The sequence below is a fragment of the Cynocephalus volans genome, chromosome 10, assembly GCF_027409185.1.
Source record: "Cynocephalus volans isolate mCynVol1 chromosome 10, mCynVol1.pri, whole genome shotgun sequence".
Taxonomy (NCBI): Eukaryota; Metazoa; Chordata; class Mammalia; order Dermoptera; family Cynocephalidae; genus Cynocephalus; species Cynocephalus volans.
Window position 1 is genome coordinate 15,649,785 of NC_084469.1, and position 62,107 is coordinate 15,711,891.

Genomic DNA, 62,107 nt, shown 5'->3' on the forward strand with positions numbered 1-62,107 from the left:
ACATCATACTTAGTGGTGAAATATTGAATGCTTTCCCTAAGATTGGAAACCCAGAATAATATTTGCTATCACCACTTCTACTTAATATTATATTAGAAATTTTAGGCAGTGAAATAAGGCAAGAAAACAAAATGAAAAGCATAATTTAAAAGGAAGAAGTAAAATAAACTTTATCTACATATACTATGATTATGTATGTAAACAATCCTAACAAATCTATAAAAATGCCACTAGAACTAATAAGTAAGTTTAACAAGGTCACAGAATACAAGGTCGATAGGCAAAAATGAATCGTATTTTTATATACTAGGAATTGATTTTTAAAACTCATAGCAATCCATAATAACATCAAAAAACATGAAACAGAAAAATTAACAAAACATGCAAGACTTGTACACTTGTACATTGGTAAGATAAAATAAAGAAGATCTAGATAAAATAGAGTACTATAGTATTTTCATGAACTGGAAGAATCAATATTATTAAGGTAATTTTCTTCAAAATTAACTAAATTTCTATAAAAATCCCACCAGGATTTTTGTAGAATTGATAAGCTGATTCTAAAATTTACATGGAAATGCAAGGGATTTAGATAATTAAAATAATTTTGAAAAAGAAAAATAAAGTTAAGTATATTACCTGATTTCTAGACAATATAAAAATACAATAATCACTACAGTGTGGTATTGGCATAAAGATAGACATATAGATCAATGGAACAGTATAAAGAGTCCAAAATGGATCCATACATATACGGTCAATGAATCTTTGACAAAGATCCCAGAGTAATTCAATGGAGAAAAGACAGCATTTTCAACAAATGATGCTGGAACAATTGGAAATTCATAAGCAATAAGCAAAACAAAAACAAAGACAAGGAAACAAAATTCAACTCCTTACCTCACATAATTTAATAAATTAAAGCAAAATGGATCATAGACCTGAAAGTAATAGGTACAACTATAAAACTTCTAGACAAAAACATAAGGGAAAATCTTTGAGACCTTGATTTGGGTAAATATTTTCATAAATAGGACTCAAAATGTACAAACTATAAAAGAAAAATTTAATCAGTTGGTTTTCATCAAAATGAAAAAATTTCTATTCTTTGAAAGACATTGTTAAGAAAATGAAAAAACAAGAAACTGACTGAGAGAAACATTTGCAAAACACATGTCTGATAAGTAACTTATATACAAAATATACAGGGTGCTCTTATGACTCAGTAATAATAAGAATGGCTATTATTTAAAAAGTAGATAATGCCAAATGCCAGGGAGGATGTGGAGCAACTGGAACTCACGTAATTGCTGATCAGAACACAAAATAGTACAGCCGCTTTGGAAAGCTGGAAATTTCCTATAAAGTGAAACATTTACATACCATATAATCTAGCAATCCCGCTTCTAAGTATTTCTCAATAAAAACGACAACATATGTCCATACAAAGACCCATATGTGAATGTGCATACCAACTTTATAATATTAAAAGCAGGAAACAGCCCAAATGTTTATTGACATGCAAATGTTTAAACAAATTGTGTAGTAACTATACAATGGAATAGTACTCCAACCACACAGATGAATCTCAAAATCATTATTTAAATGAAATAAATTAGACACAAATGACTATATACTGTACAATACCTTTCATATGACATTCCAGAAAAAGGGGAAAACTATACAGATGGAAAATAAATCAATGGTTGCTAGGGATTGGGTTTGGGGATAGGGACTGACTATAAAAGGGCAGTGTGAGGGGATTTTGGAGGTGATGGGACTGTTATATATGAGTCTGTGGTGGCGGTTCACAACTTGATGGATTTGTTAAAACCTATACAACTATGTATCACAATGAGTGAATTGTACTGTATGTAAATTTTCAACTATTTACCAGGTTGTAAGATGTTCTTAAAATGGAATGCAGACTTTGACAAATGAATCTAACTGTGTTATGAATGCATCACATAACCACACTGAAGGGGGTGAGGAAGAAAGTGGCCAACCAAAGCAACTTTGGAAAACAGTGTTTGGACTAGAAACTGAAGGCTAAAGACAAAAAGAACTGTCCACAAACATTGTACTCTAGTTGGTAAATTTGTTTCTCAGAGGGGCTTGGTTAGCAATTCTAAAACTACTTTATACAGCATCCTAGGGTTGAACAAATAAGTAAATACACTGTAGCAGAGTTGGAGTTAGCCTTAGAAACCCATGGGTTTTTTTAAAAAATATGTATAAAGACAGACAGTCAGAAGTGAATATAAATACATATGTATATATGCATGAGTAAGTATCCATACATACACTTCCTAGCTCTGTCCACCGAGAGAAACTAGAAGCAGTCATTTCCCAGTAGAAATGAGTTCACTTGGTACCCAGACCTTGGTTTAAAAATACAATTCTCCATTACAAAAGAATGAGGGCTCCTTGGAGAACCGATTGATTCCCAGAGAAGAAGCTAAATGGAACCTCTTCCACAACGCTTGGCTAGGTAACTCCCACCAGCCAAGGACAGTCTTGATGTGGGTGCAGGTATGTGTTGTTAACAGTACACATGCTCAGCAGCTGGTAAAGAGGACAGGGTACCAACAGCATCTGCTACATGGACGTTTTGGGGAGGTGATCCCAGGAAACACTGGGTGAGAGTGGGGCTTATCCAGTGTTGACCAGGCCAACTTACTCGGGGCACCAAGAGAATGACCATCCCCACCTCTTCCCAGTCTCCTTCCAGGCAGTGTGTCAACAGGTAGAACAGGTGAGACAACACAAGCATGACCACACTGACGTTACCAGAGTAAGTAGGAGAATTAAAATAGGTCAGCAGTACCCAGAAGCTCTGCCTCTGAAATAATTTGTTTGTATGTCCTAGCCAGATGTCAAATGCGTTTCCTCAAGAAACATACTAGGCTTCTGATAATTAATTGCTTTTATCTTGGGAAGCTCCATTTTCTCTGAAGTGTGTCCTCCCAACAGGTTATCCCAGGTCTCCTGTGACATGTCGAGACTTGGGGCGATAGAAAAGATTTTAAAAATAAATAAATAAAAAATAAAAAAACCAAAAAGACTTGGGGCAATAAGAGTGTTCTGATAGCAGGACTTTGACGATATTGGCCTTATGGCCCCCTCCCCCCCTAAAAGGAGGTTTTAAGTTTTTAGAAGTACAATTAAAATTAAAATTCACCCCCATTCTCCTCCCCTTCTTGATATTCTCCTGGAAATTACCAAGTAATTAATCTCTTCAATGATTTCCAATAAGCTGGCCTTCTCCTTTTCTTACTTCCAGAACTTTCTACCAGATGTAGGATCCTTTCACGTTCAATCTCATTACAGCTTGCTGACTTTCTCCAAATCATCAGTGATCTTTTGAAAGTCTACATTCATATCTACACAATAATTTTGAGTCAAGTTTTTGGCTATTGTCCCAAAGAATATTTTGGCTTCAACCATTGGAGTTGAAATTAGGTGTTGATACAGATTGCTTTGAGTAAGAGTTCTCAGCATCCTGTCTGAGACTGTAGATAGGGTAGTTAAGAGTTTGCCCCACAATTCATTAATAAATTCACTTAATTAATTCAACAAGTATTTATTTATTGATGGTCTTGGGATATGTAGTATTCTAAACAGTTTCTGATCTCATGGCATTTATATTATGGTTGGGGTAGATAGTAAATGGATAAAAAAGTAAATCATAGCACAATATATAGTAGTTCCATGAAGAAGTATAAAGCAAGGAAGGATGATAAATATTGTGGGAGAAGAGTTGGAAATTTTTTAAAAGGGACATCAGGAAACACGCACTGAGACTGTGATATTTAAGCAAATACCTGAAGATGGTGAGGGAGCAAGCCATGAGGATATCCAGAGAATGAGCATTCCAGGCAGAGAGAATAGCAAATGCAGAACTGGGTGATTTATTGCCAACTGCATTATAATTACATATAAATAATTATAATAATATATAATTAAGTTAAATCAAGCTCTGAGCTCCCACTCAGCAAATCTGATGAGATGTCAGTCATTATTGTGGCCCTTCCTTCTTCCTGGGCTCAGTGCAGAGTCCCTTTGCCCTGGAAAGAGGTCTCCAATCCACGGCGGTCAGTGCCGGGATGGTCCTGGCCCAAGCTTGCAGCTGAGAGGGCTGCTCTCTGCTCACCATGTCCACCTTCCTCATGACTAACATGGCCCTCAAGACCACAGCCCTTAGGGTTCAGTCCCAGATATCCATGCACTACCCTGTTGGAGGTCCTGCCCCATTCAGGAATGCCTCAAGGAAACTGAAGTTCCCTGTTTCTTGGTCCTGCACCTCTAAGGTAACGAGCAATCCTTCCACCTCTACAGGATTCAGGAATCCACTAGTCTCCTCTCTGCTCTCCCTCCTCACCCCAGTACCTCAATGAAGCTCCCTAACCCTGTGAGCTAGGTTTGTCTGTCAGCTGTGTCAGTTGTGTTTTCGTTTGTTATTGTCATTGTGGTTGGTTGGTTGGTTGGTTGGTTGGTTGGTTGGTTGGTTGATTGGTTGGTTGGTTAGTTGGCTTATTATTTATTTGTTTTGTTGTTTCAAAACAAAGGCTTGTTAATCTCCCAGGAGGCAAGGATAATTCAGCTCTGCAGGACACAAAGCTTTAATTGTTCTCTTGAGGGAAGGGTAGAAGGAAAACTATTTTTATTCTTTCAACAGAAGAAAATAGAGTAAACATCTCTGGAATCCTTTCCCAGAACTCCACCTCCAGGACTACCAGTCACTATCCTGTTCCAGGTACCATTAGTTCTTGCCTAGATGATTGCAACAGATTCTCACCTGCCTTCTCTATCTCCAGTCTTGTCTCCTCCAACTCTTCCCCTTACTGAAGCCAAAGCGATCTTTCTAAAGCAATAATCTGATGGCCCTTAAAATCTCTTTGCCCATTTAAAGAATAGACCCATGATCCAATTCAGGCCAGTGAGATGTGAGAAAAGGCTCACCAGGATTTCTGGGAAAGCTGTTCTTTCTCTTCTGTGAGGTTCTCCACCTTCCTCTGGATGTGGTTCTGCACCATCTTGCCTCCAAAGGAAGGAAGGAGTCGAAGCTTGCAGGAGGCAAAGCCAGGAAAATGGCAGGGTGAAGGAGGCCAGAACCATTGAATTAAGTCAACACTGAAGGCTGCTCTTTCTCTGGATTCTTGTTAGAGTTTTGTTGCTTTTTTTAAAAAAATTTCAGATGATCAAAAATATGGAACAAATATTGGTTGCACAACAATGTGAATATACTTAACAATACTGAACTGTACACTTGAAAATGGTAAAGATGGCAGATTTTATAGTATGTGTATTTTACCACAATTTTTTAAAAAGTCTATTACAACCACAGCAGCAACAAAAATATGGAACAAATAGGACAACCACCAGCCATGTGTCCAGCATCCAACTTGAAAGTTTCCCTATTAGTTACGCCAATTTGAGCTGGTTGTTTGGTGACTTGGACCTGGTAAATGCATGCTAAGTTATGTGAAATGTCCTGCCAGGAAGCAGGAATGCTGCCATGAACAAACCTTGTACTGGATGGGATGGAATGAACTGAAAAGATAAGATTTGATCCTGGGCTAGAACATTAGCAATCCTATTTAAATGGTTGTGAAATAGTTGGCTTATCTGCCTCTTGAAGTTTAACATGTGAAGAAAATCACCTGGTGATCTTGTTCAAGTGAAGATTCTGATTCAGTAGATCCAGGATAGGAACGGAGATTCTCCTTTTCTCACAAGCTGCTGGATGACGCCAGTGCTGCTGATCTGTGGACCACACTGTGGATAGCAAGGAGTTAAACTGATGTGCCCAGGAACAGGGACCATATGTCATGCAGGCTACTGCATTAGGAGGGCGGTGGTGAACGGTGATGAAAACTCGGGATGTTGGATTGTGTTAGCAACTTCTTACAGCCCTCAATAAGGTCCTGCAAGATACATGCTTAGCTTCTCACTGGCCTATGTGAAACAGAGAAGAAAATACACACCTGTTAAGAGAGGTTCTCTTTGCCTGTGAAGTGCAATAAAACGTGGCTGAAATGTGATCATGTGACTATGTCTATCCTGGTCAACGTTTTAGGGTCTGCTCTTATACATAGAATGAATACGTGAATGAGTGAGCAAGTGAACTCACTATAAGAAAGAGTTCAAAATTAGTAGAATAGTGGTTACCAGAGACTAGGTAGGGGAAGGGAAAGGGAAAACAGGGGCAGTTAGCCAGTGGGTACAAAATTACAGTAACATAGAAGGAATAAATTCTGGTATTCTATTGCACAGTAGGGTGACTATACTTACAGTTTTGTATATTACATAATAGCTAGAGGAGAGGCTTTTGAATGTTATTGCCACAAAGAAATGATAAATGCATGAGGAGATGGTTACATTAACTACCTTGACTCAATCATTACACAACATATATATGTATCAAGACATCAGACTGTACCCCATTAGCATATAAAATTACAACGTGTCAATTGAAATAAATAATATATATATATATATAAAAATAATAAATAACTTTATATGTCAGTAAGAAAGAAAGAAAGAGCTGAAAATTAGAGCTGCCCAGCAATTGATCAGTTGCCATATAAAGTAATGAGCTCCCCAACCCAGGAAGTGTTCAAGCAGTGTCTTGGTGACCATCTGTCAACTTTAATATGAACAGGTATTACCTGGGGGTCTTGTAAGAATGCAGATCCATGATTTGGTAGGTCTGGGGTGAGACCTGGGATTCTGCATTTTTAAATTGCTTCCAGATGATACAAGTGTTTCAGGTCCTTGGACCACACTTTGAGTTGCAAGGATGTAATGAGGAATCCTAAAATGGGTAGAAAGATCAGCAAGCTTAGTAGTTTCCAAACCTGCTCACCCAGGAAATTTATAAGAAATAAAGGTTCCTCAGCTACAATGCCAGCGATTAAAATTCTACAGATCAACAGGGCCTGGACACCTGTATTTTTAACAAGCTTTCCACTGGTTCAGATACAGCCTTTGGGAAACACTGAACCAGAAGCTTCTTAAGTTTATTTCAAACTCTAAGCTTTCTTAAGAATCTAACAAATATAAGTCAGGATGGGGCACAGCCAAGCTGACTAAAATTCTCCTGCTATATTTACATGGTGAGTAGCACAAGGGTCAAAACTCTTCCCTGTTACTTATGAGTCCTACATCTACACTTACTCCCTTTCCAGAGAATTTAGCATTTTCTATCCTTTTGCAGATTAAACTTATGTTCTACTGTCAAAATACCTCAATTAATGATTTCTTGAGCTCCATCAACCCATGATGATACAACATAATTATGTTAAAAACAGGAACTTCCACATTGGGTTTCTTGGATAATTTTTCAAAAGATGAAAATAGCAAGGAAATCTAGGGTTGTGTGACACATTGAGAACATCCCACAAACAGTAATCATCCAAATTGAACTTGTTAGAGCCATGGTCTCTTGCTCCTGATGCAGCTGTGAGCCAGGAATTGCAGATCCCTAATTTGAGGCTGTAAGAGTTTTATAAGCTCCAGGAGAGCAGACTCAGGTTTGGGCATATCCTGTTTTTCTTTCCCACTTATTACCATGATCCTCTCTTGTAACACAGTCACATATAAAAGGTTTCATCAAGGTGGGGGGGGGCAGGTTATGGAACTTGGGGCTGGAGAGAGAAGCTGGACTGCTACCCTACTGCAGGGAGTAGAAGGGCCAGTTGAATTAGTACGAAGTGAAATCCAGTGAGGACTGTGATGGGCTACAGGCAGTAGCCTAGGAAGAAGCAAACATTCAGGAAGGCCTGTAAGATGTTCCCTGGCAGTTCTTCTGGCAGGTGGGCACAGGCAAAGGAGAAGAAAATAGTATAGGCAGGCTGGATCTGGGTGAACTGAGCACACTCCCACCGTCTGGGTGAGGTGACCCTCCAATGTCCTCCCAATACGCAAAGGTGTTTTCTATCACAGTGTAAGCACACTGTGTCCCTTCTGCCTGATATTCCTTCCCTCCTCTACTCCCCTACTTTTAAGTCCATTTGTTTAGGGCACCCTCCCCTGACCAGCTGTGTTAGGCCCCTGTCATATGCCCTCAGGTAACCCAAATAATTGTTTGATATATAATTATTTGAATTATACTGAACTGAATTAAATTATCAGGAGTAGCAGTGCCCCAGGCACTGGGCTGGGATTCAGAGCAAAATTCCAGGGTTTGGACAGAGAAAGCTGACGCTGAGGCCGTCAACTCAGGGGCTCAGGTGCTTAGACAAAGATGGGCCCCCTAAAGTCTGCAGCAAGAAAGGAAAAGAGAAAACGTGGCTTACTGTAGGCAATGCGGGCTGGTTTTCAGATGTAAGGCTAGGAAGTCCTGTCTGGCTTTATTCCAGGAGACAGGCATCTCCAGTTATGCAGTAGCCCAGCCTATGGGGACTTCTGAGAAGTGGGAGCAACTAGCCCGGGTGGCGGAGTTCAAGAGCAGAAATCCTGCCAGGGCCAGCTGCTGAACTCAGGTGTTTCACATCCACGTGTGCAAAAAAGAGAAAACCTAGAGCTAGCTCCTTGGAGGCATAGGGTGGTCCCCGTGGTCCCCATCATCTCTTTTCTTCCTCTCATCCACACAGCAAGCAGCTCATAGGAGAGCCACACAGTCACCAGGACAGGAAGTCCAGCAGCAGAAGCCAAAAAAGAAACTTTCCATTTCTCTCTCCCCTGTGACATGCAACCCTGCAATGAGGACATGGAGTTTAAGCCGTTTCCTTTCTTAGTTTAAGCTCCTGACACTCACCGGGATTGTAAATGGAGAGTCAGATGAGGCTGAGAGAGTGACAACGTGACATCTCAAGAACAAGCTCATGTTGAAGCTCGCCTCCCATGACTCAGAAGTCAAATTTTTTTTTTAATTGTGGTAAAACATATGTAACATAAGAATTTCCATTTTAAGTATTTTTAAACATACAATTGTGTGGAATTAATTACATTCACAATGCTGTGTAACCACTACCTCTATTTCCAAAACTCTTTAGTCATCCCAAACATAAACTCTGTACTGATTAAGACATAATTTCTCCTTATTCCGTTCCCCTGTTTCCAGTAACCTCTAATCTACTTTTGCCTCTGAGATTTTTTTCTTTTTAATTTATTTTTCTTAACTGACTCATGATAATTGTATATATTTATGGAGTACGATATGACATTGGGTACGTTTACACTGTGTGCAATGACCCTATCAGGGTGTATAGCATATCCATCACCTCAAACATCTGTCACCCCTTTGTGTCCAGAAGAGTCAACATCCTCCCCACTGGCTACTTGACATTGTGCAATAATCTGTTGTTGGCTGTAGTCTCCCTATATTGCTATAGAACACTATATCCTATTCTTCCCATCTCTCTACAATTCTGTACCCATTGACCACCCTCTCCCTATCCCCCTGCCTGCTCCCCTTACCAGTATCTAGCAACCACTATTGTATTCTCTACTTGTTTGAGATCAACTTTTTTAGATTCCTCGTATGAATGAGATCAGAAGTCATCTTGATGATAACCCCTTACATGTGAATCACGCTTTATGTGTCTGTATACATAACCCAGTTGATGCTCACAGGACCCCATTATGCAGGTTGGTGCTATTATTTCCATTTGCCAGAGGAGGAAACTGAGGCTCAGAGACTGAGTGACTCTCCTGGGGTTACACAGCTGCTGAGCAGGTTGTCAGGGTCCAGGGAGGTCTTTCTCTGACCCTGCTGTAAGCTCGCCCTGGGGGACTCACGCTGCTCAAGTTGGCTGGACACCTTCCGCAGGGAACGAGGTGGTGCCCCAGAGATCACAAAGTATAGCTATGCTCAATGTGGCTGACAGTTCTGGAGAGTTCGTTTTAGCTCAATGTGAAGTAAATTTTAAAGTCTTATATAAAAGCAAACAGGTAAGTTCTCAAGTGGGACACAAAAGCATAAGTTTTTAGAGTTAAAATGTAAGCTATCAACTTTTTTAGTTAATAATAATGTAACAATATTAGTTTATTAATTGTGATAAATGTACCATACTAATGTAAGATGTTAATAATAGTGAAAACTGGGGGTGGGGTGTATAGGAACTCTCTGTACTATCCTGGTAATAGTACCATAAATCTAAAACTATTCTGACATAAAAATTTTCTTTTAAAAAAATGTGAGATGTCAAAGAAATGTTAGACTCTCAGGCTCCGCAGGGGTACCTGGTAACACAGTCCTTTTGTTACATCACAGTCCAGGTTGTGCACAGAGAGGAAAGACTCTACAGTGCACGCTTACGACATCTTGAAAGGCCAGTAAAGAACAAGAGAGCAGGACAGGAAAGAGTCTTTATTGAGAGTCTCCCCTTGGCTATGTGAGAGGCAAATAACCACTTCACCTCCCCAGGTTCCCACCAGAGCGGAAGGGATTCCATACACACAGAGTCTATTCAAGCGCCTCACTTCATTCCAGCCTCCACCACAACCTTCCAGAACGTCTATTATCTTCACACACACACACCCCCAAATCATTGGGTTGGAGCCCCAGGAGGAAGGTAGTGAGAACTCAGTAATTTAGAGTAAGTCCTGGTGACCACACACGCTGCACTCAGGACTCCAGCCTCCCCCCAGCACAGAGACCTAAGAATGCAACTTCAAAAGGCTGACGGTATATCGGTTCTGCTGCTTCTGAAAGATTCTTTGAGCATCTGGGAAACAGGCATTGAAGTTCCAGCTGAAGGCTGAAAAAAGGGGCCTGAGCTGCTGTTTTCTCCCAACTATAAATGCACCAGGATGCAGACGTTCCTTACGATCTCTTGGCTCTCTCTGTTTCTGTCCAGCTTGTGACGGGCGGTGCAGGCTCTGAGTTGGGGAAAATGGAAGAGAGAAGAGAAAAATCCAGAAAGTATACCCTCTAACTACACTTTAAACAGCATAGTATTCCAATCAGGCTAGAAAATGGTTTCCAGAAACAGCTTTTGAACTTACAGTCAAGAACTTGACCTAAATGACTGAGTTAAGCCAAGGTAATATTTACACCAATGTCACCATCTTTATCATTAAAACAAATCTTCTTGATTGCCCAATATAATTTAGAGATCTTGAAGAGTTTCTTTCTAATTTGGGCAACAGGAAAGATGCATAAAGAGATAATAAATAGGAAAAGCACTGAAAGAAAAAAAGAACCAATATACAATGCTTCGTGGAGCATGGCAGACAGAGAAGGCTTCATGGAGAAGACAGGGCTTGAGCTAGACGTTGGACTTGGACAAGAAAGGAGGGGGCAAGCCAGGCGTGGGGTGGAGAGAGGTGGGGCAGGGAGGCCAGTGAGAAGAGTGTGGCATCAGAGCAAAAAAGGAGATAATTCAGGACAGAATCAGAAAGTGGGGAAGGTGAGGAAGCGACAGAGGCAAGAGATTTAGGAAGGACAGATGGATAGCACAGATGAGATGAGAGGAAGAGAAACGAGGCAGAGAAAAAAGAAGAGTAAAACGCCCAGGATGACTCCCTGGTTTCCAACTTGAGGGACTGAGAGAGAAAATGATCACATTCCCAGTAGAATTTTTCTTCCTCCTTCTCAACAACATTTCTCTCATTCTTTTGTCTCTGGTTGTCCCTCAGAACTAAGGACAATGGCCTTTGGGGTAGCTGCCCCCCCCATCCTATCCCAGCTCATCCGAACAGTAATAACAAGGATACGGACCCTCTTTTTGTGTAAAGAGGATACATGATGTGCACAAGATAGTACAAAGGGGAAGAAGCAGACTAGCGCTAGGACCTACTAGATCTGATGCCGTGAGCCATCCTGCTGTAGGGAACGGCATGGGAGGCTGAGGAGTGATACCCCTTGTTCTGCAGGCTACAAGGGGGTCCCATGTGTGTGGTGCGGCTCCATGGAAGTTCTTGTTTGTTCACCTTTGGTTGCTTGACAAGGCTTCCCAGAATTAAACTGCCTAACCTTTTGGCTTAGTATGGCTTTGGGAAATCCCCTGGAGTTTCTCAAAGGATGTGTTAAAATACATCAAAATTAACTGGTTTATTTAAAAGATACTGTCAGTACTAAAGGTGTTTTTGATGCATGTTCCCGGTATGGGTTGGCTCCATTTAATTTTGTCATTAATCTTCCTTGTTAGTGATGTGTGCATGGACCCATTGTGGCTGTGGTCATGCTCTTGTACGTGTGGAATGAAGTTATTATGTTGGATTTCTATCCACATCCCCCAGGGAGAGGGTGGGTCCGAGGGCAGTGGTGTTTACAACTAATTGATGGTCAACCAGTTACAGATTTCTTTGTTTCTCCCACTCCCATAGTTTCACTTGATTTACCAAGAACATGGTGTTTCCCTAGTAATAAGAATGACATATTGTGTTTTTGTTAGTTTGAGTAGGATCATTTAACTTTTCACTTTGTTCCTTGTACTGTTTCCAGAGTCAATTGGTAAAAAAAATTAGAAAGTTTTACTATAAAGATGAATAGGTAAAATAATAAAAATATATAAAAAGGTTTTTGATATTAATAGATTTTGTTTAGATTAGTTTATAGTAAAACTGTTTTTAATAGTAGTATAAAATATAATAGAATGTTATAATCAAGTTTCATTATATAAAATCATGTTGTATATATTGTGATTTTGGTCATAAATTAGAATAATGAATATAAACATAAGACATTAAATTGTTAAATATAAGTAAGATTTTATAAGAATTTAGAATAACAGTTTATGTGTAAGTTTAAAAGGTCAAGAATTGCGATTCAGACCAAAAGTCTGACGCTCTCTAAAGCCAAGCGTGCTGCTATTGTATAGTTTCCTGGCCACAAGCCACAGGCTTTGGGGTGAACTATTGATGCATGAGAGGGTGCTTTTCTCACAGCATGAATGCTTTGGAACATTCTGATTTTTCTTTTTCTATAGAGACAAAATAATAAATGTTTTGATTAAAAGATAAATCATCACGTAAAAGGTTAAGTAAAAAATATAAATAAAGCAAGATTCATGTGGTCGTCGTCCACGCTTGCACTAGACATCTGTGGTCCATCTCTTTCTTTCCTCGCCGACGCCACACCACCTATTCAGGTCCAACAAATCCTGCAGAGCTGGTCTCCGACAATCTGATGATTCACAACAGAATTCTAAACATCAGAGCCCAGGGGAACCACCACAATTTCATGGACCCACCACTCTTTACAGATGAAGAAAGCGAGGCTCTACACAAAGAATGACTTCCCCAAGGTCGGACAAACAGGGAATAGCAAGCTGGGACTGGAACCTGGCTTGCTGAGTCTTAATAACTCAGTGCTCCTTGCATTTCCACTAGTTGCTCAGTGTCATACCTGTGTGTGTGTGCATGTGCACGTGTGCACATACCATGCACACACACACATGTTTGCTTGAGAAACAGAGCATTTTATTGGAATATCTTCTTTATGGATTCACCACAAAGCAAACCTCACCACACTCCTCACAGAATAACAATAATAATTCAAAATTCATTTTTGTTTAAAATCCCATGTTTATTTGTGACTTATGTAATAGCTGGCTTTTTGCCCCATCTCTACCTCAACCATCTCAGGATTTATTTTGGGTCAAATTGTTTGGCTGAGCTCTGAGATCTGTCACTTTTCCGGGGCCTATCCCTACATTACCCTGCCAAGGCAGGGAACAGATCTGACATCTTTTTCGTTTGAAGCAAACTTATCAAAATTCATAATTTATAAGCTGATTGAGAAGAGAGAGGATTGAGGGTAAGAAAAAAATAAGAAGCACATAAATAATACTGCGTGCTCAGTGAATATTTAAGAGGGAGGAGGAAAGAGGAAGGAAGGAGAAACAGAACACTGATGGGAAATGAGAGAATGGCCTTGATTTAAAAAGATTTTCCATTAATGAAGAGCAGGAAGGGACAGCATTCTGCCTGCCCACCAGGTGGTTCTTGGGACTTCCCTCTGCCCACCCACCAGGTAGTTCTTGGGACTTCCCTCTGCCCACCCACCAGGTGGTTCTTGGGAATTCCCTCTGCCCACCCACCAGGTGGTTCTTGGGAATTCCCTCTGCCTGCCAACCAGGGTGGTTCCCAGGGAGGCCCTAAATGAGATTCGCCTCTTCAGTCCCAACATGCTGTGGCTAATTGGAAAAAACCCACTAATACCAGGTTTGCCACTCAGAACCCTTATATTATGCCAATCTCAGAAACCACCAAACATCTGATCATTTCTCCCACCAAAAAATGCTTGGAGACAACAACAGAGCCTCTTCCAAGACTCATAATCTATCCCAGACATTTATTTTTCTCCTCCACAAATCCCTCCTTACTCTTAAGGGGGCTGCATGACAATGCCCTCACCCTTCCCAAGGGCCTGTACTGCCCAGGGATGCCATTCAGAGAAGATTTGTCATCTGCATACCCACCCAGAGGCCAGGGATGGCTTAAGCCAGAGCACCTGGGATCCTCCTTTCTCTGGGGTAGAACAAGTAGATGAGCCCCCAAAAGGTAAGCATTGATGTATAGAGCTGTCCTTGTGACAAGAAGCCTATTTGTTCGGTGTTCTAGTAAACCAACAAGAGGAAATGCATTTCAGCCAAGAAAGAAAAAAATAACCTGCCTAGCTGTGAATGACAGCCAGCCAGTGGGTGAGAGATGAAAACAGACAGCTAAAGAAGGGACTGGCTAGGCTTCAATGGGAGATGGTACCTGGCATGGTGGGGACAGCTGGGAGGCCATGGTCCAGTGCAAGAGCTACAATCAAACCTCAAACAAACCTCAAACAGAGTGGTCACTCTGTCACTGACCACAAGTGTCCCTTTGATCAGCCAAAGGCTTGTGTGCAACATGCAGCATTCTAAGGCTGGAAGGTGGTAGAGGTGAGCCAACCATGCCTGAGATCAGCCTCATTTCTAAACTGTGAATTCCTGCAAAGTGTGTGTGTGTCTGTGTGTGTATGTGTGTCTGTACTGCCATGTGCCAGTGATGGACCTTATCATCGTTGGGTACTTCCTGCTGCTGCTGCTGCTGCTATTGCTAAAATATCTTGGAATCTGTGCTAACATATGAGAAGCTGTTGGCCTTTTTAGCTTTCTTCTGGACTTTCTGCCTTCCAGTCTCCATTTCTCAGGCCAGTTTGCCATTCCCTAATGGGGGGACATCTAACTGTGCTAAACAGATTTGGCTAGACTGAGATAAGTCTGTGAAAACATGTCATCACGTGTCAGCAAAGCTTGGAAAATACAAATTAGCTATAGGGCAGGAGGCACAGCACTGTGACTGCTGCACATATGCCTCATGCCAAGATCAAAGGAAGGACCTTACTGGGCTGAAGCAAACACTGCCCCACCCCTGCCCATTACACAAATGTCAAACCTGGGACATATCACATCATGTCATAACATGATAAGGACCCAGGGATGGTCAGACCTGCAATTTGCTGTTACCCTGACTCCAGCAGCTCACTGTCAATTGCACCTAAGTAGCAGTGTTATCCCATAGGCTCTTCTAGAAGAAAGTTCCATCTTGAAATCATTCAGAACCAACTAGATCAAGATCTATGTAAAGATGCATCTTCCTGAACTCATAAAGCATAAAACCCAGAGGCAAGAACCCTGAGAAGCATTCTCCAAAGTTCAAGGTTTGAGGGCTGACTGGTTAGCTTTGTTGGTCAGTGCATGGTGTTACAACACCAAAGTCAAGGGTTCATATCCCTGTACCACACAGCTGCAAAAACAAAAAAAGAAGGAAAGAAAGCAAACGACAATCTACCAGCAAAGTTCAGGGATTGGTCAGACAAAGAAAAACAATGCTTGGCTAAAGAGCTGAAGTGTAAACACAAAGAGCCTAAAAGCTCACTCACCTTTCCCTGACAGCTGCCTTTGGAAATGCCCAGCTCATTTGCCTGGATTCATCATAAGAGAAGCACTTTTTAGATACATTCCATCATCTGGTGAAAGGGAATATCGCTTTTTTGAAGGTAAACTAAGGGGCCTGGTTTTTGGTCAATGAATTTCTGACAGTCCTCCCAGAGTAATTTCAACTCAAGGTATAATTGCATAAAGAGGCTATGTTTTAAATAGTCTGTATGTAAAACACATTTTCATAAAATTTTGTTTTCTCTGAATCTTCCTGTTTCCTTCTTGTAGGGATTCAATGAACCTGAATTTTCAAAGTCATTGAGGCAGGAAAGGTATGTAACATTATACCTGGGCTTTTGATTGATAATTTCTAGGATGATACTGATGTTTTTTGATGGGCCACCCTATGGAAGGCATGAAGTCCCATAATCATAATAATCATATAAAACAACCATCAATTTCACTACTAGAAAATGTGAGGTGCCAGAAGGTAAAGTGACTTGCCTAGAGCCACACAGTGACAGAGGCAGGGACTGGGACCCACCATCCTCATGACAAGTCCAGGGCTCTTCTCACCTCTCTAGTGACCAAAAAAAAGGAAGTATTTTGAAATTTTGACCCTCCCCCCCCCCAAAATTAATGTTTTTTAATCACTTTAAATCCAAAAGATGAACACATTGGATTCCACAGTGGATTGGGTGAAAGGTGAGTGAGGGATCCAAGGGTGGTGAATAAATGAACGGGGAAGAGAAGCATTTGATTGTCCCCAATTTTAAGATCTATTCAAATCCCATTAGGGGCCTAAGAGAGACAAGTGTGCTCAGGGCTTGGAGTTTTGCCTTCCAAATCAGGACCCTGTATTTAAGCTGGGAAGCGGGAAGAAGAGGAGCAACTTCACCCGGGGTCAGCAATATTGCGTAACTAATCCCTGCCATTCTGCTGTTTCCTCATGCACCTGCGTGGAGTCACAAGGTGTTTCCTGCTGAACCTGAGTATCTCCTCCAAGTCACAACAGCCCCTCAAAATCTTTCCTTCTGGGCCTTTTCCAGAAATGAATTCCTGCTAGAAGGTATAAAAGACCAGTTTCTCCAAGCAGAGCAACTCCCCTGGCTGCCACAGGAAGCCAAGGTACTTGGCAGGTAAGACTCATTAACTTTAATCTTTCCTGGTTTCTGCAAAGCTGATGATGAAACATCCTGAAATGTTCTCAGAAAGCTTAGTACTGGATTTGGACTTGTCTTCATCGGGCATTTTCTGGTGCCAGCTTTGGCTGCCAGCATGGCAGGTCATCCGTGTTAGGTGTGAGAGAAAGTGATTAGATCCATTGTGGGCAAGACGGCTTTTCTGCACCTCAGTCACAGCATCCATAGACCCTTAGGGCTGGGAGCTACCATCGACTTCTCTTACCCAACCTGTTTAGGAACTGAGGCCTAAGAGATATCATGTGCTCAGAGTCACACAGAAAGTTGGGGGAAAATAGAACAGAATGGTGCTCCGTGTGGTGTTCTTGAAACTGACATGACAGAATATGACCTCTCCACTAAAGTGGCAATTTTGCAGTGTTTTAAGGGGTTCCCTAAGCCACAGCTCTCAGTTCTTCATCTTATTTCCAACATCTCATGCCTGCTCTCTGCAGCAGATCTGGACATCTAGAGAGCCCTGAAAGTCTAATCCCAGGTGTCTTAAATGCCCCATGGACCTCTGGCCCTCAGTCAGGCATATGAACCGTAGCAGTACCAGACGGGCTTCATTTTGGAAGAATGGAGTGGTTGAATCTTTTTGTTTGTTTTATGTGATCAGATGCCCCAAACCCTTTGGCTAAGGTAGAAGATCGTTTCTGCTGAAGAGGGCTTGATAAGAGTTATCTCTTCTTCATTCTCCTCTTGATCCTGGAGTTGCTCAAAAGATCAAATACAATGTTCTTGCAGGCTCTGTTCAACAGAGCTCTTGCCATTCGTGGAAAAGAATCCTGCTGATTCCTTCCCTCCTCACATCTTCCTCCAGTCTGCTTGGTGACCGCTCAACAAGTCTGAGAGCCAGACTCTGGAAGGCCTTGGTAGTCAGAGAGGGTCTACAGACCAGCAACATTAGCATCACTGAGAAGTGCAGACTCTCCAGTCCCATCCATGACCTTCTGAATCAGAATCTGCATTTACCAAAATCCTTAGGTGATTAGTAGGCACATTAAATTGTAAGAAGCCTGCTGAGAGACCGTTGCCATCCCTTCCCTCTGCAACCTCTAGATGCCGAACTTCTCTGATCTATAAATTTCATTTATTCAGCATGTACTCAACACCTGTTATGTACCAACATTTAGCTTTGGCACTGGAAAAAATAAAAATAAATAAGACAGCTCTTGAGGAGCTCATGGTCTGGTGCGGAAAACAGACATGAAAACAGTAATATGAGATATGAATAAAGTACTGTGAGGGGACAGAAAAAGGAATGGCCTAACTTTGCCTGGAGAAATCTGGTAAAATTCACAGAGGAGATGGTGTTTGGCCTGGGTTTTGAAGGATGAATAGCTGATCAGGCAGAGAGGGCCTTGTATAGGGAAGAGCCTAAGTAGAGCCATGGGATTGTGGACCAGCCTGGCATTTGAGGGGCAGAGGCTGTGGCTCTGTCTCCAGATAATGCTCCATGTCCCAGGAAGGCTCTAGGCTTTGCTGCAAACCAAATGGCTTGGTAAGTGATTTCTGCACTGACCATAACAATGAAAATATGGGTAAATATCCAAACATCACAGAAGCCTCACATAGGCCTCTTACACTCTGAAGCCCCACGCCCTCTGCCCTTTGCCCTGCTTGGTTCTGGCTGCAGACAATGTCCCTCCAGGATCTCTTTGCACACCACTTTTTCAGTAACACGACTCCGTATTTGCTTGGCTCTGCTTTCTGTCCCACACCCTTCTTTCACACCAACTAGGAATATTGACCAAGACGTGGAAAATAATTTACCTTTGGCGTGGAAGTCCCCCTTCCCCCACTTCCCTGTAAGGAGAGTATAAAGGGGTCCCAAAGAAGAGGAAAGGAGAGATGAGTATCTAAGTATTACTCTCTATTCAGATTTCTCAGCTTTCATGTCTTCAGCTATATTTTTCTTCCTCAGTCTATCTCAGATGATACCTTTTGTTCTTAAACTAATGTTTACTTTTTGTTTGTAATTTATTACAAAACATACTAGTCATTTAAAGAATAATAAAATGAATGCTTGTATACCCACCAGCCCTCTTAAAAAATCAGTGAAATGGTGGTTGCCAGGGGCTGCGGGAAAGGGAAGAGGAGTTGGTATTCAATGGGTGCAGAGTTTCAGTTTTGCAAGATGAAAAGGTTTTAGAAATCTGTTGTACAACAATGTGAATATACTTAACATTACTGTACAGTTAAAATGGTTAAGATGGTAAATTTTATGCGGTATATTTTTTACCCTAATTTTTTTAAAGTCCATGATGCCTTTTGCTCCAAAACATCATCTTTGTTACAAAGGGCAGATTTCTGCTGACTCAATGGACCCTTCAGTGGGTTTCCTGGAGTCGCAAAGAAAGGGTGACAAGGAGAGAGGAAGTCACAGCATGATCTTTTCCTAATTGGGGCCATGTGGGTGTAAGGACAGGTGCCCTGTAAGGGGTTGAGCTGTTTGAGAACTTATCTTGGGTGGAAAAAAAGTACCAGAGAGAATCTCAGCTAGAGAGCTCTTTATTGACACCATGCCTTTTTCCTAGAGTTAGCTTACAAAAAGTACCTTCAACAAGGTAAAAAATTATTAGAGTGAATCATAAAAGGGCAGAGGAAAAATATGGGGAGTATGTCCACCGTTCTACTCTTCTGGTGTAGCCTTAGCCAAGGGAAGGTTATTTAGAGAGTGTCTGCAGGGTGGGCTGGGTGGTCTCTTAGACAAAGCTCTAGAACTATGACTTCTCTCAGGGAGCTTCAGGTAGGCACGGAGGGGGCAGCCAATCTGAGTTTGCCCTCCCTGGTGTGTTTCTGGAGTCCAGGCAGCGGAGGCGGTGCTGAGAAGCCTTGATGCACAATCAATCCCTCTGCCCACTGCGGGCACCTCCCCAGGCTGGAGCCAGAACCTCTTCAAAAGATATTCTGGGTCTACTCCACCCGTGAAGCCCTTCCTCAGAAAACAAAGCTGCATCATTTTATTTAGTCTGATGACTGAGGCTCAGAGTTAAAGCTCATGTTGAAGGGGTTCATCGAAGAGCTATCGTCTCTCCAGGCAGCTTGGGACACAGCTGTGGGCTCGGGGGAGCTCTGAGCTTTGTCACAACTTTCTTCCATACGTTCTCATCACATTGGTTCTTTGAGGGAAGGTGAAGCCCCTGTTAGGTTTCTGAGGGGAGGAGCTCAGTGTCAACTCTCAGGGAGTGGGCCACAGGAGACCTGCTTGCAGGCAGCAAGACGTCCTGAAGGGAAGGTGGGAGGAGAACTCCAAAGACATGTTACGGGTTTGGTAACAGCATTTCTTACACCGGTGACAGGACAGGTACAGGATCTCAGGATCACAGGCTGTCAGGGCAGAATCGGACATCCCCTCACTGGGCAGGCCAGTGGCCCAGAGAATGTAAAGTAACTCACTCAAGGTCACAGAGCTAGTTGGAGCTAGTGCAGAACCACAGCTCGGGACCTCAGACCCTGAAACTTAAGCTCCCCCCTTCCACCACTGCCTCTTCCCATCTCTTCCAGGACCTAGCAGGGCCTGTGCATAAGGCAGTCGCTTAGTTAGTGTGGTGTCCCCTCCCCTGTTCTCTGCTGTCTGTGGTTCCGTCCCTCCCACTGGGGCTCTAGCGAGGCTCACAACACTGTCCTGGGTCTCATTTCAGTGATGAGGGCTCTTCTCCAACTCCCAGCCCTCCTGGCGTCCCTGATCTTGCTCCAGGCTACGGTGTCTGCCACAAGAGGTAAGTGTATCCTTGTACTCATTTCCTGGGACTGCCATTACAAAGCACCCCAAACTGGGTGACTTAAGACAACAGAAATTTATTCTCTCATAGTCCAGGAGGCTAGAAGTCCAAAATCAGGGTGTGGGCACGCTCCCTCTGAAGGCTCTAGAGGAAAATCCTTCCTGCCTCTTGCAGCTTCTGGCGGCTCCTGGCATCCTTGGAGTTCCTTGGCTTGTAGCTGTACCACCCAATCTCTGCCTCAGTCTACACATAGCCATCTACTCTGTGTGTCTTCTCTTATTACAAAGCCACCCGTGGTTGGATTTAGGGCCCATCCCAATCCAGTGTGACATCATTTTAATTAATTACATCTGCAAAGACCCTATTTCCAAATAAGGTCACATTCTGAGGTCCCATGTGGATGTGAATTTTGGAAGGAACACTATGTAACCCACTACACTCTCCTTGTTCAGAGGATGGCTCCCGACCCCCATGCTCCAGACCCCAATATAAGTGAAAACAAGGAATCCTCTACCTCACGCCATCCACTTCCCTACTTCAGGGTCCTGAAAGTAAGCTCTTTGACAGACCTGCTTAAGAGTGCATGCAACCTTCTCACCAGGAACCACAACAATCTTCACAGTGCAGGAGCCCAAGCCAACCTGAGTGGTCACACTCCTTAATCCCATCACTGGGTATTCTAGTGGAATCTCAAAGAGCAATTTTGACATCTTATTGAAGATCCCAGAGTATTCTTCCCATTCTGTGCTTTTTCCCCTTAAGGACTCTTGTGAAACTTTCCTAATCTTGATCTCCTGCCTGCTCAGATTTGAGGGTTGGGAGTAATGGCTGAGAAAGAGGGAGACAGAAGCAAAGGGCATCTCAAGGTGGCGGGGTCTGATACCCTGCTTCTTGCTTCCCCCACCCCCAAGCACAGACCACCAGAACTGCTGCCATCTCCGACGCTGTGAGTCAGGCCAAGGTCCAAGTCAACAAGGCCTTCCTGGATTCCCGAACCAGGTATGTGAAATGCACGCGCACACACCCACTTCCCTTCACAGGCTCCCTGATAGCGACAAGCGCATCGAGGCCAGCCCTGACAAGCCAGTGGGCCAAAGCAATTATAAAACTTGCCTATCCCAAGTACTGGCAAGCAGGAGCAATAGCCCCCAGAAAATCCTCAGCCTGTAAGGTACCTTGGAACAAGACACCTTATCTAATCTTGTAAGGACTTTCTTCCACGTGGCCCCCCCCCCCAATGTTTCCTTGGGTCATGCATTCCAGAGTCTCAAAAAGCCTCTAGGCTGAAATTCCTCATTCACTGACTGACTTAGGTCAGGTTGACCAGAAGCAGAACCTGAGATGCGGATTAACATGCAGGTGACGTCTTAAGGGAGTGCTCTCAGGGAAGCTGCGGGGGAATGAAGGAAACAAAAGTAGAAGGAAGAAGTTAGACAAGGATGTGGTTTTGGGTCTAGCCTCGGCCTGACCCCACAGGGGTACCTGGGACATAAGTTGTTCCTCAGAGCCTGTCCCACCTCAGAGCAAGGGACGGAGCTTTTGTCTGCCCATATCAGTCAGGTGGCTGCAGGTGTGAGCTGGGGGGAGGTGTGCCAGCACCTGTGTAAGTCCTGGGCCCCTCCAGCCAGGCAGCTCCAACGGCTTCAAGCAAGTGCCCAGCAGGTTACAGGTGTGAGCCTTTAGTGGCCACACCCGCAGCAGCCAGGCAGGAGCTCAGCAAGCCTCTTAAAGTATCCGACGGAGCCCAGGAGCCCGCCGGGCACCGGCAGAGACAGCCTCCCTCCAACCACGTGGAAGCCTGGGCTTCCCAGAACAAGTGATACAGGCTGGTGCCAGCCCTCACTCTAGCAAGAGGGCAGACAAGAAATAAGATTAAACTTGTACCAAGCAAAAAACTACCTTATTCTTTCCTCTCACTGTCCCTTTACAAGAGACCTGGGCCTTCCCTCCTGGGTCCTTGAATGAACCCTCAAGCAGTCCTGTCACTTTTTCGGTGACTTTTAGATGAGAAAACGTACGCTGGTCACCTCTGGTCCCAAGAACAGTATCATTTCAGGAATTAAAATGTCAGCATAAGAAAACAAAGCCCAAGGTTCCCAGTCCCCTCAGCTCAGAACTGCCCGAAGCCAGGCCCATATGGGATGGGGCCGCTGTCTGCTACTCCCTCTTACTGGACGACTCCTCCTCCCCTGGCCCAGGCAGCACATCTAACTCCCTCGGACAACTTAGTGCCTGGAGGGGGCAGAAAGTCTCTCCTCACACACACTTCTGGTCTCTCAGAGATTCTGCTGCCAACTCTATAAACTGGAAAATTCTCTGTCCAGCAGCTCACAGCTCCAACCTTCAGCCGGGGAACATTGGCTTGCTCCCTCGCCCCTCCTCACCCCTTTTGGGCCAGGTCCCTCCAGCAGACTAACAGCTCTGCCCTGCTGCAGGACAGCTCTGTGCCCAGGGCTGCCCTGTCTCTCTCACTCTGCTGTAGGCGGAAAGTGCCAGCTACCACTTCTCTCCATCGGGCTCTTTAGGCAGGTATCAAACACTGGCCAAGACTCCAGGACACAGTCAAGCCTCCTCTTAGGGCCTCTCTCCCTAGAAGGAAACTGGTAAAGGGGTAGCCCCATGGTGGCAGGAGGAAAAAGCCCAGTACTTCAGCAACTGTCTCCAGATGAAATTCTCTCTCCCTCCTCAACTTCAATCCTTTTGCAACTCCAAGGTGGGGGATAGAATAAAAGCCACTGGCTAGTTCTTGGGTGTAGGCACCTCACAGATACATAAAGAGTCACAGTTAAATATTCTATGACACAAGTACACAAACAATCCAGCAATCATGGTTTGTGGTGAGGTTGATGATAGAAATAAACGGAGTGATGGGTGCCTCTCTGGGCACTGGGATCAGGGAAGGCCACTGGAGGATGAGAAAGAGCCAGCCTGCAGAGAGCTAGGGGTGGCATTTCAGCTGAGAACAGCAAAGAGCCTGCAGTGCTCAGGAAATAGAAAGAAGGCCTGTGCTGGTGGAGGTGGCAGACAAGGAAGACCATACATGAGGTGAGAGCAGAGAGGTGGGCCCCAAGGGCCACAGAATCAGAAAATAGCTTAGTGGGGGCCGGGACATGGTGGGGGAGGGGAGAGATGGCAATGACTGCTTAATGGGTACGGGGTCTCCTTTGGAGATGATGAAAATGTTTTGGACCTAAATGGAGGTGATGGCTGCACGACATTGTGAGTATACAACACAGTAGCAGGTGGATTCGTCCACATTCCAGGATAAGCCATTGAAGCTGTTTAATCAGAGTGGCATCATCTGATTTTTATCCTGAAAAGATCAGTCCAGTAGCTATGTGGAGAGCAGATGGGGAGGGGACAGCAGGGGAGGCAGGAGACCAGTCAGGAGGCTACTGCAATTGTGCAGATGGGAGAGGACGGAAGCTAGGACCAGGGTGGAGGCCATGGAGATGGCGAGGAGTTCCTGCAAAGACATTCCTGCTCCCATGGAGCCCATCCCCAACGCAGAGAAGGAGGGGAGGCCCTGGAGAGTCAGCGTTCAGGCAGAGAGCCACACGGAGCTCAGGGCAGGGGAGGAAGGGAGGAGCACCGACCCATGCGTGGGACCTTTCAGGTGGAGTCCTTCCTTCCTTCGGACGTGGGGTGGGAGGGGGGACTCTAAAATATTTCCCACCAGCCCCTTCGGGACCTGGCTGATGCTAACGCTGCTGATGCTGCTGGCACATGTGAGTGTTCACCCTGGCTCAGATGCAGCTCTGGGTGCTTTCCATTCATTCCTCCCAAAAATCCTGTGGAGTACTAAACCGAACTGTATAATATAGCTGTTTTTGTGGTTAAAAATGATCAAATAACGTGGTTCAAGCTAAGGTTACTATCATTATCCTCATTTTACCAATAAGGAAACTGGCACAGAGAGGTTAAGTAACCTGCCCAAAGGCACACAACTGGTATGTGGCCATCAGGAGTCAAAGCCAGCCAGTTTGTTCCAAAGTTCATATGTATGTCCCTGATATAAGTAAACTATGTTTCCCGGGGCACCAATGAGGGGCAGGTCACTCAGAGGTCATATAATTAAACCAATCCTGGTAGAACCAGGATTGAAATCTGGGGCTGTCTGGCTCTAGGCCCATGCTCTAGGCTTGCACTGTCCAATAGAACTTTCTGGAATGGTGAGACAGATATCTGCACTGTCCATTATAACAGCCACTAACTACATGTGGCTATGGGGCTCTTGAATGTAGCTAGTGCAAGTGAGGAACTGAATTTTTAATTTTATTTAATTTTAATAAATTTCAACTTAAATAGCCACATTTGGCTAGTGGTTACCATTGAACAGTGCCCAGTCTGGGCTACTGGCCATGCTGTCTTTTGTAAGAGCAGCAAACACAGTGTGGCTTATTTCTTGGGTTCTTTTTAATCAAGTTTGCGGGGAGATTGGAAGGCAGTAGGTCTGGTGATGAGAACCAAATCATCATAGTCCTCCTGGTGGCTGTCCCACTCACCCATGAAGCCACTCAGGCTGAGACACTGTGCCCTCTAACACTTTAAATAGATTGATGGCCTAATGTGTAGTGACAGGCCAGGCATTACAGGCACGGAATTGTACCCAAAAAGCAGGGCTCTCTTTTGTGAGAATTTGAGCCACTTCCAATATTTCAGAGTTTTAGAGCCATAGAGATCACCTCATATAGAACCCCCTCATCTCATACACAGGGAAACTGAGGCACAGTGAGGAGTAGAGGGTTCTCATGGAGGGACTTCTCTAACACCACCTTGCCCTCGGACGCCTCTGTGTTGTCACAAACTTCTTAGTAGAAGGGTTTTGGGTTTCTCATTTTACACATGCGAAATTAAGGAATCAAAAGGCTGAACATCTCACCCAAGCTGTTTAGCAATCATCTGGACGCTACACAGACCACACCTACTCACCTGCACAGCTCTAGGGCCGACACAATAAAGGATGTTTTCACGGCAGATCTGGAGGCCCATAGCATCTTAACTCTAGAAGTTGCAGTCCACAGGCTCAGTGAGATGCCAGCCACATGTGAGGGGTTCCTCAAGTCTGCATCAGCATGTCCTGAGACCTGGTGCTTTTGAGGTGCCCCAGCTGATTCTGACACAACCAGCCCAGGTGCAACACTCTGACAGGAATTCAGGCACCACTCACGTGCATCCACCTGCCTTCCCTCAGAACCAGGCCTAACAAACCTTAACGACTATGGCAGCCTCTTTCTCCCAGAAGAGATTTGTCAGAGGCCTTAGAAGAGAAATGAAGAACAATCCTGAGAGCACAGAAGTGCTTGTCCATGTGCTTGCTGCCCATACCCCTGCGGCTCCTCCCTACACACACGCCACCTCCCACCCCTAGGGTGGGCCAGCAACCCCCTTCAAGGCGCCAGGTCATGATCTCCATTGCTCTCCATTGTAGGCTGAAGACTGCCTTGAGCTCTGAGACTCCCACCACTCGACAGCTCTCAGAGTACCTCAAGCACGCCAAAGGCCAGACCCGCACGGCCATCCGCAACGGGCAGGTGTGGGAGGAGTCCTTAAAGAGACTGAAGCAGAAGGCGTTCTTGACCAACGTCACAGGTATGGAAGACCCGCTAGCCCTCCAACAGCAGGAAGGGCCAGGAGAGAGCAGAGGCCCCCAAAAGCTGCACTTGCTGTAGGAGCTATCTACTTAGAGAGGCACTCCTGTCTCTCTCAGAATCAGTAGACCAGACTGGCAGAGCAGGGAGGGGCTTAAAGGACAGCTAGGCCAATGCTCTTTTTGCAGACCAAGGAACTCAGACCTAGCAAGGTCACACTGCCAACTCTTAATGAGCGGACATTGGTGCCCGTTGTATAATACCATCCGTAAAACCTCTGCCCAGAGGAGGTGCTTAAGTCAATAAACATGGGTTCCCTGTCCCAAACCACAGTGTCACCACTTCTACTACTAAAGGGGACATTTAAGTCACCTACACCAGGAGGATTTACTGGGATTATGTTACAGGAGATGAGATTTCCTTCTTGTTCTGGGTAATGTGGAGCTGAAACAATCAACTGATGGCTTGGTCGTGACTTCCTCCTCCCCTCCACCCCTACTCCCAACCAAATGCCACAGCCCATGGAGGGTCAGGGAGGCAGGGGTTTGGTCCCGACAGGAGGAAGAGGCTGCAGGGTCTCCTGGGGAAAACATCAAGTGAGGGAGGATACCTGGTCTAGGGCTTGGGCAAATGCCAGAGCTCCAAAAGAAGGAAACTGGAACAAGGTAGGGAGGAGGAGGGAGCACTTTGGACTCTCAGACTCAAAAGATGCTGAGGGTTGAACCCCAGTCCCTGCCAACTTTCACAGATGGTCCCCCTCGAGGAAGTCCCCACAGAGCCAGATTCCCTGGGCTCCCCTTCACTGCAGACACTAGTATGGATGACCGGCTGCATGAGCAGGCTGGTAGCTCGCTCCATGCTGTGCCCACATCAAACCTCCTGCTGTCAAAAGCCCCCACTCTGTTACTCCTCCCAAGACCACCCTTGCCCCCGACTTAAAGATTGATTACCCGTCCCTCCCAACATCTTTCCTATCTATATACCTGCTTGCTTGGTACTTTAGATGTCAGCAAAGCTTTGGAAGAAAAGCAATCTAATTAAACTAACTCATACTAGCATATGCTTAACCTCCCAGGGGTATTTTCAATCTAAAAGAAAGATTTGTAGATTCAAATGAATCTTGATCTAGTAGACAAGGAGTTACTAGCAATTCTGGGTGCATTCCCAGTTACTCACTATTTATGTGGCCTCGGGCAAGCTTCTTAAGCACCATGATCTCAGTTTCTTCTCTGTAAAGTGGGAATAAAAATTCTTACTTAATGAATCATTAGGATTAAATGAGAAACCACCTGAGAAATGCTTACTTAGAACATGGGATGTATTCCAAAAAATGTAAGTTCACCCCGGTTTCCTTTCCTGCCTCCCACCCGTGCCTCACAATGGAGGAAGAACTCAGCCCCTTTGGGGTCCCTTCTGTTTTAGTTCCCAGCCCGGACTTGACTTTGCTGTCTTGGGAGGTGGGCTGTGAGGTCCCTGCTCCTATGGTTAAATGCGACGTGAACAGCCCCTACCGCACCATCACGGGACACTGTAATAACAGGTGACTGGGCGTGGGCGGGTGGGTCCACGGGGGGCCGATCCTGCCAACTCCCTCCGCGCGCAGCCTCGCCCGGCCCTGCCCGCCTGCCCCTTGGGCATACCAAGCAGAACTCCCCCTGCCTTAGCCTCCAGGACTTGGGTCCCCAGCCTGCTAAAGATGACACGCCTGCAGCGGTCCCCCGGGCACCTCGCACCGGGGCAGAGGAGTCCCGCGCCTTCAGGGGGTGGGGGCAGCTCAGAAACCCCCCAAGTGAGAGGCACCTCCTCTCAGTCCCCTTTCTCTCGGCAGAGGCTCCCGGCCCCTTCTCCCCTGGGGTCCTGAGCTTTGGAACCCCGGGGCCAGTGGGCGCCCCGCACGGCCGCAAACCCTGGGGCCGCGGGGCCGAGGCTGAGGGCGGGTCTTGCTGGTTTCAGGATGAAGCCCGCGCTGGGCGCCGCCAACAGGGCGCTGGCGCGCTGGCTGCCGGCCGAGTACGAGGACGGGCTCTCCCTCCCCTTCGGGTGGACGCCGGGGAAGACGCGGAACGGCCGCCCTCTCCCGCTGGTGAGGGCGGGCCGGGGGTGGGGCGAGCCCGGAAGCGTGCGGGGAAGGATGGGAGCCAGAGCCGAGGGGACGCACTCCCGAGGGTGGGAGCCGCCGAAGAGAGATGGAGGTTTGCACTTGCTCCCTGGAGGTGTTCCCCAAAATGCCACCAGAGGGCAGCAGAGCTCGGAGCCCGGAGCCCAGCCACGTGAGGGTCACGTCCCAGCCGCCAAAGGCCAGATACCCTGGGGTCTCCCAGGCAGATGGCCTCCCTGCCCCATCCCGCTGGCGCTTACCCCTGCCCCAGCCCCCGGAGTGCGTCAGCTGTCGTGTGCCTGGAGGTCCTATCTGTTGCCTCATCTGAGTTGGCAGCCCCTACCCGGAGCCCCTCTCCTATTCCCAGACACCTGGCCCCTCCATGGGACTTACTTCAGAGGCGGCCTGTCTTTGTTTTCTGTCTTTATAATGGAAAGGGCACTGGCTTTTCAAGTCATCAAGTCACATAGACCTGGGTTCAATCCAGGACCTTGGAGAATTGACTTTGCCTCTCTAAGATTCAGTCTCCTCCTCCACAAAAATGGGATAATGCCACCCACCTCGGCTCCTCACGGGGATTAAATGTACCTGTAACATCGTAGGTACTCGATAAACTGTACTTGAATCTGAATCTCAAAGCACTTTTCCTCCAATCCACCCTGCTCTCTCCATCTGTAGGCCCGTGAGGTATCCAACGAGATTGTCCGCTATATGAATGAGGAAGATGTTCTGGACCAAAACAGGTCCCTGCTCTTCATGCAATGGGGTCAAATTGTGGACCACGACCTGGACTTTGCCCCGGAAACTGAGCTGGGGAGTAACGAGTACACCAAAGCCCAGTGTGATGAGCACTGTATCCAGGGAGACAACTGTTTCCCCATCATGGTAGGCCCCTGCAGCTGACGTCCCTGACAAACCTCTTGCTCACCCTGATGTAGCAGACATTCCCAGCCCATCAGCCAGGTTCTAATTCCATAGCTTCCCAAGCCTCACACACGCGTCCATTCACTTACTTATCTGTTTATTCAGTAAGTAGACATTAACCATCTACTCTGAGCCAGGCAGTGCACTAAGCACTGGGGGGTTAAAGGTGAATAAGACACTGCTCCCGCTCTCAAAGACAAAGGGCTAGTGGGGGAAATAGACAAGTAAACTACTAATGGCGAAACTGAGAAGCTTTCAGGAGGGTGGTCCACATCCTCAGCTCAGCAGCATTGGTATCACCTGGGGGCTTGTTAGAAATGCAGAATTACAAGACTTACCCAGACACTGGGAAATAGATTGTACATTTTACCAAGGTCCCCAGCAGACTCATCTTATGCACAGTAAAGTTTGTGGAATGCTGCTGTAAGTCATCCCGAATGATGACTTCAGCTCCCAGAAGGAGCTAAGATATGATGGATGAATCAGAGTGACGGCAGAGATGTGTGGGAATTTCCAGCAGGAAGGGAGAGGAATTTGCAGTGTTGCGCCTTTTCTTCTTGCTCATGGGTTTTTACAGTTAGAGTCATGTGTTCGTTCAAACAACACAGTAAGCCTATGTGCTGTGGTATAAAGATGTGGAATGAGGTCAATCTGGATCTGAATCCCACATCGTTCCCTTCCAGTTTGTAAGCTCTTAGGCAAGTTACTTAATCTTTTGGGGCCTCAGTTTTCTCATCTGTAAAATGGGACCTAATTGTCTGCCTTACAGGGTTTTATGAGAACCAAAGAGAGGTAAAGTATGCATAATGCCTGGTGCATGGCAGGTCCAAAATAAACAAATGGTGGCTGTTGCTAGCAGTAATTATTAACAATCCTCTTTCATCTCATGTGCTGCCTTCCTGTCCAGGGATCTCAGGACTCCCTCCCTACCAAAAATTTGGAGCCCTTGCTGTGTAAGAATGAATGATCGCCCTCAGCTCTTTTACCACAGCAGGATGTAATGAACTTCAGGGTATCATGGGCTCAGGGTGTGTAAGGTCAGCAGGAGGCAGCTGGGGTCAGGGTCCGGTACCAGCGTCCCAGGAGGGCACCATCAGAATTTTTGCATCCAGACTTGCCCTGGGAAGAGGTTGCCAGGGCCCAGCTATGCTGCCCCCTACACAATCACCCACCCCCGATCTCTCTGCAGTTCCCACCCAATGACCCCAAGATGGAGACTCAAGGGAAGTGCATGCCTTTCTTCCGAGCTGGGTTTGTCTGCCCCACTCCGCCCTATCAGTCCTTGGCCCGAGAGCAGATCAACGCTCTGACCTCCTTCCTGGACGCCAGCTTTGTGTACAGCTCTGAGCCAAGCCTGGCCAGCCGTCTCCGCAACTTCAGCAGCCCCCTGGGCCTCATGGCTGTCAACCAGGAGGTCTCGGACCATGGGCTGCCCTACCTGCCCTTTGTCAACAAGAAGCCAAGCCCCTGCGAATTCATCAACACCACTGCTGGTGTGCCCTGCTTCCTGGCAGGTGAGTCTAGGCTAGGAACAGAAGGGCCCAAGGACAAGGGGATTATGCGGGGAAGCTTTACCACTGCTCCCTTACTGTCATCTTTCTGGAAAAATGCACACCAAGCCACCGCTGTCCTTGGCACTGGTCCAGGACTGGCAGAAGGGCCCAGATGAATAAAGAATCTGAGAACATGGGTTCACTGTAAAACAAAATAAGGAAGTCCAGAAAAGCACAAAGAAAATAAAAAGAAAATCCACACAATCCCACCACCCACTGATAATTATTGTTAACATTTAATGCCTATCTTTCCAGTATTTTTTCTACACAGATATAGTTCTACATTGTTTTACGTAGAGGTCCTACCATAAATAATGCTCTATAACCTGATGCAGTCACTTAATATACCCCCATCATTAACTATCCTTCTGCAACATGATTTTTAAGGGCTGCCTGGTGCTCCATGATATATGTTACTGTAACTTATTTTCTCCGTCCTATTTGGAGGCATTTAGTTATTTCTAGTTTTTCTGTGTTTTGTTGGTGTTTAAGTAATGAACATCCCTGTTGATAAACCTTTGCTCTCACTTTTAATACATTTATTAAGATAATTTTCTAGAAGAGAAAGTTCTAGGTTAAGAGGAATGTATTTTTTAAGGTTTTTTATAACCCAGGCTCAAAACCCCCACTCCATTAACTTGTGCAAGACCAAAGCCTCCCAATTCCGTTCATTCCAGGGGCTCATGCTCTCCTGGTCCTCTCTGTCTGTAGCTTCTGGAGACCTTTCCTCCTCCAAAAATCCAGTCTCCTGAGACAAACCCCTGGCCACCCTGACATGGCAGAAGGCAGAAGTGTAGGCCAAGATCTCTTGCATTTTCTGTCCACACATACCCTACATCGATCCAGATACAAAACCAAGCCCTTTCCTGTTTTTCATAAAAATATTCACTACCACCAAGCGTTTATAATTTAATGGAATTTACTGAAGATTAGAGGACGCAGAGAGAAGTTCCCTTGTGAAACACCTAGTCTTTCACCATTTAACTGGCCCCCCAAGCTTGTTCCTCTCCCCCGACCCCAGGAGGTCCCCATCTCCAGATTCTAGTCCCTTTATTACCCAGAGGACTTCAGCCCTACTCAGGCTCCTACCCTCAAAACTACATTCCTGAAACCTTTAAAGTTGCTCTGCAAAGAGCCCCTCATTTATTTGAACTGCTCTTCTTAAAAGGCAATTGGATTATCGTTAGCAACATTTTATTTTTTAGTATGTCCCCTGTAGGTTTTACCACATCATCCCCATTTTCACAGATAAGGGGACTGAGGCTCAGAAATGTTAAGTAACTTGCCCAAGGTCACACAGCAAAAAAGTGTGTGTCTAAAACTGAGGTTCAAACCTGTGATTCCCCATCCCTCTTATGATCCCTCTCCACCTGACTTCCCCTAAGTTGACTGGAACGAGGGGCTTAGGAGAGGGTCCCCATCATTTCTTTGTGCAGGTTACTGGGTCTTGGGGCTGCTCAGGGAGAACCCACCTTCCTGCCTTCTGGGCTTTCAGGAGATTCCCGAGCCTCAGAGCAGATCCTGCTGGCCACTCTGCACACCCTCTTTCTCCGTGAGCACAACCGGCTGGCCAGAGAACTAAACAGACTCAACCCTCAGTGGGATGGAGAGAAGCTCTACCAGGAAGCCCGGAAAATCCTGGGAGCCTTTGTGCAGGTACAGAGCCCTGCCGCCATGCCCACCTGGCTCCCACTCCTGGCTCTGCCTCTGCTCCCTGCCACACCTCTAGCTACCCTCTCTGTGGTCGACACTCCATTTCCCCTTTCTCTCCTCCACTGCCTCTCTCCCATTGTCTTACTGTTTTAAACCAGATTCTCTGTCCCCAAATGAATCCCTGGATTCAGAATGTTGGAGAGTCATTCATGTGTTGGTCCCTTCAGTACGCCTTTCCTGGTACCATCACTGGGGCCATAGGCTCCATCACCCCTGGGACTGCTACCTAGCAGTGATTTAGGTTATTTTAATTTGATTCTCTTTCTTTTTAATTCTCCACACCTAAACCACACGTCATGGGCTTTCTCAACTGAGATGGTTGATGGGCTGAATAACTTGAAGAAACTTAGAAAGGTTAATATGTTGATATTCACCATGCACCTATTTTTTAAACATTTTATTTTGAAATAATTATAGATTCTCAGGAAGTTGCAAAAAGATGTACACGGAGGTCCCCTGTGCCCTTTACCCAGCCTCTCCTAGTGCTAACATTTTGCATAACTGTGATACAATAGCAAAACCAGGAAGTTAATTTTGATACAAACCACAGAGCTTATTCAGATTTCACCAGTTATAAAGGCAATCATCCGTGTGTGTGTGTGTGTGTGTGTGTGTGTGTGTGTGTGTGTGTGGCTCTACGCAATTTTATCTACAAATGTGTAAATTTTATTTACACACTTACATGTGTAGCTTCACGTAACTGCCACCGCAATAAAGATACTTAACTGTACCATAACCACAAGATTCCCTCAAGCTACTCCTTCGTAGCCACATCCACATTTGCCCCCATATCCATAACCCCTGGCAGCCACTAATCTGTTCTCCATCTCTGTAGTTATGTTATTTCACAAGTGTTACGTAAATGGAATTATGCAGTATGCACCCTTTTGAGATGGGCTTTTTTCATTGAGCGTAATATCTTTGAGGTTCATCCAAGTTTGTTTGTTTTTTTTTAATGTTGCTGAAATTCTGCTTTTATTTTAATTGAAACATTTATGGGTAAGTGGTTGTGTATATCAACAGTTCATTCCTTTTTGCTGCTGAGTAGTATTCTATGGCCTGGACATACTACAGTGTATTTAACCATTCGTCTATGAAAAGACATTGGATAGTTTCCAGTTTGGGACTATTGTGAAAAAAGCTGCTGTGAACCTTCATGTATAAGTTTCTGCATGAAAATAAATGTTTATTTCTTTGAGATATAGGCCCAAGAGTACAACTGCTGGGTCATATGGTAAGTCCGTTCTTAGTTTTAAAAAGAACTGCTGAACTACTTTCCAGAGTGGCTGTATCATTTTACATTCCCATAAGCAATGTATGCATGATCCAGTTTCTCAGCATCCAGGTCAATATTTGATGTCATCACTATGTTTTATTTTATCCTTTTAGATATGTGTGTTGTAATATCTCATTGTGATTTTAATTTGCATTTCTCTAATGGCTAGTGATGTTGAACATCTTTTAATGTGTTCATTTGCCATCTGTATATCCTCTTCAATAAAATATCTGTTCATATATTTTGTCCATTTTTAAATTGGACTCTGTCTTTTAGTGCAGAATTTTGAGAGTTTTAAAAATACGTATTTCTAGATACGAGTCCTTTGTCAGATATGTGATTTGCAGATATTTCCTCCCAGTCTGTACTTTGTTTGTTCATCCTCTTAACAGTCTTTTGCAGAGCAAAAGATTTTTATTTTAATGAAGTTCATTTTATCAATTTTTCCTTTCATGAATTGTGCTTGTGGTGTCAATCTCAGAATTCTTTTCCTAGTCCTAGGTCCCCAAATTTTTCTCCTGTTTTTTTTTTTTTTTCTACAAGTTTTATTGTTTTATGTTTTATATTTAAGTCCATGATCCATTTGGGGTTAATTTTTATATAAAGTGAGGTTTAGGTCAAAATTCTTCTTTTCTTTTTTCTTTTTCCTATGAATATCCAATTGCTCCAGCAGCACTTATTGAAAAGGCTATCCTTTCGAGATAGGGGATGCTCAGTTCAGGGTTCAAGTTCACGGGTTCAGGTTTCAGAGCACACCTCTGGGTTTCAAGCCACTCCCCAAGGTCTTAGGCCCTTCCTCTAGGCCCTCCTCTAGAAGAGAGTTACTGTTGCTCATTGGACCTATTTTCAGCACCAATGGGGGAAATTGAGACCTCGGGGGCAGACTTATGCAAATCCAGGGGCTGGGCATACTCAGTAGAAAGGGATATGTAACCCTAATAGCCAAGCATGCTCAGTGAAGTGGAATTTATCCTTTGAATGACCTTCCACTAGAGGTGCTAAAGAGTACAGAATATTCTTGAATAGTTTGGTGCATGCAATGGAATTTGACCAATGAACATGCCCTAAAAGAGACCAATTGAGCATGTGCAAAACTAGGTTACATAACTGGGACCCACCCCCTTAGTTGAATATTCATTAGATGCTATGAATATGTATTAGATAGCAAAACTATAAAAGTGGAACCCCAGTAGATGGTAGGGTCATTGCTCACTTTCCTGGGGCCATCCTACACCTTGCCTGCTCAGGTGTGTATGCTTTACTTTTGTATCAAACTTACTTTCAGCAAGCAGCTGCTCACTCTCTTAAGCCAGCCTGCACTCTGTACTATAAGTGTGTCTTTCTTACTTTTGTATTAAACTTGGTGTGGTCCCTGTTCAGTCTCTGGAGCTAAGCCACTCTCTATCTCTGTGAAGTCCATATTTCTTATCTGTTACATTCCACCTGTTTTCATCTTCTGCTGTGTCTCTGATCTTGAATTCTTTCCTGGGGCGGAGTCAAGAACCTGGTAAGAGGATGGGGTGCCTTGAGGCCAGCTATCGGGCCTCCCCAGACCCTCTCCTCTGGTATCACTTTCTCCAATGAATTGCTTTTGTTTGTCAAAAATTATTTGGGCATATTTATATAGATCTGTTTCTGGATTGTTTATTCCATTGCATTAATACATGTGTCTTTTCCTCCACCCATAGCACAATGTTCAATTAATGTAGCTATGAAGTAAACCTTAACACACTTTATTCTTCTTTTTCAAAATTGTTTTGGCTATTCTAAGGTCTTTCCCTTTCCGTACATATTTTTAAATAAGCTTGCGTATGTCTACAAAAAAATCCTTGCTGAGATTTTGATAGGAATTACATTAAACCTATAGATCGATTTATGGAGAATTGGCATCTTTTCAATATTGAATTTTCCAATTTGTAAGCACAGTATATCTCTCCAATATTTATGTTTTTCTTTGATTCTTTAATCAGCATTTTGTAATTTTTATGATACAGATCCTGTACATGTTTTGTTAGATTTGCACCTGAATATTTCATTTTCTTTGGAGGAATTGTAAATTGTATTAGATATTTTATTTCAGTTTCTGCTTGTTTGTTATCAGTGTGTAAAAATATAATTGTTTGTGTTGTTTTTGTATCCTGTGAATTTGCTGAATTCAATTAGTTCTAGGGGTTTTTCCATTGATTCCTTGGCATTTTCTACATAGACAGTCGTGTCATCTGCAAATAAAGGCCTGTATTTCTTCTTTTCTAATCTATATGATTTTTACTTTTTTTCTTGTCTCATTACCTGGAAATTCCTAGAACTTTCTAGTAGCTAGAGTTTCCAGTACTATATAGAATGAGAGTTGTGAGAGCAGACATCCTTGTCTTCCCTATCTTAGAGGGAAAGTATTCAATCTTTCACCATTAAGTATAATATTAATTGTAAATTTTTTGTAGATGCCCTTTATGAGAATGAGGAAGTTCTTTTCTATTCCTAGCGTATTGAGAGTTTTTAATCATGAATAGGTGTTGAATTTTGTCAAGTGGTTTTTCTACATCAATCGATATGATCATATAATTTTTCTTCTTAACCTGTTCTGCGTGCTTTGGATTTATTTTGCTCTTCTTTTTCCAGTTTCTTGAGGTATGAATTTAGATAATGGATTTGCAATCTTTCCTCTTTTCTAATGTAAGTATTTAGTGCTATAAAATCCCCTCTTAGCACTGAGTTAGCTGTATCCCACAAATTTTGGTATGTTTTGTTTTTATTCTTTAGTATGTATTTTTTAATTTCCTTTCAGACTCCCTCTTTGAAGTGTGTTATTAATTTTCCAAGTGTTGTAGATTTTCCTGTTGCCTTTTTGTTATTGATTTCTAGTTTGATTTCATCATGATCAGAGAATATGTTCTGTATGATTTCAATTCTTTTAAATTTGTCCAAGTTTGTTTTATAACCCTGGTGTGGTCTATCTTGTTGAATGTTACATGCATCCTTAAAAAGAATGTATATTCTACTGCTGTTGGTTAGAATGTTCTATTAATGTCAATTAGATCCTATTGGTTGATGGTGCTATTCAGTTCTTCATGATCCTCACTGATTTTTCATCTAGTAGTTCTACCACTTGCTGACAGTACTATAACTGAAAATGTGTCTGTTTCTTCTTTCAGCTGTATCAGTTTTTGCTTCATGTATTTTGAAACTCTGATGATTGATACACAGACATTTAGGATTGCTCTATCTCCTTGATGGATAGATGCTTTTATTGTTATATAATATTGCTTTTTGTTCTAGGTAATTTTCTTTGCTCTGAAGTCAACTTTATTAATATAGCTGCTTCTACTTTTTAAAATTAGTGTCTCCATGACATATCTTATTTCATCAATTTCAACCTACCTATGTCACTGTGTATAAAGTGAGTTTCTTGTAGACAACATATAACTGAGTTACTTTCTTTTTAAATATGTGCTCTGCCAGTCTCTGCCTTTTAACTGGTGTGTTTAGACCATTTACCTTTAATTATTAATGTTTTAGGGCTTACATCTGTCATTTTATTATTTCTTTTTGTTTGTTCCTTCTGTTTCTTTTTCTTCTGTTGTTACTGTTTTTTATTGGGGGGGTTGTTTGTTTTTTGTTTTTTGTTTTGCTTTCCTGTGGGTTAATTGAACATTTTTTAGAGGTCTATTTTCATTTTCATATATTGCTTTGTGTAGTTTTCTTAGTTCTCAGTATTTATAGATAGGTAGGTAGACACATGGGTGTAGAAAGATGCAGATTGTTGTGCATTGAATATCCCCCTCAAACTGATTGCAGCTTGAACTGTATTCCCCAAATTTTATATATTAGTAGCTTGATCCCCACTATGACTGTTAAGAGGGTGGGAAATCCTATCATGGTCATTTCAAGGCAGGGCCTTGAAAAGGTGATTAGAGTCTGAGGACCATGCATAGGTGAATGGATTAAAAATGGTGGTCATGGGCATGGTTCTGAGGGCTTTAAAAGGAGAGTATGTGAGAAGCTGTCTCTGCCTCTGCTCTGCCATTTTCTGCCATGTGAGAGTCCTGCATTGCTGCAAAGCCACCACCAAATAAGACCCTCACCAGATGTTTTTCCTGGACTTTGGATGTTCAGCCTCTGAAACTGTAAGCAATAAATTTCATTTTCTTATAAATTACCCAGTTGCAGGTATTTTGTTATAAGCAACAGAAATGGACTAATACACACACACACATGCGCACGCGCGCACACACACACACGTGTATATGTGGGCACTTCAAAAAGCTCATGGAAAGATTTGTATTATCTTTCAATTCCATTTTTCCATGAATTGAAAAATAATACAAATCTTTCCATAAACTTTTTGAAGACCCCTCATGTGCGTGTGTGTGTGTGTGACATATCACAACCTGCTGGTGTCAATGTTTTATCATTTCAAGTGAAGTATAAAAAACTTGTTTCTATTATGTCCCTTTACCTTCCCCACTTTTTAAATGTAATTGTCTTAAGGATTTCCTCTACATGCATTTAGCACCACATCAGACGGTGATTCAACCATAAGATGTGATGAGAGAAACTCATAATGTAAAAAATAATTTATGTGTACTTTTATTTTACCCATCACATTGTTTTCTTTTTCCCCTTTCTGAAAGTACCAGCCTTCTTCTGTTATCATTTTCTTTGTGTTTAAAGAGTTTCCTTTAGCCATTCTTTAAAGATAGGTCTGCTAGCAACAAATTCTCTTAGTTTTCCTTTGAGAATGTCTTTATTTCCCCTTTATTCCTGAAGAATAGTTTCACCAGATACTAGATTCAGGGTTGACAGTTCTTTTCTTTCAGCACATGAAAAATGTTGCGCCACTTCTTTCTGGCCTGCATGGTTTCAGATGAGAAATTCTCTGTTATTTGAATTGTTCCTTTACAGGTATTGTATCATTTCTCTTTGGCTGATTTTAAAACTTTCTTTGTGTTTAGTTTTCAGAAACTTAATTATGATGTGTCTTGGAGTGAATTTCTTTGAGTTTATCAGGTTTGGGTTTCATTCAGGTTCTTGAATCTGTAAATTTATATCTTCCACCGGTTTTGAGGAATTTTCAAGCATTATTTCTTCAAATACTTTTTCAGTTTCACCCCCTTTCTCCTCCACTTCTAAAACTCAATTGATAGGAATATTAGATCTTTTGTTATTGTCCCACAGAACCCTGAGGCTCTTGTTTGCGGTTTTTTGTGGGGGTTTTTGGCTATTTTTTCTTGGTGTTAAGATTGAGTAAATTCTATTCATCTATCTTCAGTTCTATCCTCTGTCATCTCCACTCTACTATCAAGTCTATCCCGTGTTTTTTCTTATTTCAGTTAGTGTATTTTCAGTCCTATAATTTCAATTTGTTTCTTTTTTATAACTTCTACTTCTTTGCTGAGACATTCTGTCTTGTCACTTGTTTCTCTCTTCTTACTAGGACACCAGCCATACTGGATTAGAGCCCCACCCTTATGCCCTCATTTAACCTTAACTACCTCATTAAAGGCCATGTCTACAAATACAGTCTCATCGGGAGTTAGGGCTTCAACATAGGAATATGGGAGGTACATAATGCAGTCATAACAAGGATTTGGGGGACCGTAAGAAAAAGAAACCCACTCAATCTAGTTCAGATGTACAGTATTGGTTCAACCCTACACATGTGTCAAATGGAAAATGTTTCTCCTGGGACCCCAAGGAAGGTAGTGTAGTTGGGCCTCATAAAGGGTTGGAGCTAGAGATTGGAAACCATTTGAAATTAGGGCAAGTACTCATGCTGTCTCCTCTCTGTTCCTCTCTGTTTCTCCATTTTTCTCCATTCTGTGTGCAGATGGGTTTTCTCTGCTTTTCACTACATGTTAGAAAATGATGCTGCATGTGACTACCTGTCCCCTCAAATCAAGCACTATCTGAAACAGTTTAGAAAGCTGTGTCCAAAATCTAAATTCCTGAGAGAGAGAATCTGACTGACCAGCTTGGTGTGGTGCCTCAGCTGGGCTGGTCCACTGTGGCCAGCGGCAGTGTTCTGTCTCCTGCTGCCTCCCACAGCCTGAGGAACAGACCGCCTGTTCCACAGACATCCCCACAGGTTATGCCACTGAACAACTTGGAAGCAACCTAAGAGTAAATCAATAAAATGACCAATGGATGCAACAGAATATTGTTCATATTTAAAATAATTGTGAAAGCTATGTAGAAATGTGGGAAATGTTAAGTGAAAGGGCAGAATGCAAAGATATATGTTCTCTAGGATTACAACTACATAAAAATATATATTATATAGACAAAGACTAAAAAGAAAGAATTAAAAATTAATGTAATTATTGTGTTACATGGAGCATGATTTTTCTTTTCTGAAAATTTTTTTCTATTTGTGTTAGCTCATTGTTCTTGAGTAAAGCAAAACCAGAAACCAACTTCTTGCTGGTACAGCATTTCTTTCAGAACTGGAGACTGGATGAACTGCCCCTGGTTATACCTAATCATTCCTGCAGTTCATCATTTTTCTTGTCCTGGCCTAGGGGGAAAAGCTTAATAGTATGACATTGTTACATTAAAGTGACACACAAGGACTGCCACTTTAGCATTAAGGTCATAAACTTAGAGCAAAGATGATAAGGAGAGTTTATCTCAGTGTCAAATACAAACGACTGATTAGTAAAGCCCATGTTGAGACAAATCATGAGATCAGCAGAAAGAATGATATGATTGATTAGTAATGTCTGCCATGGTCACAGGAATGGGAACTGGGTACATATGCTATCCCTTTGCCATCTGATTTTTGACTGTTCATATCTCTTAGTGGCAGTGCCTTTCCAGCCTCCTTTTGCAGGGGGTTAAGCCTTCTCACGCCCTTTCCTCATGTCTTATTTCATCCTGCAGATTATCACCTTTAGGGACTACCTACCCATTGTGCTAGGTGATGATATGCAGAAGTGGATCCCCCCATACCAAGGATACAATGAATCTGTGGATCCCCGAATTTCCAATGTCTTTACCTTTGCCTTTCGTTTTGGCCATTTGGAGATCCCCTCCACTATGTCCCGCTTGGATGAGAATTACCAGCCATGGGGTCCAGAACCAGAGCTCCCCCTGCACACCCTCTTCTTCAACACCTGGAGGATGGTCAAAGATGGTATGTCCTTTCAGGGAAATGCTGTCACCTGGCTCTGCCACTCTGTAGCCTTCTCATAGGGAAATCTGCTTGGAAGTCACACTCCAAGCACTTCCTGTGTGACCTTTAGCAGGCGAATTCACTCCACTCAGCCTCAGTTTCATTTGTAAAATGGGAACAATAATAGTACCCACCTCACAAGGATATTCAAAAAATTAAATGATATATATAACTGTAGAGCACCCTACAATGGTTCCTGACACACAGGAGGTAATCAATAAATCTTAGTATTATTTCTTTCCTCTGTCTGGCTCCTAAGGTGCCTGGGATTTCCCTACCTCCTTTACCTTAACTAAGCTTCTCTGGCCTCTGTAGAAAGAATTAATAGGCTTGGTAAAGAAATTGTTCTTTTCTGTTCCCCTCTAGAGCCTCCCACCTCCCTGAGGTGCCAGAGGCTGGACCCAGCTCTCCTTTATTCCTGAGCTGTACTGTGGTGAAACTGGCTTCACTTAAGGCCTACCAAGTCAGGGCCATTTCCTAAAGATGTATGTTCCCTCTCCCCACGCTGTGATGTTCCTCAGGGGAGCATATGGAGAGAGAAGGAGCTGAGTCCATGAACTACAGCTTGAAAAAAATCTTGACATTCATCCCATCACTCCATGCCTGCCCCTTTCTGCCACCCCCAAAGCCAGCAGTCTGGACCCCCCTGTCCTCTTGGCACACCTTACGGGCTGCATTGTGCTCTTCTCTCCCTGCTTCCAGCCTGAGACCTTCAGCTGGCCCTGCCTGGAACTGAGAGAAAAGGTCTGGTGGGGGGAGGGACCAGTGTGGAAGATGTCATCACCCCACCCCCATCTAAGGATGGCCTCGGGGTCTCCCTTGGCAGGTGGAACTGATCCTCTTGTGCGGGGCCTGCTAGCCAAGAAGGCCAAGCTGATGAAATCGAATAAAATGATGACTGAAGAGCTGCGCAGCAAGCTTTTCCAGCCGACTCACAGGATCCATGGCTTTGACCTGGCTGCCATCAACATCCAGCGTTGCCGTGACCATGGGCAGCCTGGTGAGTGGGCCTGGGAGGGGGAACTTTAACTACTTTCTGGGGCCCTGGAGACTGTCCTCTGTAACCTTGAAGATCTGATCAATTCTGAAACAGAAGGTAAGCCAGTTTTTTAAACCCACTTTGCTCATCTATGATGTGGAATCTTCCATTCTCCCTAATGCAGAAACAGGAGCACATATCTGGTACTATCTTGGACTTCCTCAAATGAAAAAGAGATCAACTAACTTGTAAAACCAGTTTAAAAGTCCGTAAAAGAGTAGAGAGAATTTGATGACTGTTGGACCCTTCTTTTGTACCCATGAAAGGCAATTTAATGTAGTAATTAAGAGACAGACTGCCTGAGTTCAAATCCCAGCTATGCCATTAACTAGTTAAGGGACTTTGGGCAAGTTACTTGACAGTTCTGTTATTCAGTTTACATGTTTGTACAGTGCTTAGAATAGAGCCCAGACCCATAGAAGCACCATGTTACCTACTAGCCCTCTCAAGACTGAACTGCCACAGATAGAAAACATCAGATCACTGCCTCCCCTGTCTGTGAGCCCAGACTTTTGGGGGCTGATGGAGCTGGAGTGGGTATGCCCCCATAGGAGGCCATGTCAGGAAGTCCCTGGGATGAGACAGCCTTAGCCTCTCCACCCTAGGGTACAACTCCTGGAGAGGCTTTTGTGACCTCCTGCAGCCGCAGACACTGGAGCAGCTGGATTCTGTGCTGCAGAACAAGATGCTGGCCAAGAAGTTACTGGATCTATATGGGACCCCAGACAACATTGACATCTGGATGGGGGCCATTGCTGAGCCCCTGGTAGAAAGGGGCCGAGTGGGGCCTCTCCTGGCCTGCCTCCTAGGCAAACAGTTCCAGCAGATCCGTGATGGAGACAGGCAAGTGAAATCTCAGCCAGAGAGGGGAGGGGGAGCCCTTCTCCAAGGGGCATGTTTCAATGTCCTGCCTATGGACTAACTCCGCTCCTCAGCATGGGGGGCTTTTTCCTGTTCCCAGTGACCCCCTGTGGCAGAGTGGGGAGGGGTCAGCAGCTAGACTATCTGGAGTGACCCTGCTTCTGTCTCTTCAGGTTCTGGTGGGAAAGCCCTGGTGTCTTCACAGAAAAGCAGCAGGACTCTCTACGGAAAATGTCCTTCTCACGCCTTGTCTGTGATAACACCCACATCACTAAGGTCCCACTGGACCCGTTCCAGGCCAACAACTACCCCCAAGGTTTTGTGGATTGCTCAGCCATTGATAAGCTGGACCTCTCACCCTGGGCCTCAGTGGAAATTAGGGACCTGGGCTCCACAGCCTCCCACACTACACAGTAAAGCTCCTTTCAGTCCACAGTGCAATTTCAAGCAAGTGCAATGACCCAGTCCCTTAGTGCTCCACACCCCAGTCTCAGCCCTTCTCTCCACTTGCCAGATGAATAGCTTACTCAAGACCAAGGGCAGCTGCCTCAGTCTTTCCAGCTCTTCCACTTGGCTCCCACCGCTTCCACCCCATCCTCTCTGTCTGGAAATCCTCCTTTCTGTTAAGAATGGGACACTCTGAGACACTCTTCCAGTCCAGCTTGCCCGTGCAACCCATCCTCTCCCATGAATAAGACTTCACTGAGGCTGTGGCCTTTGACCCTTACTTTCCACCTGTTCTCTCCAACTAGATTGTAAGCTCCCTGAGCCAGGGGCTTTGGCCTGCTTCCAAGTATCCCTGGTGGCACCCAGCATGATGCTCAGCACATAGCAAGTCCTCAATAAATGTCTGATGATTGACTAAAGATGCTGGCAATGACACTGTTCCCTTCCAAAGGCAGGCCTTGGAATCTCTGCCAAACATGTAACTAGATGTTTACAGTCCATACATGCCTTACCGCGCTGATGTTATGTGCATGGGTCTGTTGGGTGAGAGGGCATGGTTTGGTGGGATTTCCAAGAGCTCTCAAAGAAAGGAGAGGAGTCAAGGGGATCCTGGGAAAAAGAAGCAATGGCCGTGGAGTAGCAAGAGAGAGGACTTGGGCCAGGATTACAGGTGGTGGTGCCAAGGGATAAAACAGGAAGGAAAACCAAGCCTGGATTCCCTTACAGCTAAAATTAATTTCCTTTTAGTGGCCCTTCTAGGAAATACTCTCTTTTTCTAGGGCACTTCTTGGAGCCTGTGAAGCCTCTGAAGGGGCAGCTGTAGAATATTCCTTGAGCTGCTACCCAATACATACTCATCTGTTATTCTTTCAAAGTGACCCTCTGGGTAAGGTGAGCTCAGCAGGGCCTCCAGATCCCCTGACTGTCAGGGCGAGAGTGGGAGATACTTAGCATCCTGTGGGAAGAGCCCAGGAGCCAGAATGCCTGGGCTGCAGCCCTGGTTCTGGCACCTACTTCTTTGAGGCCTCAGATGAGTCCCTTCACCTCTCTGAGCAGCCCTCCCCTCACCAGTGGAATGGGAGGGGAGTATTTCTCCAGCTGCTCACCACAGTGAGGCCCTAACCTTACCTGGGGGCCCCATGAAAACCTCGACCCCATCATCCTGCACACCTCCGGCTCCCAGCTGCAGGTGCCCCTCCCCATGTGTGAGAAGACGGGAGGGAAGGGGAGGGGGTCTACCAGTCAGGCATAGGGATCGAGCTCCAGGCAAGACCACCAGGAGAATACACACCTCCCCTCCCTCAGTGCTAGCCCAGCCATCTGCTGTCACTGCTCTGGGGGCCTGGCCACATAAAGACAGGAGTGACAGGGAGTCTTCTGTCTGGAGGGCGTCTGAACCACTGGGCCAGGCTGCAGAGACGCAGAGGTCCCCATCATCTGTGGAGGGCCTGCCCTCCCACCAGACATCTGTTCCTTCTCTCTCGCAGCACGCTTTTGTCCTCTCTACTTCTTAGCACCTGGCACAGGCCTGACACAGAATGAGCATATAGCAAACGTTTGCCAGAGCAATGAATGAATGGGAGGCCTTGGTGACCATGGTTCCTATCCTGAGGGGTGGCAGGAGTGGACAGTGGGAGAGGAGAGTCTGTGCAGCATGGTCTGGCCCCTGCCCTTCCAAACACCCACTGCCCTCCATGTACGGGTTAGCCAAAGGAGAACTCCCCCATGCCCCCCCCCCAGTTCAGAAACACGGGGCCCTGAGGCACAGACCCCACTGAACTCAAGCTCAGAGCCCAGAGTGAACCTCCTGCTGAGGCTCCAGTCCCTTCGCAGACATGGACAGAGCAGAGATCCCCGTCAGCAGCACTTTATTATCATAAAATAAACAAATAGTACAGAAAGGCCAGTGGGCCCCAGTTCCTCTCCAGGTGGGCTCCTGTGAATAAGCAAGAGAACAGAGTAAGGAAGAAAAAGGGGGGCGAGGGACTGAACCTGGCTGGTCAGGGCCCATAACTCAGCCGGGGCTGGAACCCGGCAGTCTGGCTCCTGAGCTGTGCTCCTCCGGTCTGCTCTGCAGCTTTCCACTACCTGATACTCTCATAAATAGCAAACACACACTCACATAAATGACACCCACACGGAGCACATAAAACACTACCCATGTTCACAGACAATACACATATGAAATCCCAGTTTATATACACATGCACACACAAACATACACATACGAATGAATGTCCAGTCACTTATTCTTCCAGCTGGCACTGGAACAGGGATGAGCCCACGTAGGGAAGGGAGATCTCTGGAGTTCCAAGTGGCCAGCCCTCGTATACCCCTCACTGATGCATCCCCTTACCCAGCCTCTAGGCACTGCCCCTCCAGGGAGCCAGGTCCAATGCAGGGAGGGTACTGCAGTTGACAAAGTCCTGGGGAAATGAGTTGGACATGAAGATGTTGTTTTTGGACACGGTAGTGATGCCTGTGTTGTCGCAGATGATGCGGGGCAAGGAGATCTTGGCCAGGGCCTGCCGCTGCCGTGTGCTGAACACGCCCTTGTTCTCCCACCAAAACCTGCATGGGGAACACCCACGGACATCGTACCTGAGAACAGCCTGGTCTAGGAGGGCGTCACCTGGGTTGAGCTGCTCCCTGGGTGTAAGAGGACCACAGCAGACACCACCCTACAGCTCGGGAGAGCTCCAGGCCCTTGGCAGTCCTGGGGTTTTCAAACTGGTGGTCCCTCACTCACAGCACAGAGGAAAACACAGGCCCCAGCCCAGCGACATCCAGGGCACCACTAATGCTAGTGGGGAAGCCGGGCCCCATCGCTCATGCAGCCCTGTGCCCTGGCCCACAGCTGCATCCATGGGAGTCGGAGAGAATCTTGAGGGTGGTTTATAATTTGTCCACCCAGAGAGGGGCACCTTTTTAAAATTTCCCCAAATGTGCAATATAGGCTAAGTAAGAACTAGACATGAAGATGTCAGGACCATGATGAAATGACACTAAGGGAAGACGAGGGAAAGCTAGGATGGGACTGTCTAATAGAGATTGACACTTCCATGGTTGCACAGTGAAAGCTGGAGAAAGAAGTAGCTAAGGGTGGCATTTTTCTGTCTTTTTACTTCACAACCAGGAGTCCAGATCCCTCCTTGCTACACCCCTGATAGGTTTGGGGCATGTGAGGGACAACTTGGAGGCTCCCTGGAACACACTGGAAAATCACTGACTCCTTCCAGCCCTCCATTTGACAGGAGGAAATCGGACCCCAGAGGTTCAGGGATAGGCCCGCAGCTGCCCAGCAGGCCCGAGCCACCCTCCACACTTGCTCACCGATCACCATCCCGGAGCTTCCTAAACTGGGTGCCTATGAGGCAGGCGAGGAGTGGGCCCACGCGGCCATTGGGCTGCAGGGGCTCGGCCACGCCACCCATCCAGATATCAATGTTGTTGGGCGTGCCATAGAGCGCCATCAGCTTTCTCGCCAAGTCCTGGTTCTTCAGCACCGTGCCCAGCTCGCCCACCGTGTTGGGCTGTGGGAGCCCGCAGAAGCGCCTCCAGGCATTGTACCCTGTGGGGGGGGGGGTGAGGGGAGCAGGTGGCTGTGGGGAGGTCCCTGGGGACAGCAGGGAAGACTCTCATATATGCCCCAGAAAATCCGCCTTCCCAACACACCAAGTCCATAGGCAGAGGGAGGTGTCCTAGGGAATCCTGAACCCTTTGTTCAGGCCAAGGGGGCAGCTGGGCCTCTCTAGGACCCTCACTGTCTTTCCCTTGCCCTCCTGTCCTGAAGCAAACCCTAAATTGCCATAACTCCTGCCAGGTCCAAGAATAGAGAAATCTCATTGTCCTCTGTGGAGCAATCCAATGTATGTGTCTCTGTCCTGTGAGGGGTGAAGTCTGTCTAGAACCCTCAGCCACATGGGCCACCCCATAACACAGGCATGGGATTTAGGGTTAGGCTGATCTGGGTTCAAATGTCAGCTCTGTCACTGACTTGGCTAGAGAATCTGGCCAGATTCTGAATCTCTCCAAGCCTCAGTTTCCTCATCAGTAAAATGGAGGTAATAATAATCTCTTCCCCTTAGAGTCCAGACACAATGAAGCAAAACGAAATGATGGTGGAGACAGATTTCCAGACTGTGGGTTATTGTCATTGTTAATGATGCTCCAAGTTTGAGGGTTACATCACGCGAAGGAGGCCGGGAAGAGGTGAAAAGTGACCAGGTGGGCCCAGGCAAGGGTAGGGTCTGACCTCAGAGAGCTCCCTGAGAGCAAAGTTCTGGGATGGGGGAAAAGCTTGGGCAGCTGGGAGTACTAGAGAGGGCAGGGGCCCTAGAGTGGGAAGGGGAGCTATGGGCTACCTGAGAGGCCGGGGATGGGGGCAGGGGAGACTCCTCTAACCCCTCACCTGGGAGGCCATGGTCCCGGCTGCGCTGCATGTTCAGAGCAGGCAAGTCCAGCCCGATCCTCATGACCTGCTCAAACAATCGCTCCCGGATCTCGTCTACCACAATTTGGTTCTGGCGATTCAGCTTGGCAGGGGTGGCCATGAGGCCTCGGAGGATGGGGTCAATGCCACCTGAGGTAAGAGGAGCAAGGTTGGGGGAAGGCCCAGCCCAGTATCAGAGCTCAGACTGGAGCCAGGGGCAAGTCCAGGTGGTGTCAGGGGGATTGGATAAGAGGGCTGAGCACATCAGTGCCTGGTGCCAAGGTGGTCTTCGTGAGCAGTCTTCACAGGGCACCACATGACTCCAGGGGCACACAGATCTCAGGGGACTATGCCATTCAGACTTGGAAGGCTGTGATGCTGCAAGCCCCTGCCTCCTGAGTCACAGAGTCACAGCACATCGGAAGGATCCAGCTCCCTCTGACAGCCATCTCCCCTCCACTGTTTATTACCCAATATAGAAGCAGAGTCAGGTCAACTGAGGCTGGAAAGTCAGACCAGATTCCCAAAGAAGGGAGGGAAGAAGACTTCTCCCCATCCCACCTCCCTGCAGCCAAGCCCCCCACCTCACCCCTCCCGCAGCTCCCAGCCCACCATCTCCTGGCCTAGGTCATGCTCACCTTCCAGCACTACCCTCCAGGTGGCAAAAAAGACCCTGCTCAGTGGAACACGGGGGTTGGGCCCCATGGGCCGGTATCGATTGTCCAGGCGGAACATGAAGGGCTGGATGAGGGTGTGGCCATAGCGGAAGGCATTGGTGAAAACATTGGAGATGCGTGGGTCCACCGAGTCATTGTAGCCGCTGTACCTGGGCAGGTACTTCCTCAAGGCCTCTGGCCCCAGCACCAGGGGCAGATAGTCCCGGTAAGTGATGATCTAAAGAAAAGTCACTTGGAATAACCTGTCCACTCACTCCTTCCTGCAGAGTCTCCATCTGCTCCTGGCTTGGGGGCATCCTCCTGCCATCTATGGTTGGGGAATTGGCTCTTACAATACTGGATCTGGGCCTAACAAAGTGGCACTGAGGGGAATAAGCAGAGCTACTGTTTGCTGGCTGTGTGACCTTGAACCAGTTATTAACCTTTCTGAGCCCCAGTTCCTCACATGCAAATTAAGGAGAATTATATCACCCTCTGCCTTAGGGGATTAAGTAACAAAGCACTTTGTTAGTCATTGTGATACCTCCCTTGCCATTGAATTATTAATATCTCATTTCTCCTACTGTATTATAAACTCCTCGACAGCGAGGGAAATTGGAATTATTCCAGTGCCCAGCAAGTGCCTGACCCACCGTAGGGCTCACTGTTGACAGCCAGCAGCCCCAGCTGGTTAGTCAGGTTGCACAGCTTCATGGCCATATAGGTTTGTGGAAGGAGGGGAGGCAGGAAGGAACGAAGGGCTGCTCTAGCATGATTGCCCCCGGCGAAAAGGGAAGATGTGAAACAGTGTCACTCCACGTCCTAGACTCTAGAATCTCCTCTGAAGCTTAAATTACTCTCACTTGAGTCCTTCCTGAAAATCAAAAACTCACCCTCAGCACCTACAACTCCCAACTACCACCCCCGCTGCCTCCAGAATCTGGGGGTGTGTGTGTGTGTGTGCGTGTGCGTGCACGTGCATGTGCTTGTGCGTGTGTGCGTGTGCGTGTGCGTGTGCATGTGCGCGTGTGTGTGTTTGCATCTTGGAGAGAGGATGGGGGCACTGGAGCATCGAAACCAGGAACCTTGCCCCAGGCATAAATGAGGCTAAGGTGCTTGAGTGGGCTGTGACAAAGCCAAAAAGAAAAGGTGACTGGGTAAAGAGCCAGGAGTGACAATGAGATGGAGGAAGGCAGGTGCATTAACTTGAAAGCTACTGCGCACCAGTCACTTTAGACCACCCGTTCAACCCTCCCCACACTATTCCTGGACCCACAGGAAAGAAGAAAGCAGGGAGTAAGCCTGGGAAGAAGAGGAGGGAAGGAAATTAGCCTTTGTCAAGCACTTTATCTGCCAGGTATTTTCATATATGTCATTTAATCCTTATAGCATCAGGGGTGAAGAAACCAAGGATCAGAAGGGTTAGTAACTTCCCAAGGTCACACCACCAGGATGTTGCAGAGGCACATCTGGATCCCAAGTCTGCCCGACGCTCAGGACAGCCTACCTGGACCATAGCCCCCACGATCTTCCGGGCTTCCTGGTAGAGCCTCTCTCCATCCCAGCGGGGATTCAGGCGCTTGAGCTGTGTGGCCAGCCGGTTGTGCTCCCGCAAAAAGAGGGTGTGCATGGAGGTGAGCTCGGGCATCTCACTAGAGCGGGTGTCCCCTTAGGGAGCAAAAGCCACTGTCATTCCTCAGACCGCCACCCCAGGAAAGATTTGATCCTTTGAAACTCCCTCCACAGCCATGGCCTGAAATGTCTTCTACTCACCCCTCCTCTCCACTCTTCACGCAGACTCAGTTTACACTCCTCCACCCCCCATGCCCCAGTCTGCCACAATAGCTGCTTCTTCTGCTATGGGGCACCGCTGGTCTGACATATTCATTCAGTAGGCATCACCTCTGACACATGACTTGCCACCTTCCTGTACCTGAAACTGGGAGCTTCTTGAGGACAAGGACAATGGCTTGTGCCATTTTGTATTTTACCTTCCCTCCCAACACATGCATAGACACGTAGGGCTTAACACAGTGCCTGATAGAGTATGAGATCCATGCACACTACCTGGTTAACTGATTCACTTGATTCAGGGAAGACCAAAAAGCAGCAAGCGTGTTGGTACAACCTGTTTCCATGCCCATGTCAGACATGATCACAGCTCTGTCTCCCACTAAAACTGGATGCAACCTCAGAATCCTTCTCAACACAGGACTCCAGAAAGCCAGGACCATATGAACAGAGTTGTCAAAAAGCTGCCCTTACAGCCAACCGTGCAGCCTTCTCCAGAGGAGGGGGTTAGGGCACAGGATGTGTGGAGGCCACACCTGAGACTGTTCAAGAAAACTAAGCAAAACCTCCTGATTCCTCCAGTCCTCCTCTAATCCTTTTCCAGAGGGACCAGAGGGCTAGGGTCAGGGCCATTTCAGCAGAACACTGAGTTCAGTCCTTCTCAACTCTAGAAGCTAATGGAAAGGAAATTCTCTGAGATTAGCTTCTCTATCCCATGAGCAGCTAGAGGTCGTGCCAACCCAGGCCTGGGACACGTGGCTTGTCAACACCAGGCTGGAGGCAGCCATGCCTGCCTGAGGAAGGCTGCCCTTGCCTAATGAGCCCAGAAGAGGTTGGGCCCTTCCCCAGGAAGTCCACCCTGGCACTGACCTTAATTCTCCTCTCAGGGGCCCAGCCAGGGAGAGGACACCAGGAGCCACCAGGAGGAGAGGAAGGGAGGCCAGAGGAAAGGGCCTCAGGCCCACTATTGGGTTTACATGAAAACACACTGGAAATTTTCTGGTCATGGCTATCAGAACTTCCCTAGCTATATCTCCCAAACTGCCAGTTGTTTAAATTTAAATTCCCATCCTCACTTATTATGGGTAATCAGGATGTGCAGGAGGTGATATTGTGGAGCAGCGCTATCCGGTAGAACTTTCTGGATGTGAAAACATTCTACACCTTTGCTGTCTGATAGGGGGGCTGCTAGCTTATGAGGCTATCGAGCACCTGAAATGTGGCTAGTGCAGCTGAGAAACTGAGTTTTAATTTAATTTAAAATAATTAAAATAGCTACATGTGGCCAGTGACTACCATATTGAACAGTGTGGTTGTAGAGGGTGAGGGGGCCACATTGCTCTCTGTCCCTTTAGTTCCCTGTGCCTGAGGGACTCAACTCTCCTCCCTTCCAGAGTCCAGAGAGGAAGAGAGAGAGAAAGCAATGGACAGATGGATAGCGGCTCCTCGGCTGTCCCTGTGTCTTCATCTTAGGGTGGAGGGTAATTTATTTTGTTGCCCTTCAGTTTGTCACCAAGGCAACTGGATTAATATCATGAAGTTGGCGAGGACAGATTCTCTAAATACAAACCCACAAGCTCCTCACAATAGGCTCACCATGCCCCCAGCAGGGAACACCTCCTGTGTCACCCCAAGTCCCCACCCCAGAGCTGACCTGCCAGGAAGCAGGGGATGCGCACGGAGCGGTTGGTGAGGAGACAGGGGTCGTCGTGCAGGTTGTCGAAGGGCAGCAGGGCCCGGCCCTTGTCTCGGAAGCGGGTGTTGACAGCCAGCAGCCCCAGCTGGTTGGTCCTGTTGCGCAGCCTCATGGCCAAGGGGTCCTCGCTGCCGTACACCATGCTGGCGTCCACGAAGGCGGTGAGCGCGTTGATCTGGTTGCGGATGGTGATGTTGCCCTGGGTGCAGGCCGGGCAGGAGCGGAAGAAGGGGATGCAGTCGCGTTGGTTCTTGATGCGGGGGTCGTTGGGTGGGATCTGCGGCACAGGGAGAGGCTAGACCGGCCCGCCTAGGGCAGGGCCAGCGGGCAGAAGTGCCGTCCCCCGCCCTCGGGACCTCGGGCCCCCTCACCCGCGGCGAGGCCTCTTAAGGCTCCAGCGGGATCGCTGCCCGGGGTTGCACAGCAGAGGCCACTGAGGCTCGGGGTCAAGGACCAGACCACGGAACGGGGAACGCCAGGAGCCCCCCGGGGTGGGCGCGGCCGCTCCTCTGACGCCTCCTGCTAAGCCTTCTGGCTCTCGCTCGGTCTCTCAGCCTGGCCTGGCCTTCTCCTGTCCCTCCGCCGCCTCTCTCTCAGAATCCCTCCCTCCAGCCTCCCTGCTCGGCACCTGCCTCCACCAGCCAGCGCCCCCCCCCGGCCCTGCTCCCACCGCACAGCCCAGACCCCGCCTGCCCAGGCCCTGGCTCTGTGCGACGGGGGCTGCCGGGACGTCCCTCTCCGTGGGGAGGGGACAGGTCTGAGCACGGGGAGCCTGCACCCAGGGGGTTGAGGGACATTGGGAAGGTCCTCGCCCCAGAGCTGTCTCGCAGCCTAATCAAGAGCCTGTGATTCCACCAACAGGAGTCCCGTCAGCCAGGGGATAACAGGCTCTGTCCCTTGGCCTGGCGGTAAACGACAGGATGCCCAGGCTGGCCGCTGCTGAGAGGCTGCTCTGGGCAGGGAGCAGGTCAGAGCCAGGGCCGGGCATTGACTCTGAACACCAGAGAGGCAGGGCCAGCCTGACGCGGGGGCTGGGGGCGGACAGCCGGGCCCGCGAGGGAGGTGGCCGCTCCCGGAAACAGTCTCGCCGGCTGCCCGCGAAGACGGGAGCACCTTGAGCGGGAAGCAGGGCGGCTGCTGCAGGCAGCTGGTCTCGCAGTTTAGGCCCGTGAGGAAGGAGACCCTGGCGGCGGGCTCGGGGGTAAAGTCGAGGTCGTGGTCGATCAGCTGTCCCCACTGCATGAACAGGAGCGAGCGCTGCCGGTCCGGGGTCAGCTGCTTCGTGGGGAAGCGCACGATCTCGTTGGAGACCGCGCGAGCCTGCGGGACACGGGACACGGGACACGGGCAGTCAGGGGGCGCCTCGGTCCCCGCGCGCCTCGGGCCCGCCCGCGCCCTGCGCCCGCCGGTGCTCACCAGGGGCACCGGGAAGCCGCCGCGCTTGGCGCCGGGCGTCCAGCCGTAGGGCAGCGAGAAGCCGTCCTCGTACTCAGCTGGCAGCCATCGAGCAAAGGCGCGGTTGGAGGCCCCCAGCGTGGGGCTGCGTCTGCGGGGGAGGGAGGACAGGGCGCTGACACCAGGTGGCGCCACGGGCCGGACCTGGGACCCGGGATGCCTCCCTGAGCCCCCGCCCCGGGGCCGCGCCCCGCGGGCCGCACCTGTTGTTGCAGTGCCCGGTGATGGTGCGATACTTGTCCTTCTCCGGGCACGTCACCCCCACGTCCTGGTAGGCGCAGCCACTTGACTTGGACAGCAGATCCAGCTGGGCGAGCGTCAGCACATCTGCCAGGGGGAAGAGGAGGTGTGGGAGCTGAGCTCCCCATTTCCTTTCCTAGGCAATCTGAGGCTGGGGAGCCCTGGAGACCCTTGGGAGGGGCCCGGTCTGAGGCACAGAGGGGATGCTAAGATGCCCCTGAGACTCCTTGGAGGGATGAGTTGGGGGATCACTGGGAGATGGCTGGGGTCACTAGGAGGCGTCACTAGTGGAGCAGGGGCCTGGGGTGCTGCCCCTGGAGGGGCAACAGTACCAGTGACATTGAAGGGCCCCGGCCGCAGGGGCCGCAACTTCTGCTGCAGCAGGTCTAGGGCCACATGCAGATAATCAGCGGCCCTCACAGCTGTCCTGGTGGCTGCCACCGGCTGCTTGAAGTAGGACAGGAGTTCCATGGGGCTGGCCGAGCCACTGCGAAGTCGCTGCTTGATGCTGCTTGGGGAAGGGAGAGATGAGGGCCAGAGAAGGGGTGCAGAGACACCCGGCAGAGCCCCAGCCCGGAGTGTTGAAACACAGGACAATGCAGATTTCTTTTTATAAAAAGGATATGGACTTTGGTGTCCAGACAGAGGCAAGGCCATGTGAGGGACGGCTTTGAAGATGTTCTCACACCCAGAGACAAAAGAACAGGCAGATGAGGGCTCAGTTCCCTGCCCTGGGTCCCCCTTCCCTACCTACAAACTCCATGCTGCCCGCTCCTTCTCAAAAAAGGCCTGGGGCAGCCTTGCCCAGAGCTGGGCACTGCCCGGCATCCCCACCTTTCCCGCCGCTCCTTGTAGGCCTTATCCACGAGCCGCTTAGCTTCCTCCATGCAGGTCAGCACCACCGAGGTCTCCACCTCCCCCACGACAGCTGCTCAGAGCAGGGTTCACAAAGTCGGGAATGGGTCCAAAGTCCCCCATCAGGCCCCAGAGCCAGGGAGGCCCGCACTGAGAAAAGGAGTCCCTGGGACTCGGAACCATCCCCAAACAGCACCTCTCCCCTTCTCTCTGAACTGTTACCTGGAGTGGCACCCTCAGAGGGCTGGGACACAGCCAGAATGGCCAGGAGCCCTGTTAGGGCCAGGAGCAGCAGCATCTCTGCAATGAGACCCACAGCCCAGCAAATGTCCTGAGCCCACAGTGCATGTGGGAGAAGAGAGCCCCACCATCCCTCTCCTCCTAGGCCCCTCACTCATACCCAGCCCACCTGAATGGGCCCTGCCTATGGATGAAGCCAGGCCTCCTTGAAGGAGGGGTCCGTAGTCTCCCACCCCCTTGCCAGCTGCAGCAACCCAGCTCCCAAGAACCCTGCCTCCACAGCCCACCTGACACTGGCAACTCCTCTTAGCTGAATCTGGGCTTTTATGTCCTCTAAGCTGGGGGCGGGGCAGGGCAGAGGGAGGTCTGTCCCAGAGACTATCTCTCCTCCCCCACTGAGGCTGGGGGTGCAAATAGAGGAGCCTCTGAAATGGGGCAGAGGTCAGAAAAGGAGGGACCAGAGTGTCCCCAGACTTTGAACTTAGCACTTCCACCAGGGTTTCTCAGCTCCCCATTGTGTGCCTAGACCAGTGCTATCCCCAAGGGTAGACAACTAACCCCTCCAAAATTCTGGTTAAACTGAGTATCCAAGGGGCTGGCACGTGGCTCACTTGGGAGAGTGTGGTGTTGATAACACAAGGCCATGGGTTCAGATCCCTATATAGGGATGGCCCGTTAGCTCACTTGGGAGAGCGTGGTGCTGACAACACCAAGTCAAGGGTTAAGATCCCCTTACCTATCATCTTTAAAAAAAAAAAAAGAAGCAAAACTGAGTATCCAAAGTTCCCTTGAAAGGAGCTAAAATTAGAAACCAACAGCCTGAGAAATTATGGAAAGTAGAGTGGCTCCAGGGGAGAAGGGAGGGTGAAGGGGAGACCTGGAATGATGACGAGCCGACCAGCCTTAGGGGGCCATCCCCCACCCCAACAGCAACCTGGCCCCTGTGGCCAACCCTGGTGGGCAGCCCACAGTTCTTGGTGGGGCTAAGGGGACAGGAAATCTGGCTGGAGACCGTTTGGCTTCACAGGAAGGAGGACCCTGGGGGCTATGTGCTCAGGACCAAGGTAACTTCCTCTATCTCTCCCACCTCCCCTTTCTTCTTGGCTTATCGTAGGGGGCTGTCTCCAACACTCCCTACCATCTGCTCCTGGATTTCAGGAACCAGGAGAGAACAGAGCTGGTTGCGGTTAGTGATCAGTTGGGTGACGCAGCCCAGGGCCTCTCTAGGACAAGATCAGTGCATGGAAGGATTTAGGTTAATGACTCAGGATCACTCTGAAATAGAAAAGGGGGAAGTTGCTCCCTTGAGAAAGGCTGGTAAAGGGACTGCCATTCTCAGATAGAAAAATACCTATGACTTATGACTGTGTTTGTCCACCTCCCTGGGCCCTGGGTCCACCTCCCTGGGCTGAGCACGTGCCAACCATGGCTCCCATGTCCTATTTTGGTCTAGCCACATCTTCTACCTTCAGCCACCTTCCTGCCACTCACTCTTGTCTTCTATGCCCAGACCACATATTGGCCAAGGAACAAGGGACAGCAACACATCCAGAACAGCTTCCCAGTGTGCCCAGAGATCCTGTCACCTGCTGGGAAGCATAGCCCATGGGCCCACGAGAGAGGAGGTCATTGTTCCAGCCTTGCTCTGCCAATGACTAGCTATGTGTGAACTTGGTCATGTAACTCTTTGTGCATCAGGTTCTAGAATTTTATAGGCTTTTGGAAATACTTTTTTAATCATATAAGTAATATGTTTTCATTGATGAGAAGTTACAGAACACAAATAAGCAAAAATAAAAATAAATTGAAACTACTTCAATTTGAAATTGTGAGTAATTTTTTTTCAATTTGAGATTTGAGTGATTTTAACAAAGTGAGATGGTGGGTAATTATTTTTCTCCCAACGTTTGTAATTGTTTTTCCCATAAGTAAGCACTAAGAAGGAAAGTATATCCCCATAATCCAACCACTCGCCAATACCCCATTTAACAATTTGATATCCTATGTGTAGATATAATATGTATTTTTAAACAGTGATGAGAACAACTTTAAATATTGTTTTAGAACTTCCTGTCAAGATGGCGGAATAGACAGTCCCCAGCATCACTCTCTCCCAGAAATCAACCACTTTACAATTATTAAAAAGCAACGACTGCCAAGCTGGGACCACTAGAGCTCAGGTGAAGAGGAGGAGAGACCTACAGAGTTCATGAAGGTGGGAGAAGCCACAATGAGAGAAAGAAAGGACCACTCTGACCCTTTCGAGCCCCAACCACTTCAAAGCTGGCCCTGGTAAGCACACAGAACAAGAGCTGGCAAAAGCCACAGCTATGCCATTCATATGAAGTTGCTTGAAGACTGCAGGGGAGGAGCAGGCCTTGGTGGCCCCCAGGCCAGCTAGGCTACTAACAGGATTCCCGTGGACGCACATAGGAGCGAGGGGCCACAGACCACTGAAAAAAAGGAGGCTGCCAGTGAATCATCACAGGGGACTGGAGCATGGCCTGCCCCATGGGAAGTGCTTGGAGTGCAGGCAGTGGAGAAGACAGGCCACCAGGGGAATATTGGGTCACATCATGGACAGCTGATCTACCTCTCAATCAGCACAGGACCACTCAGTGGAGACTGTCAGTAATATAGAACTGCAGAGAGTGCAGTTTGCTGAAAAGACTCAGGCCATGACCAGAGTTTCCACACAACCCAGATATATCAGACCTCACAAAACCTGGAAGTGATTACAAGGTCAACAATTAAAACTTGAGCTGCACAAAAAGCCTTCCCCAGGGAATCAGCAGCAAAGCAGCAATTTAGCTCAACCACAGAGCTCAAGTGCTGATTCCCACAGGAAGTTCCCCCATTATAGAAGCAAGCAAAGGACAACAAATTAGTTCCAGTGCAGAGCTGAAATGGTGGGAACAGCAAATAATCCAACACAGAACTGAAAAAACTAAAATATCCACAGATGAGACAAAGTTCTGATATTAACCAGGAAAGATCTAACACCACCAAAGAACACATATCAAACCTGCAGGAACCAGAAGCCCCCCAGGCTCCCAAGCCAAGGTAGGGGTAGGGTGAGGGTCTCAGCCACACCACCCCAACATCTGCATCCAGCCCAATGACAACCACCAATCCACCACTGGAAGCGCCCAGGGCTCCCGGACAGAATGAGAGCGGTACACAGGCTCCAACCACACCCCCATCCTTCCTCCTCCTCCCACCCTTCCCCCAACTGCTCCACAACAATATCTTAGAATGTAAAAAAGTAATAATACTAGTAAATAAATAATTTTTTTAAGTTTACCTAAAAAAAGATTAAATAAATAAATAAATAAATAAATATTGTTTTACAACCTACTTTTAGTACTTAATGATTTTAGCCTGGAAACCTATGTCACTAAATATAGATGTACTTTATTTTTAGATCTGTATAATACTTTGTGTGAATATTTTGTGTGATTTATTAATCAATCCTTTCTTGTTAGATTCTTGGGTTGTTTCTGATTTTCATTATTATAACAGTACTAGGATGAATATCCATGGAGTTAAATTTCTAGTCACATCTTCAATTATTTCCTTAAGCAAGAAGTCTTAGTAGCTGTGGGGAAAATAGGAGAATTTAGTCAGGCCCCCTCGGCTCAGGTCTGGTTGGGATCGAACAGCACATTCTTAATTCTTTGTAAACAAGTTGTATGGGTGGAGTTAGTGCACATGTGCACCAATCTATCTTTTTAGTTTTGTTGCTATTGTGTGTTCTTCAGTTTGTGAAGCAGCGCTGGCTGGCAGAGAGCTTGTGTGTAAAAACAGAGCATGTTTACTCTACTGGCAGCTGCTCAGTTCTTCTTTGGATTTGGCTGGTAGCTGGTGAGTTTCTGAGTTTCTCCTTTGGACTTTTAAGTCAGAGGTGTGTGTGTTTAAATAAAGACTATTCCTACTTCAGCCAAGGCTCCAAGGACCGTTTTGTCCAGTTACCTAGCTTGTTGATCTGCATGTGAAGGGTTCTTGAATGGGCTCTAGGGGTCTGTGAGCTCCAGACCCAGCCCTAGCTCTACAGTAGTAAAATTGCTGCATGTTTGGGTGTGCACGTTTTTAAGGCTTTTTAATATTTATTGTCAAATGGCCTTGTGAAGATCATGCCTCCTCCTCCCGTCAGCAGTGCATGAGAGCACCTGTTCCCTGTCTCCCCCATCAACCTTAATGATTAGTGTCCTTTTACTCTGTTAAGGGAATCAAGACTCCAGAAGGAAGAGACATTTAATAATCTCCCCTTGTAGCAGAGATGAGAAAGAGGGAGCCCAGAGAAGGAAACAACTTTGTCAAGGATGACAGTGTGGCACGGTTCAGAATAATCTCCATGTCAGGTCTCCTGACTCCAAACCAGTGCTCTTAACCCAGTAGCCTCTGCACACTTATTCCCAACTCAATCATTTCCTCAGCAAGTATTTACTGAGCCTTTTCCAGGTGCTGTGCTGGGCACCGGGCATCCTCAAGGAGCTCACAGGGGGAATCGGAAAGGTCAACAAATGGCACCCAAGAGCCTGTGCATGGTCCTTAGGGAGCATCAAAGGGCAGCACTTGGATCAACTAGGGGGACCAAGGAAGGCTTTCTTGAGAAGTCGATACTCGAGGCTGTCTTGAAGAATGTCTCAAAGTTGACCAGGTGGACACAGGGATGGAAGAGCATTCCAGGCCCCCAGAATGGCACAGCAAAGGCCTTGGCACAGTGGCCTTCGCTCAGACAGTTCCAACACGAGGCGAGGGTGGGGCAGGATGCGGCTGGTGAGGCAGGCAGAGGCCCGCTGCCCAGTGAGAAGTTCTTGTCCTGAAGCCCCAGAGAGCCACGAAGGTGTGAAGTGGGGGAGTGCACACTCAGAGCTACATTTTAGAAACCTGGCTCCGGCAGCTGTGGGGAGGGGTGGGGGGCAGGCCCAGAGGCCGGAAGCCCATCAGGAGGCCTGCTCTGCATTCGCACGGGCAGCAACAAGGCAACGAATGTTTGAGAAGCTAAAACCTTTTCAAAGAATGACATTAAAATGCACTTAGTTCTCTACCCACGTGGAGGCGGGAGAATTCTCAAAATGTAGAATCCCCAAACCACCTGCCTTTGGCTCGGGGATGTGGCCCACAATGTGTGTGCAGGAGCTGGAGATGCTCTGTGACTTTATGATATCTCCAACCAATTAATGATGACACAATGATAACGCTGCAAGGCCAGCAGCCTCCCCTGTCTGTACCTCTGTTGATCTCTCACCTAGGCCCTATTTGTCCAGCCCAGGTGTGTTTGTGGCTGAAGGGCTTCTTAGCATGCACAGTAACCAGAAGGAGAATACGGCTTCCAGAGGAAGTGTTCCAAACAAACCTTGTCCCTCCACTCCCCATCCTGGGGGTGGCCTCTGGAGGGCACTGCTGGAACTGCTGCATCTCAAAACTATAGTCATTTGAGGGAGTACACACACACACACACACGCACACACACACACACACGCTGCCTTCCCTTCTCCGCACTGAGCTTTCCCAAACATCCCCACCTGCTAGCAAAGCCCAACTGCCTGTGGGATAACGGGCCCTCTCCACTACTGCTTGCAAAACAGCTTCTTCTTTCTAAATGCTGTTTAGGAAAGATCAGTTGGGATTACAGCCAGATTTCCTGTGTGTGTGTGTGTGTGTGTGTATGTGTGTGTGGTTGGAGGCAGAAGGCTCTGAAAGCTGGGGACAGGCCAGTGAGTCCTTAGACATGCCAACTGCACCCAGTTCACAGATCTTGTTTTCTTTCTGTTTAAATATTTTTTAGTTAATTTTGATTCTAGAGGTAATGCCTGGATATATTTTGAAAACATATATATTTTCAAAGACAGATCAGGTGATAGCTCCCCTTGGATCACGTTATCACATCATCCCCAGCTCCAGCCCCTTCCTCCACTCTTAGGAGTGTTTGTCCTTCCAAACCTTTTACTTTACATTGACTCACATATACAGGTCTGTAGGAAATATTCTTTCTCCTTCTTTTTTCCATTCTGTGACCTTTTCTCTGTTGCTGGAAGTTGACATTTTTCCATTTTTTAAATATTAAAAACAGTGCAGTAAGGGGCCTCCTGTACATACACACGAGTAAAGACTGAGAACTGGGCCACAGGTTTCATGCATTTAAAATTTTTAATAGATAGATAATGCCAAAGTGTCCTCCAAACTGTAAAAATCTCCTGGGCAAAGAATGGAAGCACATTATTGGTTCAGCTTTTATTTCTTCTATTGATAGTGAGGTTTAGCATCTTTTATTGGTCCATTTTCGTATTGGATTGTCATTCTTTTTATTGGGTGGTATGGCTGATAATTTGGCTACTTATGAATTCAAGTTCAATTTTCTTTCACTTCAGCACTTGGAAGGAATTATTGCATTATCTTTATGCACCTAGTATTGCTGGTAAGTTCTCTTACAAGTAGACTTCCACTTCTTGAAATACAGATATTAACCTCTATTTCAGGCAAAGCAGAATTAACACGGGCTGTAGGATCCATCAGACAAATCTGACGGTGATGCCACAGAAGTGACAGTGAAATTGTGGGAGAGCAGAAAATAACAAGAGCTGTGGGAAAGCCTAGGGAGACAGAGGAGACTGGGAGCTAGCGTGGGGAACGCAGGCTAAGAAGGGAGGTGGGCAGGGCCGGGTGCCTCCACAGGGGATGGGTTAGGGAGAGCTTTCTTCGTGCCCTCTCCTCTGTACCACATCGCCCTTATCAGATCAGTGCCTATCCTGTAGCAACTGCGAGGCAGGAAACAGCACTTTTGGGGGAGGGAATGTTACCCAGCAGTGCTGGACCCTGGCCAGGTTAGGGAGTGGAAACTACAGGTCCACTCCTCTGCCCTGAGGACTAGAGTATTATGACCTAAGGGGAAGTTCTTGCCTGGACAGAGATATAGGAGACTGCCTAATGGGTAAGGTCCCCATTTGAGGGTGGGAAGGAAACAGAGAGTGGATGAACCCAGACTGTAACACTCTGGGGCATGAGTCCCCCACTAACCCTACCTCCTCCTTATCTTTGTTCCGTGTACATTTCCAAACTCAACAAGAAGGGACCACCTGTCAGGACATGGGCTTTCCCCCCATTCCCTTGTCATGACCAAGTAGAATTTATCCCAGAAAAGTAAGGTGGTTTAATACTCAAATATCAATCAAAAAATTTGCCATAACTGAGAAAGAGAAACTATATGCTCTCTCATTAGATGCAGAAAGATCATTTGGAAAAATCTAACATCCATTACTGATATTAAAAAAAAAAACAACTCTCTGCAAACTAGGAATAGAGAGAACTTTCTCAAACCTGATAAAGGGTATCTACAAAAAAAGATATCACT

The 62,107-nt window shown here is 46.7% G+C and overlaps 2 protein-coding genes across 2 annotated transcripts; one reads left to right on the forward strand and one right to left on the reverse strand.

Annotated features, from left to right (window-relative positions):
• The first annotated feature begins 20,636 nt into the window (after positions 1-20,636).
• On the forward strand, positions 20,637-43,358 carry LPO (lactoperoxidase). Its single transcript, XM_063109771.1, has 12 exons — positions 20,637-20,712; positions 21,627-21,714; positions 26,147-26,307; positions 27,729-27,846; positions 28,260-28,389; positions 29,083-29,289; positions 30,518-30,842; positions 32,377-32,537; positions 40,750-41,002; positions 41,868-42,041; positions 42,686-42,923; positions 43,115-43,358. Exons 1-12 carry the CDS (start codon positions 20,637-20,639, stop codon positions 43,356-43,358), a joined length of 2,175 nt encoding a protein of 724 aa, XP_062965841.1.
• Positions 43,359-45,751: 2,393 nt separating this feature from the next.
• MPO (myeloperoxidase) lies at positions 45,752-59,750 on the reverse strand. The gene is made up of 13 exons (XM_063112406.1): positions 59,733-59,750; positions 54,736-54,844; positions 54,493-54,586; positions 53,991-54,166; positions 53,622-53,745; positions 53,380-53,509; positions 53,077-53,283; positions 51,922-52,240; positions 49,984-50,144; positions 48,459-48,714; positions 47,800-47,970; positions 46,722-46,959; positions 45,752-45,959 (listed from the first exon to the last, which is right to left on the reverse strand). The coding sequence occupies exons 2-13, from the start codon at positions 54,809-54,811 to the stop codon at positions 45,752-45,754; spliced, it is 2,160 nt and encodes a 719-aa protein (XP_062968476.1). The 5' UTR covers positions 54,812-54,844; positions 59,733-59,750.
• Positions 59,751-62,107: the final 2,357 nt, after the last annotated feature.

Excerpts from the sequence above, each read along its gene's own strand:
- MPO (XM_063112406.1), bottom strand. The coding sequence starts at position 54,811 with ATGCTGCTGCTCCTGGCCCTAACAGGGCTCCTGGCCATTCTGGCTGTG. Across the intron at positions 54,587-54,735 it reads CTCTGAGGGTGCCACTCCAG|CTGTCGTGGGGGAGGTGGAG; the intron begins GTAACAGTTCAG and ends TGCTCTGAGCAG. Across the intron at positions 53,510-53,621 it reads ACCGGGCACTGCAACAACAG|ACGCAGCCCCACGCTGGGGG; the intron begins GTGCGGCCCGCG and ends CCTCCCCCGCAG.
- LPO (XM_063109771.1), top strand. The coding sequence starts at position 20,637 with ATGAGGGCTCTTCTCCAACTCCCAGCCCTCCTGGCGTCCCTGATCTTG. Across the intron at positions 28,390-29,082 it reads ACGGCCGCCCTCTCCCGCTG|GCCCGTGAGGTATCCAACGA; the intron begins GTGAGGGCGGGC and ends CTCCATCTGTAG. Across the intron at positions 42,042-42,685 it reads CCGTGACCATGGGCAGCCTG|GGTACAACTCCTGGAGAGGC; the intron begins GTGAGTGGGCCT and ends TCTCCACCCTAG.